At 41.6% G+C, this 72,089-nt stretch overlaps 1 long non-coding RNA gene across 1 annotated transcript; it reads left to right on the top strand.

Moving 5' to 3' along the window:
* Positions 1-17,794: 17,794 nt before the first annotated feature.
* On the top strand, positions 17,795-60,052 carry LOC134587163 (uncharacterized). The gene is made up of 4 exons (XR_010086616.1): positions 17,795-17,827; positions 23,787-23,819; positions 55,692-55,724; positions 60,023-60,052. It is a non-coding gene; the product is annotated as an uncharacterized LOC134587163 (long non-coding RNA).
* Positions 60,053-72,089: the final 12,037 nt, after the last annotated feature.

Below are 72,089 nucleotides of genomic sequence, written 5' to 3'. Positions count from 1 at the left end.
AAACACTGAAAGAGCGCTGGGAGAGGTAGGAGGAGCACCCGGAGAGAGCAATATCTTGTAGACCGATATTGCGGAGGATGAGAAGAAGCTGTTGATGATCAACAGTGTCAAAAGCCGCAGACAGGTCAAGGAGAATTAGGATAGAATAGTGACCACGAGATTTTGCAGCGAGTAGATCATTGGATACTTTGGTCAGTGCCGTTTCCACAGAGTGCTTAGCGCGGAAACCAGACTAGCAGAGAGTTGGACTCGAGGAAGTCTGTCAATCTCGCATACACAATTCTTTCAAGGATCTTGGATGCAAAAGGCAGTAGCGAGATAGGACGATAGTTGGATGGGGAGTTAGGGTCAAGATTGGGCATCTTTAGAATTGGGGTTACAGTTGCATGTTTGTAGGGCGATGGAAATATACCAGAGGAGAGAGAGAGATTGAGAATTTGAGCGAGAGGTGGAGAAAGAGAAGAAGACAGAGTACGGATGAGATGCGAGGGAATTGGATCTAGGGAGCAGGTGGTGGGGTGGGAGGACTGGAGCATAGCAGTAACCTCTTCCAATATAGCGGGTGCGAATGAACATAGAACAGCAGAGGGAATGAAGTTAGGGGAAATATTGTAAGGGGAAGAAGAAAGATGAGAGATCTCTTCTCTGATTGTAGAGATCTTGTCAGTGAAGTGAGTTGCATAGTCTGAGGCGGTCAAGTTAGTAGGTGGAGGAGGAACAGCAGGGCGAAGAAGAGAGTTAAATGTGTGAAATAGTAATTTGGGTTCACGGGAGAGTGTGGTTATGAGGGTATTGAAGTAATTAACTTTTGCAGAGGAAAGAGCCAAGCTGTATGAGCTCAGCATAAATTTATAGTGAAGAAAGTCAGATGCACAGTGAGACTTTCTCCAACAGCGTTCAGCAGTTCTTGAGCATTTTTGGAGGTATCGAGTGAGCTTGGTGTGCCAGGGTTGTTGTTGGGGGGGCCTGCAGCGTTTAAATGTACAAGGTGCCATGATGTCTAGTTGAGAGGAGAGGGTGGAATTGTAGAAGGAGGTTGCAGAACTAGGACAGGTGAGGTTTGAGATAGGTAAAAGGAGAGTTTGGAGATTAGTGGAGAAATGCTCTAGGTCAAGACATTGAAGGTTTCTGTGAGAGTGATGTTCAGACGGTGGTGTCAATTGGGTCTTAGGTATGCCAATGTCAAAAGTCAGCAGATGGTGGTCAGATAGAGGAAAATGAATATTGGAGAGATTAGAGGCAGTACAGAGATTGGTGAAGGCAAGATCAAGAGTGTTTCCTGCTGTATGGGTTGCTAAATTGGACCATTGCGTAAGGCCAAAGGAGGAGGTTACAGAGAGCAGACGAGAGGCATCAGTGCAATTGGGGTTATTGATTGGGATATTGAAATACCCACGTATAAGGGAAGGAGTGCTAGATGAGAGGAAGTGGGGAAGCCAGGAAGAAAAGTGCTCAATGAATAACCAGGGGGGGAGTGGGGGGGGGGGGGGGGGCGGTAGATGATAGCAATATCATGATATTCATCTTTTAGTATCCTTAAAGGGAAATGCACTGGAGGGTCCCTCTCCCTCCCACCCCCAATCCCCGGTTACTGAAGGGGTGAAAACCCCTTCAGTCACTTACCTGGGACAGCGGCGATGTCCCTCGCCGCTGTCTCCACCTCCGCGACGCTCCTCCTTGTGATTACGTCGGCCGGTGGGCGAGACTAATCTCGCCCACCGGCCGAGGAGACCTAATGCGCATGCGCGGAAATGCCGCACATGCGCATTACGTCTCCCCATAGGATAGCATTGAAAAATCATTTCAATGCTTTCCTATGGGGTTTTGAGCGATGCTGGAGGTCCTCACACAGCGTGAGGACGTCCAGCGACGCTCTAGCACAGGAAACCTTTGCTAGAAACTAGGAAGTGACCTCTAGTGGCTGTCTAGTAGACAGCCACTAGAGGTGGAGTTAACCCTGCAATGTAATTATTGCAGTTTATGAAAAACTGCAATAATTACACTTGCAGGGTTAAGGATAGTGGGAGTTGGCACCCAGACCACTTCAATGAGCAGAAGTGCTCTGGGTGCCTGGAGTGTCCCTTTAAATGTGGTAATCCCATATAATCATAACAAATTAATTTTGATCTTTCAGCAGCTTAGCAGATAAGTCACTAAATCGGTACATTGTAATTTAGTGGATTCCACCTTTATTTATTCCCATAGAGAATAATGAACATCCAAATGTTGGTCATTTTCAGACAAATTCCAGTTTATCCGAATCGATATTTTCAGAGTGTTGTGTGTGTGTAGACACACACAAAAATATACACTTACTGACACACAAGGATACTCACACAAGGTGTTACCCATATGCAGGATTGCCATATTGATTTACTAAATTAGAGTGCTTTTTAGCAGAAAGTTTCCTCTTCTGGTATCCTTATACCTGGTAATCCCACATAATGATAACAAATTAGAGAGTTATCTCCTAAACAGTTGAAAGATCAAAATCTGCACTTTCATAAAAAAAGGCACAGCATGGAGTGTTCCTTTAAAGGGACACTTTAAACATTATAATCACTACAGCTAATGTAGTGGTTATGTTGCTGTTGCCAACTCTCTCTTGGTCTTGATCCAGTTCTTTATCAAGAAATTTAGGAGCAAGTTGAACAAATGTGGCTCTCCCTGGCACCTGGAAACTGCATCCTCCTTAGCTGCATTGATAAAGTGAATGTTGTCTGCTGCTTTTTCCTATATACTCTGGTTTCTCAAATATTCTTACAAAAGAAACAAGATGGCTATCAATCTTCCATACTATGAAACTACCAGGGTTATTCACTAAAGTGAGAACTCATAGTGAATCCAAAGTGAATGTCAAATTCTAGGTAAAAAAAAGTAGCCGAATTGGAAAAATTCTCTGCCAACTATGCATCTAGTTCGGCTATTTTGGCCTTTAAACTTACTTTAGTGAATAACCCTATATATAGTGAATTGTATTTATTGTTAACCTTTTAAGCATTATGCTTTCCATTGTAAAAGATGATCATTGCTATCTTATTCAAATAAGTTGATCCTGTCAAAGAGATCATGCCTACTAGTCATTATGGCATATGGCAGTTACTAAAAATTACATTTTGCAATTATATTTTTATAAAACATATTTTTACACATGTTTACTAAACATTATGAACTGTTGTCAAGATTTCATACCTTAAAATATAAAACATGTATTTGTAAATAATGGTGTAATATTTAAATCTTGAAAATCTTTAAATCTAGCAAAGAATATTTTAATAAACACGTTTTTTAATACCAACACTATTTTATTTTACACAGGATCCTCCGCACCACCTGCTGGAGTTAACAAAGGTAATATTTAACTTATCTTCACATGCAAGATGTCTAATATCTGACAAAATCACAAAATTAAAGCATGCCATATACATTCAAATTACAAAAAAAAAAAAATATTTTTTAACAAAATTTGAACAGCAGGATTTCCACCTGTCCCAATTTTGTCAGAACAGTTTATATCTTAGAGTCCTGTCCAATGTTTGTACCCTGGTGAGAGCATGTGTGGACACTGGTGAACTTTCCCCCAAAAAGTGTAGCATGAGAGCATCATTAGATGTAATCACACTATACTCAGGGCAATAGGACCATGCAGACAGCGGTGGAACCAAACTCTTTGAATTGTCAAATTTCACTGTTCCAGCTTTGAGGAAACTGATCTTGGGGTAACTGAGATGATAAATCCGACCCTGATCACATTAATCTCTGTTGCAATCTTGCCTGAATTCACACCCAGCTAACCTGCCTATTCTTTGGGCAGGTCCACCAAACCTATCTTATCTAACAGGACCTAGGTTGCAGTCAGAACAGTAAAAAGCAGTCATGCATATGTACATTTTGATATCACATATCAAATTCGTATCACCTGCCTGTCTAATCCCCCCTTTTGCCCCTCTTACCCATCATTTTGCCCCTTTTGTGCATCTTGCCACATTTTTTACTTATTTTTTCCCTTTATGCACAGTGTATCCCCTGTTTGTCGCTCTTTTAATACTTTTGTGTCTTTATCCCAATTTTGTGGTCTCTTAACCCCCTTGTGTCACACAAGCACTGTGTGCATTGAATTTCAGGACGATGCATATGTACATTTTTGATATCACATATCAAATTAGTCTTCACCTGCCTGTCTAATCCCCCTTTTGCCCCTCTTACCCATCCTTTTGCCCCTTTTGTACTTCCCTTTTCGCATAGTGTATCCTATGTTTGTCACTCTTTTAATACTTTGTCGTTATCCCAATTTTGTGGTCTCTTAAACCCCTTGTGTCACACACTCACTGGCTCTTATACACACACACACACAGACACACTCACAGGCTTATACACCCACATATTCACTGGCTTTTACACACACACACACACACACACACACACACACACACACACACTGATTATACATACCAGCTCTTACACACACACACACACACACACACTGGCTCTTACACACACACACACACACACTGCTTATACACACACATTGGCTCTTACAAAGATACACTGCTTTTACACACACACACACACACACACACACTGCTTATACACACACATTGGCTCTTACAAAGATACACTGCTTTTACACACACACACACACACACACACACACACTTTGCTTATACACACTCTAGCTCTTACACACACACATTTGCTCTTACACACACTGCATATACACACATACTGGCTCTTACACACACACAATGTCTCTTGCTGTTTCTTATCATCTCTAAACAAAGGTCCCCAAGTGTTGCTATGCTGTAGTAGCATCCTTTATTTCTCCACAGCAATCAGCCACCAGGATATGATGCCATGTATCCCAGTGGCCCTTAACTCAAGAAGAGATTGTCCACAGCTCATGTTTTCATGAAGGTTGTGTCAGTCACAGTCAGGGCAGGTGTGGTTAGGGCTGCATAAATGCAAACAACAGTGATTTATCTCAAAATAGCAGGGTGGAATTTGTTCCATTGAATAAAACATTGAAAACACATATAACTTGTGTTAACCTTTTCTCAAGAGATGTTCCATTTTCTTTTAAATTTGTATTAAAGATTTAACAAATTACATCATAATCCATTTCAGAAAAGGTAGAGACAGTGCAAACACTGCAACTAAGTAGAAGAAATATAAACATTGTGGGTGTTTTCTCTATTCTGACTGATAGGTGCCAAGTATAGATATTATAACAATGATTGACAGGAAGCTAAGATGGAGGCATACATTTGCAAGACAAAGATTTGTGGATTTCTACATTTAAAATGTATTTTTAAAACCCCACAATTACATATTTATAAAGATAAGTAAACATTATATTAAATAACGGTATACACGGTGAGCAAAATTGCCACTTTCCTAATGACCAAGCAGATTCCTGCTTCTAACTCAGCAGGGTGACAAACACAGCCCAAGAGGTACCCAGGGATGTCTTGCTGAAATTAGTGTGGGACTCTGACCATGGAGTAATCATGGAGGCAGTCAGGGGCTCCCCCATGGTATCTTTGAAAGGGGCTCAGCTGGCATTTTACCGGGACTTTTCTAGGCACCGCTTACCATGGCAGAGATCCCTCACACCAGTCACCCATCTTCTCTAGGAGAATTCAATCCCCTATAAGTGAGGCCTCACTGACTAATTGCCGACAGAGCGGGCAAGACATATGTAATGTCACATCTCACAGAAGTACTAGCCTTCCTGCAATCCCTCGGCATACCAGCGGAGAAGGCCTCATTGCCAGAACTTCCAGCTTGGACTGTTGCGGGAATCACCCCATTTGTACCCAGAGGGGGATTGCCTGGGACAACCACCTTGCCTACATAAAACGTGCGGCTGCAGATACTTGTGTCCTTAACTCCATAAAGTGTTACTTAGATTTGTTTTTCTTCTTTTTGAATATTGTTGTTTAATATGGTTTTTATTATTAATGTTGACCTGGCTCTGTAAGCTTATAGTGAAGCTCGAGATAAGCTTACCCCTGTCTCCCTCACCCCTGTCTCCCTCACCCCCCCCCCCACACACACACATAGAGCTTGGAAGGGTACCACTTGTATCTATAAAGCAAGCTAATGCATGCTCCTCATACGACCATGGCCTTCCAACTTGGCACCAGTTCCTTAAAGCCCCACTGCATAGCTATTGAAGGCTTCCTAGTTTATTTACCTTCCCATAGGTGCCTTACAAAAGCATATGTTTAATGGTGCTGTACCACTCAGCCTCAAGGCGCATGTAGTCCAACACCCGCATCCCCCCAGATGAAAGCTTCAATGTATCATCATAGGAGAGATTGGATACCTTAGCTAACAAAAAACTAAAACCGAGTAGGTTCAGTTATGTGATGCATGTCCAGCCTCTTTGTCAAATATTTTTATGTGCACTTACATAATATGCTGTTCTTTCAGTTATAACTCACAAAAATAAAGAATGTAAAAAAAAAAATTATTCTCTTTTCTCATCTACAGATTTCTATCGCATTTCAACAGACAATCCAGGTAAATAAATTATACTTTTACATTACAGTATAATATATTTTACAGATGCATATATATTCCATTACAGCATTCTATGCCACCATGCACTTTGTGGACTTAAAAACAGTTACAGGGGCATAGAATGCCATAAAGGTTTGCACCCCCCGCGGCAAATTGAACTCACCTACCCCTTTAAACCATGTCGGAGGACTGCATTCCAACCCAGCAAGTCCGGCCGTTCACATGCCGATCACATGGTGGGAATGGCAGTCTACAATTCTGCCTGCAGGGGGGACTGCTTGGGATGTCAGGCAGGCCATCAACTACTTAATAATGGGGAAATAGTGGCCAAATAATGTGTTTGTGTGTGAATGTGTACATATATACACACACACAAGGTCTGTCGGGAAAGTATCCAGCCACGTACAATGAAAAAAATAAAATAGATGCAAGTTACAAGAAACATTGTACATAGGACAATGATGCCTCTGTCCCCTTCAAAGTAGGCATCTTGGGACCTCACAGACAGGTGGCCAAATCTTTTAACCGATTATCAGTCATCTTTGAAGCTTTTGTGCCATATGTTTATTTGCGCACCACTCGTTGGATTACTCCTAAAAGCATTCTGAATCATCTGAATAGTTTCTGCGGAGGCATGTTCAAGCTTAACGCAAAAGTAGTTGCTCTACTTGCTCAGTCAATTTAAATGCAACAGCCACACAGTACATATGCTCACTCAATGGCGTCTAGCGCCCCACTGACTAGCACAGTGAAGTTGTCATTATTTATGCAGGCGCATTTCTGTCCACTATCCTCAGTCAAACCATTCTCGTTATAGTAACAATTGCTGGACTTTTTCCGGACAGACCTGTATATGAATGACATTTTATTAATTCTTTATTTTTGTTATGCAAGTATAACAATAGTACTTTCTTTGCCCCAACAGCAGATGCAGTACTTCGGGTTCAACATGAGATTAACATAGGTCGGGCATTGAGATACAGCATATTTTATATTGAAAATAAAACACAAAATCAAACAGTAAAGACAAAAGCAAGCACACAGCAAGTTTGCAGGCTAGTGAGCGACTGTCAGCGTTGGAAACTACAGAGCTTTGCTGTGTGGTCTGCGGTAGTGTCTGGGCGGTCTCTCACCTCTCAGGGGGGATTATGTTGTTACATGTATGGGCGAGTAGAGGCGAGTTGGACCTTTTGTCTCCCGGTCAGGTGCAAGTTTGCTGGTATAGAACTGGGCATGGGGGAGGCTATCACCCTCTAGTTAACACAATGTGCATATTGTACAGGCTGTGGGTGAGTAAGTGGGGGGGGGGGGAGGGAGAGCGAGGTGCAGCCCTTAAGTCAGCTAAGGAGTCAGCTAGTAATTCAGCTAATAAGGGGGTTTACGTGTCAGCGTAAGTGTTATCTATCTAAAACCTTATGGAGGTAACAGAACTAAAACAAAAACATTGCGGAAATAACATAGCGTTAGATAGTCCTGGAGTAGAGTAATCTAACCAGTCTCTCAGGTGGTAACTGCCGGTGTCGAAGTGAGTCGTTTGGCAGCTGGTACAAAGGATCGGATCCTGGCTGGGTCCCAAGTGTGAGGTTGAGACTCTCGAGTCTCCGGTGTCGAACCTGCCTGCATCATGGGTAGTCCCAGGTGTTGCAGAATGTCATTTATTTCCGTGGCCTCTTGAACTTTTAAGTCTCCTGCTTCTCGGGGTATCATCAAGCAGTTTAGGGAGCCCCATTTGTAGGGGATGTGGTGCCGAATCAGTTCTGTCGTTAGTGGTTTTAATGATCTCCGCCACCCCAAAGTTGCTCTGGAAAGATCTGGGTAAAACGTGAGCTTGTGGCCTTCAAAGTCGTACGGTGCTTTGTTCCGTAGTGCTGTGAGTAGCGCTTGTCTGTCCGGCCCATTCTGGAACCTTATGATTACGTCTCCGTATACTTCAGTGGAGCGCGCTGTGGGTGTCGGTAGCCTGAAGCACCCGTCTAGGGCCATCAGTTTTGCTTGCTTGGCCGAAAAGAGGTGGGTAAGTAGCCTTCGTATGAGATGTGGGAGTTCTGCGGAGCTTATCTGGGTTGGTATGCCCCTTATTTTGACATTTTTCCATCTCCTCCGATCCTCCATCATCGCCATGCGGTTCCGGGTCTGGGCCTGCTCATGTCGCAGCTCACGGAGCTCTTGTTCCACTTTGTCTAAGCGGGTTGCGTGTGCGGCCGTGGATATCTCTGTTTCTTGGAGGCGTCTCGACACTCCTTTAATCTCCTCTTTGAAGGAGTTAATGTCGGCAGCCAGATTGCGTCTGAGGTCGTCCAGGAGAGCCTTTAGTGTACCCTCTGTCACCGGGGATTCTGCAGGCCTTTTAGTCGGCATGTCCGCTTTCTGTTTCCTGGCGTTGGTGGCCAGCTCCTCCAGGTCAGGGAGTGATGTTTCACTGGAGGAATAGGATAGCTCGTCGGAGAAGGGCGCCATGATAGGCTTCATGGCTCCTTGAGGCCTCCTCAGAAGTTCCCCAATGTCGGCCGTTGTCGGGATTTTGTCCGCTTTATACTTTTTTGATTTTCTCCCCATCTTGGGTAGGTGCAGCCCTCTCGTGCAGTGTGCTGTTTTGGGCTGAAAAATAAGGTTTTAGGCTGTAATTTGCTCGTTTTTGTCAGGAGCTCTCTCTGAGTGCGTCTTGTCAGTGCGGTAGCTGGCTCCGCCCCCCCATGAATGACATTTTATATAATATATAAATAATTTTTTTCTTATTATTAATTAATTAATGTATGTTCATTTATTTTACATTTTATTTATATATATATATATATATATATATATATATTTTTTTTTATTATTATTTTGAATTAATGAATTTATTTTCATGTATTTTACATTTATATATATTTAACGTCCCAGAGACATGCACTCAGAGGGCTTGTATTCTTGTGCAATATATCCTTTATTTGTGCAAAGGTGCAGTAAATGTTTCAGTCCGACTTGGACTTTTTAAGAAATTAAATGTAAAATAAATGAAAATATATGAATTAATTATTATATATTTGTGCTCGGAATTTAATAGGTTATGGAATGTATAAGAAGATGCATAGTTGGTTGAGGTGTGCCAAAACCAACATACGAGTAGGCCTGTAATAAAAAGAGGGCCCACAAAGGTGAAATGTAATATTAAGATGGGTGTAGGTCAGTAGCATATGAAACCAGGGGGCTGCACTCACCTGAACATGCATAAATGGGGTGCTGCTGGGAGCCAATTTATACAATACACAAGATCCAGCGCACTCACCTATCCACTAAACTGCAACTTAAATGTTGACAGATTGTATTCGTTTTTAAAAAAAATACCTAATCTAGGCAAAAATAACGGGAGTTTAGTTACATTATATGTTCATACATTGCATATATATATATGTTCCCTGCACTCACTGTTCCCCTTCTTGTACTCGCCTTGGTGCTACCTGCAACCAATTCATATGTTCCGAAAAGAGTGCACTCAAAGGACTTAATAAGTGTAACGGATCGCCTGCACTCCGACTGAGTACCTTCCATTGACGGGCGCTTCCTAGCTTGCACCGAGGACCACAAGCACCGCACCGGACACCACAACCACCGCAGACTGCACAACCGCCGTAGCTTAACTGGAGTCTCGCCGTCTTCCTTCCACCCTGGATCAGCTTCTGTCCTCCAGGACCATGTGGAAAATACCTCTCCTCCAGGAGAGCGTATCAGGAACAGTTCTTAAAAGAGCTAAGTGATAAGAGCTCAAGAGAGTATACCAAGTATAGCAATCCCCAGTGTGAATATAGCAGTTCCCTACAATAACGAGATGAGGCTACGTATTGAGGGTTAAGGGTTTAATGAGCACACAGGACTTTCTTTTAGACAGGTTTTCCCACAAGGTTACGACCCACATGGGCCTTGTGGAACACAGGACACAGGGTTACAACAACCAATCAACACAGTACAGTACATTCAGACACTCCCTGCTAAGGCACACAAACCCTCCCATCTGCCTGTGATATAATTACTGAACACAATGGGCTAACTTAATTGTCACAGGAAGAAAATATACAGTTTTACACAATATTCATAACTTCAAAATGATACATGCAATTTCCATTAAAGTTATACGTTTCTGAACCAGCATAATTAGTGAACAAACATATTTAAAAATCATACAATTTGGTCCAGTGGTTCGGAAGATAGATGGAAGTCATATTTGACCAACTGCAAGCATTGCTTTCATGCCAAAAACAGTTCCATAGATTTAGGCTGTGCAACCGGTCTATCTTCTCCTCTATCCTGGAGATAATTGGCTTAAGTGGGTGTGGGTGCCAATTATCTCCAGGTACAGAAAATATCTCTAAGTCCAAAAACTGTTACAAAAACTACTTAAAAATACATAACTCATATAATACAATGTTTAACCTATATGTCCAACATATTCCCAGATTGCTTGGATCTGAGCGCTCAATATGTCCAAAAAGCACTCAGATCCCATGAATACAGTTCGATCGCCATGGGGTTAAACAATAGCAAGGGCTGATGAGAGATTGAGGAGGGACAAAGCAGCTAGCTTCAACTGGTCTGGCAGTGTACCTGGGACAACGCCCTGCTAGAAAACAATGGACAGGAAAAAGGGGGAGGGAAAGAGGCACATTTTACCATGGAATTAAAGGGGCAGAAAAAGTGTTTTAAAAATCCAATAAGCCCAAATAGACTTTTTTTTTAACTGGCAATATCTCCCAGGGGCTATAGTCACAAGGCAAGAGGCTGGCAAGCAGGCCTCTCCAAGAACAAGTGGTGAAGGGCACTTCATCACAATAAGTTTCAAAGATGTGCTTTATTCAGCTTACAAATATCATACAGTGTCAACGTTTCAGTCCACCTGGATTTTTTTCAAGACAATTTACAAAGGTAAAGAAAAAGTGCATATTGCTAATTAGAGAGTGAAACAGGTGTGAAACGAAATCCTGTGATGTGTACATTTTTGAAAAACGTCATGAAAACCCATTAACCCTTTTTATCACAGCAAGTGATGGGATGAAAAGTGCTGGACTAAAATATTTAGAAGATACAGAAGATGGATGTGAGGGTCCACATAGTCAAAAGAAAATAAAAGAAGAAAAAAAACCTTGTGGTACATATAAAGTAATCGTGAAAAGATCCCGTGGAATCCCGTGGAATCCCACACACATCATTTCCTCACTATAAGCCAGTAGTATATAACTGTAGATTGTAGCAATAATGTATACGCACTCTCACATTAGGAAATCAGAGTTGCGACACAGTCATATGCGAGTAAGAAAATATACTGAAAGGGAACCAACGCAGCATACTTAAGTCTACCCTACACGCATGAAAATTCCAAATATACATAAAGCAACACATTTATTAATGTCAAAATGCAAGTTCATCATAGCTTCTGCATGGAAGCACCGTACCAGCGGTTAGAAGAAATTACAAAAAAAGTATATACGAAAAAATATTTATACAGAAAAATAAATGCAAAGTATATACAAAAATATCCCAGGTGTCATATTGTTGCAGGCTGTACATTTTAGGCACCAAAAGCATCCCAGGTTATCTTTAGTAGTGTTGACTTGCTAGTGCATATTGATCCATATGCACTGAGTAATCCCTCTCTCAGTGTATCCCAGTTCATTCTGATTCTTGTTGCCATCTTTCCTGATTTTGGATGTAAGGCTTGGGAAAAAGTTAATCTATTGCCGAGTTCAGTTTTGACAAGAGGATCTGAGATTGATTTTGATGCCTTTAGATAATGCCTATTGCAATGTGTATTTGGAGTATCCCCGTTCTTCAAATTTATGGAACATAGTTCTGAATTGTGTCTCTGCGTTCTTTGGGTCAGAGTTGTTCCTGAGTACCCTAATAAACTGTGACACAGGTAATTAATCTTTGAGGTTTTGAGAATGGAAGCTAGTGGCATAATGAATTGTATTGCGGTCAGTGGGTATTGAATATAAAGTATAGCACAATTGGTTATTTTCAGTATAAATGTGTGTGTATCATGCAGTTGATAAGTGAATCATCATGTGGAATTTTGATACCCCCCAGCAGGGGCGTATTAGCCGCGAGGCAAACAAGGCATTTGCCTTGGGCGGCATATTCCAGGGGGCAGCAAAAAAAAAAATGCCCCCAAATGCCCAGGGCAAATGCCTTGTTAGCCTTGCGGCTAACTGACAAGGCAGGCTGCTGGGCGTTCGGGCGGCACTGGAGGGAGGGCGGCTAGCGAGGGGGCACTTCCTCTGAGCTGTCTGCTCAGCTCCCTCGCGCACTGCAGAGTGAGGCTGGGAGCCGGAAGATGACGTCATATTCCGGCTCCCAGCCTCACTCTGCGGCGCGCGAGGGAGCTGAGCAGACAGCTCAGAGGAAGTGCTCCCTCGCCGCCAGCCCAGCAGCCCGAGCGGCAGCCCCACTAGACCCCAGGGAGATAGAGAACCCCCCCAGCATTCCCAAAGGTAAGGAGGCTTGGGGGGCGGGGGTAAAAAAATAAATAAATATATATATATATATATATGTTAATGTGAGTGTGTATGTCTGTCTGTTAGTGTGTGAGTGTGTGTATGTCAGTGAGTGTGTGTGTTAGTGTGTGTGTCAGTCTGTTAGTGTGTTAGTGAGTGTGTCTGTTAGTGTGTGAGTGTGTGTATGTATGTCAGTGTGAGTGTGTCTGTTAGTGTGTGAGTGTGTGTATGTATGTCAGTGAGTGTGAGTGTGTCTGTTAGTGTGTTAGTGTGTGTATGTATGTCAGTGAGTGTGAGTGTGCCTGTTAGTGTGTGTGTGTGAGTGTGTCTGTTAGTGTGTGAGTGTGTGTGTATGTATGTCAGTGAGTGTGAGTGTGTCTGTTAGTGTGAGTGTGTCTGTTAGTGTGTGAGTGTGTGTGTATGTATGTCAGTGAGTGTGAGTGTGAATGTTAGTGTGTGAGTGTGAGTGTGAATGTTAGTGTGTGAGTGTGTGTGTATGTATGTCAGTGAGTGTGAGTGTGTATGTTAGTGAGTGTGAGTGTGTATGTTAGTGAGTGTGAGTCTGTCTGTTAGTGAGTGTGAGTCTGTCTGTTAGTGAGTGTGAGTCTGTCTGTTAGTGAGTGTGAGTCTGTCTGTTAGTGAATGTGAGTCTGTCTGTTAGTGAATGTGAGTCTGTCTGTTAAGGTTTGGGTGGGGGGTGGGGGGCGCCTGAGTTTTGCCCTGCCTAGGGCAGCACAAAACCAGGATACACCACTGCCCCCCAGTCCAAATAATCAGGATATCATCAATGAACCGAAAATACTGACGGATGTATTGTTCATAGCGTTCAAGAATGTTTCTCTGTTCATATACATACATGTATACATTTGCGATCGTGTGCTCCCATCGATGTTCCCGTTTGTTGAATGTAATATCCTGCTTCAAATCGGAATTAATTTAATGTTAAACACAATTTTAATAGTTCTATCTGAAATTCTATGGGGGGGCCCAATTTTTTTCTGTGGAGTTCGGTAGTACTTGCTGCATTGCTTGTATACCTTCCTCAAGTGGGATAATTGTGTAAAGACTGTTAACATCAATGGCCACCAATATTATACCCTATTTAGGAATTACAATAGACTTCAATCTGGTTATTACTTCCCCTGTATCTTTCACATAGGTGGGTAGAGCCATCGCTGGCGTTTTAAATTTCTGATCCAGCCATTTACCGATGGTCTCCAGTAAACACCCAATAGCCAATACTATTGGATGTCCTGGTGGATGTGCTGGGTCTTTATGTACCTTCGGCAGTGTATACATCATAATTTAAACAAAGGTTTTGGAAAACAAAATATAATTACATTTGAAGTGTATTTTGAGATTATATATATATATATATATATATATATATACACACACACACACACACACACACACACACATTATATATATCAAAATACACTACAAATTAAATAATATTTTGTTTTGCAAAACCTTTGTTTGAATTATTCGGTAGTTCCTTACTGCATTTGATCTTAAAAATCTGTTTAAAGGACACATGACATGTGTGACATGTCATGATTCCCTTTTATTCCAGAAGTTTGTTCCTTAAGGGGTTAAAACCATTCTATTTCAAGTGTCAAAATTAAAGGACCACTATAGTGCCAGGAAAACACTCGTTTTCCTGGCACTATTGTGCCCTGAGGGTGCCCCTACCCTCAGGGACCCCCTCCCACCGGGCTCTGGGGAGAGGAAGGGGTTAAAACTTACCTCTTTCTCCAGCGCCGGGCGTGGAGCTCTCCTCCTCCGATCCTCCTCCTCCTCTCTTCCCATTCGGCTGAATGCGCACGCGCGGCAAGAGCTGCGCGCGCATTCAGCCGGTCTCATAGGAAAGCATTATCAATGCTTTCCTATGGACGCTTGTGTGCTCTCACTGTGATTTTCACAGTGAGAATCACGCAAGCGCCTCTAGCGGCTGTCAGTGAGACAGCCACTAGAGGATTTGAGGGCTGGATTAACCCATTTATAAACATAGCAGTTTCTCTAAAACTACTATGTTTATAAAAAAATGGGTTAACCCTAGCTGGACCTGGCACCCAGACCACTTCATTAAGCTGAAGTGGTCTGGGTGCCTATAGTGGTCCTTTAAAAAAAAATATCCCCTAGTATTTTTGTTTTGCTTTGTGGAGTTTAGTACTTTTCTATTGCATTGAATTATTTTTTGTTTATGCACCAATCCTTGCCCTGATATATCTTTATTAAGAGAGCCCTTACGTCATTAAACCCTATAGTTAGACTACTCGGGCTATGGCTGGTTTCTTATCAAATAAGATAGATCCCAAACAATGGTGTTCAGATGCAGATACAATTTTTTCTAATAGCTCCTCCCTTCAAACTTGAGGGTAATTAATTTGTCCTCCATTTAACTTTCGAACATTCAAATAAAGATCCTTACTAAAGGCTTATCCTTTGTGCCCACTCCTCCATTTAACCAATTATCTGGAATAATATAAATAACTTTTTTACTGACCAGTCTTCAACCCAGTCTTCAATAATTTTTTTGGCCCAAAAATGTGTAAATACTTATACAACCATAGATGGAATGCTATAATATTATAAGTACAGATATGTATTTATAACATTACAGTTACAGTTAGAATGCTAGTGTGCAAATTGCATGCTATGCCAGTCAATATCTCCTGATGGATATTCACTATATCAGTGAATCTCTTTAGGAAACATTTAGCATCTCCATGCAAAGTAAATTACACTTGTGGTGAACTCAAGTTGCAATGTAAACACTGCTTTTTTTTTTTTTTTTTTTTAGGGCTTTTAAGAAAATGCAATGCAAAGCTGTCCATGTTGTAGTGCTCCTCAACCCTCTCCTCAAAGCATACCTAACAGTCCAGGATTTAAGGGTTTACCCCGGTGTGTCTAAAGTGTTTAGAAAAAGAAAAAACACCTTAAAGTCTAAGGGGTTTTTAGTTTTTTTAAACACCTTAGATTAGACACACCAGTGTAATCCCTAAATCCTGGACTGTTATGTGTGCTTTGAGGAGAGGGTTGAGGAGCACTGTATATAGGGATAGGCTATAAGCTCCAGAACCACTACATTAAGCTGCATTACTTTAATAACATAGTAACTTATAAATACTCATGAATTTCTAGTCAAATATACTCATGATACAAAAAGAGAAGTCCTGCGCTTAAGCAGCAAGGACTACAACACACATCAGCCCCAATATATAGTAAAAACCAAAGAAAAGAAAATGTTACTTGCGCTTTCTCCTTAACCCCTATGTATATTTAGACAAATGGAGGTCATTTAGTTGCTCCAATGGCCATTGGAGGGAATGCCCGCCTGCCAACGTCAAGGCAGACCCCCCTAAGCGGGTCCTAACACTGACCCTTCAGCCTGCTTCCTTGAGCTTCTGGCAAAGATATCTCTAATGAGACAGAAAGGGGTATTTTTTTATATACACCCCTTTACTTATTAACCCTTAATAGGGAACACATGGGATGGGTAGTAGCATTGTAACCAGGCTGTGTGATACAAAGTAAATACAAATACAAAAAGAGAAGTCTTGCGCTTAAGCAGCAAGGACTACAACACACATCAGCCCCAATATATAGTAAAAACCAAAGAAAAGAAAATGTTACTTGCGCTTTCTCCTTAATCCCTATGTATATTTAGACAAATGGAGGTCATTTAGTTGCTCCAATGGCCATTGGAGGGAATGCCCGCCTGCCAACGTCAAGGCAGACCCCCCTAAGCGGGTCCTAACACTGACCCTTCAGCCTGCTTCCTTGAGCTTCTGGCAAAGATATCTCTAATGAGACAGAAAGGGGTATTTTTTATATACACCCCTTTACTTATTAACCCTTAATAGGGAACACATGGGATGGGTAGCAGCATTGTAACCAGGCTGTGTGATACAAAGTAAATACAAATACAAAAAGAGAAGTCCTGCGCTTAAGCAGCAAGGACTACAACACACATCAGCCCCAATATATAGTAAAAGCCAAAGAAAAGAAAATGTTACTTGCGCTTTCTCCTTAATCCCTATGTATATTTAGACAAATATGTGTATTTATAACATTACAGTTACAGTTAGAATGCTAGTGTGCAAATTGCATGCTATGCCAGTCAATATCTCCTGATGGATATTCACTATATCAGTGAATCTCTTTAGGAAACATTTAGCATCTCCATGCAAAGTAAATTACACTTGTGGTGAACTCAAGTTGCAATGTAAACACTGCTTTTTTTTTTTTTTTTTTTAGTGCTTTTAAGAAAATGCAATGCAAAGCTGTCCATGTTGTAGTGCTCCTCAACCCTCTCCTCAAAGCATACCTAACAGTCCAGGATTTAAGGGTTTACCCCGGTGTGTCTAAAGTGTTTAGAAAAAGAAAAAACACCTTAAAGTCTAAGGGTTTTTTAGTTTTTTTAAACACCTTAGATTAGACACACCAGTGTAATCCCTAAATCCTGGACTGTTATGTGTGCTTTGAGTAGAGGGTTGAGGAGCACTGTATATAGGGATAGGCTACAAGCTCCAGAACCACTACATTAAGCTGCATTACTTTAATAACATAGTAACTTATAAATACTCATGAATTTCTAGTCAAATATACTCATGAATTTCTGACAGGTATCTAAATATGTTTTTCTTTAATGTTTATATGAATTTGCGTGTCCTTAAAATTATTCTGTATTCCATTGCACTGCGCTTTGAAAGGGCTATTGACAAATTAATGTGATATGTTTCCACACTTTGTTAACAAAAATAACTTTTCTTTTATATTTATGCTATGTTTTTTTGCAGCCACCTCTGCTACTCCAGAACAAAACTCAGGTAACATGGGTTAGTTATAAAAATAATGGCAAAGCCATGTTAAAGTCTTTAGTAGATTTGGAGGCTTGTTTCAAACTGAAATGCATTTTAGACAAATTCAGGCCAATCAGGTAATTGACTGAAATTTTGATTTCTGAGTTACTAAGTGCCAGAATCTTGCAGGAAGAGGGGGGCAGGGGGGTCATGTAAGCCTAAACAGTTTGTTTATCTTTGGGACCAGGAGTGCTGTGTGTGTGTGTGTGTGTGTGTGTGTGTGTGTGTGTGTGTGTGTGTGTGTGTGTGTGTGTGTGTGTGTGTGTGTGTGTGTGGAAAATGAGCAGCTGAGTTTCCCATTATGGACAAGAGGTCTGCCCAATTATGTGGGCTGGATTTCCTGTCCAATTAAGAGGTAGCAAAAGAAAAACATGATTGATTGTTAATAGAACTAAACATTTTTTTATTCAGAGATCAAATGACAAAAGAGGGGAGGGGGGGGAGTAGAAACAATAAAAAATGTACTTTCAAGAATGATTCTTATATACACTGTCTTCAGCTATTGAAGGAGAGAGACCAGCAGTGATCCTATATGTGTATTCTTGCTGTGCCTGTGTTGGGTGGTGTGGAAGTAGCAAAACATATCCCCAGATTCAATAAAAGTGTTTTAATTGACCATTAAGATACACATGAGATATCTCTTGGAGATTCACAAAAAGCAATCTGAATCACATTACATTTTCATAGCCTCTTATGCTGTAAACCCGGAAACTAGCCCTCTGTTTATCTCAATCAGAACTCCAAATACGGTCACATTTCATATTGGCTAAATTCTAATGTAACAGTTTTGAGGTTACGGTGAGTTTAACCCCTTAAGGACCAAACTTCTGGAATAAAAGGGAATCATGACATGTCACACATGTCATGTGTCCTTAAGGGGTTAAGGATCAAAGTACATGTTCAGTAGATCTTTCTAACAGATGGGTTGACCACAGTAATGACACAGGAAACTTACAACTGAATACATAAGTCTACAATTTAACCTGTTCAGTTTTGGCATGTGTCTTACTACAGATATTTCATTAGAATAAATAAACTAACACATTTTCAAATGGCAGTTCATGTCTCAACCCTTAGAGTCCTCTTCTAGAGTTGATCACACATACCCCCCCTCCTGGCAATGGCTAACAGGATAATTGCAAAATATCCTTTCCTTTTACAGTTCAAGAAACAGTCTTCTGTAGAAATGAATTTGTAAAGAGAAACAGTTTGTTAAAAATCAGCATATAATTTTTCAAGTAAATATTCTTCTTCTTCTTTGATTATACTTGTGACGAAATCCACTTCACCACTGGTTTTTGGAGGGGCCTGTTTGCCAGCCTTCTACCCTGGGACTATGGGCCCTGTGATAACCCATGTTCAAAAGTACTGTTTCTGCCCCTTGGACTTTTAACTGGAAAAGATTCAAACATGTGTTGACGGCCATCTTAAATTGTCCAGCGGTGTTTTGTCGTCGAGTGTATGGAACTGTTTTGGGCATGTGCATGGTGGGGTAAAAATAAGACTTCCAGGAAATTCCTGAACTCCTGAACCGATCTGGGTGATTTTTGGAAATGTTGTTCACACAGATCGGGGCTATCAGGGGATGTGACTTGAGTTAGCCCATTGTCTTTTTTAATTGAATCACAGGCAGAAGGGAGGGATTGTGTGCTGTAAGTGGGAGTGTCCGACATTGTTGTATTGTTCTGATTGGTTTGTGTCCTTTGTGTGCCTGTGTTCCATCAGGTCCCGGCGGTGTGCCTGTGGCCTGAGGAATTGTATATAAGCAAACCTGTACCAATAAAGACTCAGACTTGTTCTACCCTTCATGAAGTCTTGGCTCATGTTTGGGGGATTGAAGACCTACACTCTGGGGATTGCTATAATCACTATACTCCCTAGAGTATAATCAGTAGGCTCGTGTAAGAGCTGTTACTGTTAGTGCTCTCTGGATTATAAGAGAGGTCTAGCTACTGGAAGCTGGATCCTGGTCTTGGGTCCAGAGTGGGTGGAAGACGGCTAGACCCCAACCAAGCTCCGACCAATGGCATTCGGTTCGGCACTTTGGAACGGCTGAATGTTGTCACTTTGGAACTTCGCACTTTGGACATTCGTAAGCAACTGAATGTCTGAATGGTATGAAATTCATACGAATGTACATTCAGAACGAAACAAATTGCACATGTCTACTGGTCACATGAATGCAAGCCAACACTTTGACAGCATGATTTATATACTATCCCACCTCAATGACTCTGTGTGCCTTCATTGGCCAAGTGTCAGTGACAAAATCACCATTAATTGGCTGTCCGCTAACATCAATCACAAAAATTTGCTAATTTCATTGGACAGAGAATAGTGAAACTGGATTGGGCAAGCAAGCATGACATTGCACAAAAAAGAATTAGCTTATTGGTCAAGATTCATGACATCATTCATGTAATTTTCCCTCCCTCTGTTTTGCCACTTTTCAGGAATCCGAGTCACTTCAGAGCTTCGGCACTTCGGAGCTTCATACGAATGTACATTCAGAACGAAACAAATTGCACACATGTCTAGATTTTTGTATGAAAGGAAGTTTAGTTTTATACTTGCTAGCAGCTACTGCCAGGACCACCTGTACAACTTTGATTGAGAGATAGTATATTGGCAGGCATTTTGTCATTGACCTTAGTGTGAGACTAGGTTACAAATATACAGTTGTTAAAAGTTATGTTTTCATGTGAACTGTTTGGGGAAAAGATACTTCTTCCTTTGGGAGTGTGGTGTTAGGGGGAAAAATAATTTTGCCTAGCCTGGCAAAAGTGTGAGACTAGGTTTAACAGTTTCTGTTGTATCTAATAAGCAGCAACTGACACAGACACTTGAAACTACTGTGAATGGGAGATAAGAAATTGGCAGGCATATTCTAAGTGATCCTAATGTTAGACTTGCTTACCAAGATGTACTTGTTAAGCTTATTTTATTTTTATTTTAGGTTTTTTTTTGTTACATGTTTGGAGAAAGTAAATCCTGTTTAATTTATTGTTTTTTTTTTTTTTTTATTCTGTTCAGACCTGAGTGTGCTGTGCAACTGTATGAGCATTGTACATTGTTTCTTAAGATCAATCACAATAGTGTCACAGCAGTATTAAAAAAAAAAAAAACAACAACTATTTTTGCTGAATAATGTATTTTTTTTGCTTATTACACAATTATTCATACACCTTGCCTAATTTATTGTAATAAGAAAAACAAACCACCATCATCAACGTCAGTTAACAGTCCCAAGTCGACATGATGACTGTTAAACCTCCATGATTGCTGCCACCACCACTATTAGTAGTATTCAGCCTCAGTATAATTGGACTAGCAGCAGGTCAATTCCATCCCATAGTGGGCACTCACCATTTTACACCCTTAGAAGCTTTCCTGCACACCCAGTCTCAAGTGTGATTGACCGCCTTTCAGTGTGGGTGGAGGGGGAGGATCCAGTGCCTTACCACCAGCTTCTTCCAACTATATTAGGTAGCAGGACAATCAGGGTAAAACTACTACAATGAAAGACTTTAAAAAAAGAGGGAGAGGGCAGCTGCAACAGGAGTACTGTAATTTAAAAACAAGGCAAAACATGGTTTATAAAAAAAAAAATGAAAGGTAAAAGTGATGGTGCTATTGAAATAACCTGTTCTTAACAAATATACATTTAATATAACATTTAATAATTTAATTGGACAATATCTATCTCTACTTGGTTAGATAATTTCTCTTGTATTTAAAAATAAAAACAACTGGTAATAATAATCAAAAAGAATAGAGGTTTAATAAAACAAGATCACATTAAAAATTGAACAACGTCAGTTTCTGCACATGACTATTTTTTCAAATTATATGTGTATACCAAAACATGTTAGGCACACCAGACTCTCTTGCTTTCCCACTACACTCCATATTATTTCTCTATGTGATCAGCCTGCGGCAACCTGTGTAGTAAAACTATATGTGCCGAAGAAATCAGCCATTTTAGTTTCTTGTTTATTTCTTTGGGGTTGGAAAGAGATTGTGAATATTGCTGATGTTCACGGAGGGTTGCAAAATAATATTTTTATTCTACATTGACAGCTTAAGTTCATCTTAAACCTAGGGATATATTTGTTTGTGCTATGATTTACATTAACTAATACAATGAATAAAGTTTACATTTTAAGGCTTTTTGGGACTCAACTTCTTTTTGTAATTTTACTAATTTGGGTTAGACCTTTTCTCCGACTGCCAACTGTGTCAGGGTCACTTTAGTTTTTAGGGTGACTAATTGTTTCTTTAAAACTCAATAACATACAAGTTTTGAAATACAATAAATATTTTCTGTCTTTTATAATAATATATATATAGGTAGCATTTTGATATGTGCATTTTTTTATGGTGAGTGCCAGAGATTGGATTATTTTGTGTGTGTATATATATATATATATATATATATATATATATATATATATATATATATATATATATAAAATAATCCAATCTCTGGCACTCACCATAAAAATATGCATAGATACTACCCCCCCAAAGAAAAATAAATAAATACTGACCGTTACCCCTAATTCTCTGGAACTGTTTAGGGCATGGGAGCATGTGCACGATGGGTCAAAACTATGACTTCCAGGAAATTCCTGAACCCCTGAACCGATCTGGGTGATTTTTGGATATGTTGTTCACCCAGATCAGGGCTATCATGGGATGTGACTTTATGGGGATATGTTGTATTTTGGGTACTTATTGGACTGTAAACATGTGAGTTTTATTCTGCATGGGGATAATTAAGTTAATGTATTATCTGCCTTATTTATATCACAGGTAGAGGGAAGTGATTGTGTACTGTATGTGGGAGTGTCATTCATTGTCACATTGTTTTCATTGGTTTGTGCAATTTGTGTCCCTGTGCCCAACAAGGTCCACCTGTGCGTCACCCTTGTTGGGAAACCTGCAAAAAAGGCCAGCTGTGGCTTTCATTAAATAGACTTACTTCACCCTCAATCTAGAGTTTCTTATTGGGGGAAACTGCTATATCACTACATAATAGACATATGTTGAATGTACCTGTTTTATGCAATGGCTGCACAGTTATATATTTTTATGTATTTTATTGTCTTTTGCTGCCATGTGTTCAATGGAGTTTTGCCTCTGTCCTTGGAGATAATTGGATTACTTCCCAATTATCTCCAGGATAGAAGACTCTGTGGAACTGGTTTTGGGCAGAAAAGCCATGCTTAATTTGGTCACAAAGGACTACGATCTATCTTTTGAACCAATGGACCAATTTGGATGATTTTTACGTATGTTTGTATTTGGAGTATGCTGATTCTGAAAATGTAAGTGAATGTGATGCATACTTTTAGTTTAAGTTATGAATAATGTGGAAAAACTGTATTTCTCTGCCTGTGATAATTACATTACCCATTGTGTAAGGTAATTGCATCACAGGCAGTGGGATTTTGTGTGGGAGTGTCTGAGTGTATTGTACGTGTTTATTGGTTGTTTTCTAAAACCCTTTGGGTGGTACTAATGTGTATATAAGAACAATAAACCCACAGCTCTGTCTGTTCACTGCTTGACCCTCAACACAGAGCTTTGTCTCGTTCTTGGGGGGATTTATTGTATGCTGTTACAGTTCGACTGTTAGGAGTGTAAACCTTTTGTATGTTTTTTCCTATTCGGCTGTTTACAGCATTCGTATGGTTCCGGTTCGGCTGTTTACAGTATTCTTATGCTTGTCCGGTTCGGTGGCTTGGTGTCTACAGTAGCTGCCTGTATATCTAGAAGGGAATATCCTCTAAACGGCGTTTAATCCCTTTTATGCCCGGGGTGCCGTTACAATACCAATTTCATCATATGCACAATTGAAGTTATTAAAATATATTTCATTATTTGCAAAAATGTTAATTACAAAACATGCATGTTTTCACAGCAGTCTACACTACTACCACAGGAAGAATCTCAGGTAATTAATTTTTACACTATAAATGCATGAATACATATTATCTTCACTTTACAATAGCTTTATTTATTTAATAAAAATAAAAAAATCAAGGTCATATTGCTATTTTTTTTTTCATTTAGGGATGCCAAAATTATGTCTGTCTGTCTATCTTCTTGGGAAATTAAAAGTCATGTATTGACAAAAACAACTATGTATTGAGAAAAAACAACAGCAAAAGATAACATTTTCACGTATCCACACAATCTGAATATCCAATGATGTATACTAGTATTTTATACTGTCAATTGAACACTATCAGCAGAAATATTTTTTTCCCATTTGCAACTCTTTGAGAAATGAAATATAATGATTGTTAAAACATTCTTCTTAACAGCAAATAAAAATGTTACATTGCTAAATTGGTACCAAACATTATTTTAGCTTTAGAATTTTCTTAACAATAATGCATTTTATCTCAAAATAAATATATAAATAATTCTAGGCAATATTGCCATTTCTTTTTTTTTAGGTATGCCAAAAATATATTTCTCTATCAATATCTGTCTGTCTGTCTGTCTGTCTATCTGTCTGTGATGCAGATATATTCAAACAACATAAAAACTACAGCACACTGTAATGGTTATGGTGCCCTGGTGCACCATCTGGTAAATAATCAAATGGCTTGACTTGTTTAACTTCTAACCTAAAGGTCACGCTCCCCACCTCCACTTCATGTCTAAGTAGTCAAACTGTTCCTACTGTATGCCACTTCCTGCTTGGAGTTTTCAGTAGTACGTACTCCTGAGCGAAACCCTGCAATGCAGGGCTAGCTTATTGACACCAAACCAAGCCTTAGCAGCAAGGAGCGGCATCAGGCAGACCCAGGGTAAGTCATACCACTGTCATGGTCATAGGCAGAACTACTAGTACAGTTGTTTGGAGGTCAAAAGATGTGCAGAGAGTGGAGGAGGGAGATCACTTTAGACAGAAAACCTGGATAGCCTCAAACTCCCATCGGCATCATCCAGCCCAGAGAAATTACCGCTCTGCACCTGAGGTATGGAAGCAGGGTGGTGACTAACAATATAAAAATTGTGACTTGTGTGCATGTGTAGGTATGTGTGTGTATGTGCACGTCTATGTGTGTGTATGTGTAGGTATGTGTGTCAATGTGCAGGTCTATGTGTGTGCATGTGTAGGTATTGTGTGTATCTGTTTGTGTGTCAATGTGTGTATATGTGTGTGTATGTGTGTCAATGTGTGTATCTATGTTGGATAATTGTGTCAGTGTGTGTAACTGTGTATGTATGTGTATTGGTGTGTGGCAGTGTGCATTTGTAAATTATGTGTTTTCATCTGTGAATCAGTGTGTATTTGTGTGTGTACCAGTGTGTTTATGTGTCTGTGTAGGTATATGGTAGTATCTGTTTGTGCATGTGTGTATGCCAGTGTGTGTATCTGTCTGTGTCAGTGGCGGATCCAGAGCCTGATCTCGGGAGGGGCACTTGTAGATTATTTAAAGAAATAATCCAGGTACAATAACCACTACAGCTCAGTGTAGTAGTTATGGCGTCAGTAGTGCCAGGATCCCATCCCAGAGTAAGTAGTCAAACCGTTTAAGAACAGTTTGACAACTTACCTGGGGTCTGCTGGGATATAGGGCATAGGAACAGTGGTATGTGTTAGGGGTAAAGCGTGTGTGAGCGGTGAAGTGCGAGTGCGTGAGGGCGTGTGTGTTAGGGGGCAGTGTATGTGTGGGGCAGTGTGTGTATGGGTGTGCAGTGTGCATGGGGGCAGTGTGTGTAGTGTGTGTATAGGGCAGTGTTTGTGGGGCAGTGAGTGTAGTGTGTGTGTGTGGGGGCAATGTTTGTGGGGCAGTGTGTGTAGTCTGTGTATGGGGTAGTGTGTGTATGGGGGTAGTGTGTGTATGGGGACAGTGTTTGTGGGGCAGTGTGTGTATGGGGGCAGTGTTTGTGGGGCAGTGTGTGTAGTGTGTATATGGGGGCAGTGTTTGTGGGGCTGTGTGTGTAGTCTTTGTATGGGGCAGTGTTTGTGGGGTAGTGTGTGTATGGGGGTAGTGTGTGTATGGGGACAGTGTTTGTGGGGCAGTGTGTGTATGGGGGCAGTGTTTGTGGGGCAGTGTGTGTAGTGTGTATATGGGGGCAGTGTTTGTGGGGCAGTGTGTGTAGTGTGTGGGGGGGCAGTGTTTGTGTGTGTAGTGTGTGTATGGGGGCAGTGTGTTTCGGAGAGCTGTTATTCCACAGGTTATCTCCACTTAAGATCCCAGTAAGGCTCAGAACAAGTATTAGAAATTCATAAGGCAATAATTCCAGCAGGTAAAACAATCCAACAATATCCCAATATCAATCCCAATGACTGGACGACACACAGCATCAGGAGCAGAACTGAACTTTTAATCACACAGATTCCTTATAAAGGTTTCTCCCATGCAACGGATGGATTTACAGTAATTGGTACAGTAGCCAATGGTACAATAGTTACCTCCCATACATCTCCTTCCCTCAGTGTGACACATAATCCACTTATACATGATACAGTTTTACACGGTTTCTGGATGTACCCCAAAACAGTCAGGTACAATTATCTAAGTGGCACCCTGTAGCGGATTGTATTGAGGCTGTCCTTAGAAATTCGTATAAAAATGTATTTGTGTACTTGTTTCCCTGTATATCTGTAAAGTGTATGTAGTGTTCATATGATTGTTCGGTAGTTTCATACGAATGAAGCTACTGAACCATCAGACCACCCCAGTGAGAAGTGTGCACCTCGTTAAGCGTTCACACTCTGCAAACCGCAGCTTAATTGATCCATTGTATGTGCCTGTGTGGTCGCCGTTCGGCATACGAACCACGTGCGGCGGCCATCTTACGCATGACAATCTCAGCGGTGTTTGGTCGTCGAGTGTCTGGAACTCAAATCAGACACTCAAACAACCGAACACCGCTGAGACCTCCAGAGCTCCATAACCCACGAACGGAGGGACTAGTCAGCCCCCCATTCGGTGGAATCAATGTCCCGAACAAGGGAATGAATACGAATGGAAGATTAGCTGTGGATGGCAGGTATTTCTGTGTTTTAACTCCCGAACAGAGACCGACCGCAAGGCCAAAACACATGGAGCCTTTTTCGGATACCACCTTGTGTGCGGTCGGTCAAATTACATCCTCCACCTAACTCCCGAACCCCTAGTCCAATCTGGGTGAATTTTGGATATGTTAGTCACCCAAAGTATTATTCTAACTGCTTGTTTTGGGATACATCTAGAATTCATGGAAAAGTACAGTATGTTTAATAGGATTATGTGTCACACTGAGGGGAGGAGATGTGTGGGAGGTAACTGTTACATTATTGGCTACTGGACTAATTATGGTGAATCCCTCCCTTGCATAGGAGAATGCTTTATAAGGAAGTTGTGTGGATTAAAAGTCAGTTCTGCTCCTGATGCTGTGTGTCGTCCAGTCATTGGGATCTGTGTTGTGATATTCGTGGATTACCTTGTTTGCTTTGATTATTACTCTATGGTATTTTTATTACTTGTTCCTGAGCCTCACTGAGATCTTTAGTGGAGTTAACCTGTGAAAGACCAGCTCTCCGCTACACACACCCTGGTAGCCCTGATCTGGGTGACCAACATATTCAAAATTCACCCAGATCGGACCAGGGGTTCGGGAGTTTGGTGAAAGAGAAAATTTGACCGACCGCACATGAGGTAGTAGCCGAAAAGGGTTCCATGTGTTTTGGCCCTGCAGTCGGTCTCCGTTCGGCAGATAAAATACACACAAATCCTTGCCATCCTCTATTAAATCGATATTCGTCTGAATACCCTTGTTCGGTACTTTTAATTCACTGAACGAGGGGCTGGTTGGCCCCTCCGTTCAGGATTTATGGAGCTCTGGAGGTCTCAGCGGTGTTCGGGTAATCGAGTGTCCGATTTGAGTTCCAGACACTCGACGACCAAACACCGCTGAGTTTTCATGCGTAAGATGGCCACCGCCACGTGTTCGTATGCCGAATGGCGGCCACCCAGATACATTTATAAAGTACCGATTGCGCCAATTAACTTGCGGTTAGAGAAGTGTGAAAGCCTAATAAGGTACACACTTCTCTCTGGGGTGGTCTACTGGTTCAGTAGTTTTCATTCGTATAGAATACGGATGAAAACTACCGAACAAACATACAAATGCTACACACAATTTTAGTTATACATGAGAATAAACACACAAATTGCATTTTTAACATAACCCTTGAGGACAGCCCAATGCCATCCGCTACACTGCTCTCCCTTGCCCACAAGCCGGCATACACAGTCTGATCCAACACGGATCGGCTTGGGGATGACCGGGCGGCTCACGGGTCATTTTTCAAGGTCAGTTTGTCTGGACAACCTGTCAGCATTGCCATTCTGTTTTCCCGGGCGGTACTGGATGTTAAAGTCAAACGGCTGCAGCGCCAAACTCCAGTACAGCAGCCTGGCATTGTCCCCCGCCACCCGGTTTAACCATACCAACGGGCTGTGATCCGTGAGCAAAGAAAAGGACTGTCCATACAAATAGGGTTGTAATTTCTTTAGGGCCCACAGCCAGGCACTCCTTCTCGATGGCGGCGTAGCTCACTTCTCTAGGTAACAGTTTCCGGCAGATGTAGGCTACGGGATGTTCTCCGCCATCGGCCCCGACTTGGCTTAATACTGCCCTTAATCCAAACATAGAAGCGTCTGTGTGAACAAGAAAACGTTTAGTTGGATTGGGAGTGGCCAAGACAGGGGCATTGATAAGTGAATTTTTCAGAAGTTGGAATGCCTGCTCACACTCCGGGGTCCAGGTTACTTGTCGGGGAAGGTCAGTTAGGGGTTTGGCTAGGGCGCTATAGTTGTACACAAACTTCCTGTAATACCCAGCTGTCCCTAGAAAAGCTAGTCCTGGAGGTTGGCCATTGGGCTACGGCCTCTACCTTTGCGGGTTCAGGCTTCTGCTTCCCGCAACCTACTCTGTGTCCGAGGTACTGTGCCTCAGTCATACCTATACTGCATTTAGCAGGTTTCAAGGTTACTCCTGCTTCCCGGATTCTATCTAGTACTCCTCCTATGTGGGCCAGATGTCCCTGCCAGGTATTGCTAAAGATATCGATGTCATCTAAATAAGCACAGGTGTAATCTTGGAACCCATCTAGGAGCCGGTCCACCATCCTCTGGAAGGTAGCTGGTGCGTTTTTCATCCCAAACGGCATCACCTTAAATTGGTACAAGCCGAATGGGGTGACAAAGGCGGACTTAGGGATGGCGTCTGGGGCCAAGGGGATCTGCCAAAACCCCTTACAAAGATCAATGGTAGTGAGGTATTGGCCCCTGGCCATCCGGTCTAACAGTTCATCTATCCGGGGCATAGGGTGTGCGTCAGATAATGTCTTTTCATTTAACCTCCGGTAGTCTACCCAGAAGCGGGTCGTACTGTCCCGCTTAGGTACGAGGACTACAGGGGAGGCCCAGGGGCTGTCTGACTGCTCAATAACCCCAAGTTGGAGCATTTCCTCAATCTCCTTGCGCATGTTTTCCCTTACTGCTTCAGGGATGCGGTTAGGCGTCTGGCGCATGGGAAGTTGCCCTGGGGTTTCTACCCGGTGAGTGGCCAGAGGGGTGTACCCAGGTATATTGGAGAAGGTATCTTGTCATAGCAGAGAGAAGACACAACATCCAGTGGAAGAAAATAAATAAATAAATAAATAAGATCCTACACTGGAGTTGGTAAAGGTTGCAGGGTATACGGGCATAACCCATGGGGTGTAATATAGAAAAGAGAAAGGCTGAAAACAGGGATTACAAACGGGTCCTCCCAATCATCAGTCTCAATACCCCTAAACAAATTAGTTCATAGTAATGGCTAGGAATTGCCAATGTAGAACATGCATAAAAAATATGAAAAATAATAAATTTTTATTAGTCCCTTCTAGGGAAGATAAACACGACAAAATTTAAAATTAGAAGTGTATATACAGTGAATAAATGTGAAAGAGTAGGAATCCTCTATCAAGAGCTGGCCTCACAATATACCTTGTTGTCAAAAAATAATTGCAACAATGTTACAAACGCTAAAAGTAGCTATTGATATGTATCTTAGGAGAAACAGTGGTGTCCCCCTAATTAAGTTGCAAAATAGCAGAGTTGCTAGAGAGGGGAGGGAAAAACCCCCACTCACAAGGTATGCTAAAGCGATAGAGTATTTGTTAAAAAGTAACGATTATAACGGCACCCTTAGGCTAGCCCCAGATCGTAAAGCTGATTAGCATAAATTCCCCTTAGTAAATTGCAGACAGTAAACTCCTAATGTTGATAGCCCACTGGCTGTAAATAGAGAGTAGAGCTTAACACCCCATGTAAGGGGACTGGAGTGACGAGAGCCTGCAAAAATCGTTAGCTCCTAATATTCCGTCACTTGGAGTATGCAGCTCAAATGCAACAAATGGACCTAAATCCTGATACAGAATCTTAGAGTCTTAAGAGTTAACACCGCTAGATGGATAAATACCAATAAAGTAACCAATCAGATTACTTAAAAAACTGATCTATTCTCAAACTGATAACAGCTCTACAGGAAAAAAGCCCCTGCTAAATATAGATCAAAGCTTCGGTAGGCAGTCTGGGTGCTACGTTAGCGAGGTGAGGCAAGTACTGGCTGAACACGAAATTCAATAGTGTAGAGGAAAAAACCTTCCCTAATGCTAGTATTGTAGAGAGATCCCTAATCTAAACTCGGACCAAATGGTCCCGGTACTGGCTCGAAATTCAATAGTGTAGAGGAAAAAACCTTCCCTAATACTAGTATAGTAGAGAGATCCCTAATCTGATCTCGGACCAAGTGGTCCCGGTACTGGCTCGTATAGTAGAGAGATCCCTAATCTGATCTCGGACCAAGTGGTCCCGGTACTGGCTCAACGCGCGTTTCGGCGCTTAACCTTGCGCCTTTGTCAAGAGCTTACCGGAATGAGTAAGCCCGCCGTATTTTAAACCATGTAAGCCCGCCCATCAGACTCCCGACGTCATCCTCACACTCGAGCGGCATTGGTCGGTGGGCGGGGAATGTATGGTTGAGTGGCATGTGCAACCATCCGGCAAGGGGGAAATTAACCCTGTGTTTGCCAAAGTCCTGGATGGATTCCAAAAAACAGGTCCCAAAAGGGACTGTAGTGGAGAGTATCATATTTCAAAGTACATTAGAGCCTGTTACTACAGGACAGTGTATAGATAGGTGCTATTTGGAGATGCAGAATCTTTTTGTTTATTAGACGATTGAACAATTGAACAATTAGAATAAAACAGAATGAAAAAATATTCAAAAATAAATAGAAAAATGATGAATGATATATAGAAAAAACATAAGTATATATTACAAATATATGTACAGGTAGAGAGGTTAAGTTAATGCAATGTCTGGATGACTTCAAGATATATCCAGACGGTAAACTGTTGGGGGTGTTGTTCATGTGTTGGAAACATATCCCAAAGAGTGTCAGCACCCACAGGGGTATTGAATCCCCAAGGGGTCAGTTAGTGAACACATGTAAATATTGGATAGATCTTGGACCTTTTTCAAATTTCCAGGTGATGACCACATAAAAGGATCATATTTTCTGGTATAGTGGTAAGGTGAATATTTTTCCATCTGTTGGCCACCCTACCACGGGTATCTTGGACATTTACAAGTTTCCCGATAGTGGTCATGTGGAGAGATCGCATGTTATGGATCTTTTTCCCCCCCTCCCTTCCTTTGCCCTTCTTTTTCCTTATTGTGAAGGACCCTTATGAGGTGCCGCATGTATTATATAAATGGTGCAAATGAAAACCCTTCATTTAGGCCCCTAGGTTGTAAGGTCTTGAGCCTGTATATCCAAAAGCTTTCACGTTGCCTGAGGAATCTGTCGTAGTCACCCCTCCTCTTGTCCCGTTTCACCAATTCAAGACCACAAAAACGCAGACCATGTGATTTGCCTGAATGTTGTTCCCTTAGGTGACGAGCAATTGGTGTTTCAATAGTTAATTTGGGTGATCTAACTTGTTCCTTAATCCTCTCTTTAAAGGGACGAAACGTTTTGCCCACGTATTTACAATTGCATTCGCAAGTGAGTAGATATACCAGACCTGAGGTGTTGCAGTTGAAAAAAGATGCAACACTAAAGGTCTGTTTATTGTCACTATCTGTCACTTTCTTTGAGTCTCGTTTAATATATTTGCAGGCGACACATCGCCCGCATTGGAAAGTGCCAGTGATGGGTCTATGGAGCCATGTTTTGATCCCTGAACGTACTGGTTGGAAATGGCTGGGGACCAAAAGATCTCTTAGGTTCTTGCCTCTGGATGCCGTGATATCCACTTTTGGACCCAGGATCTTTTTAAGATGCACGTCCCCTGTTAAGAGTGGCCAGAATTTTTGAATTCCGGATTTAACTTTATCCCAACCAGCATCATAAGTTGCAATCAAGCGGGGGCTAGAGATGGTGGGTGGTGTAGGTTGGCTAGCACTCAAGAGGTTCTCTCTCTCTGACTCCAAAGCTCGTCTATAGGCTCTTTTTAAGCACCGATTAGGGTAGCCTTTATCCTTGAACTGTAATCTCAGGATGTCAGCTTGAGTCTTAAACTCCTGTAAAGTACTGCAATTTCTGCGTGCCCTAAGGTACTGGCCTATGGGGATGCCTTCTTTGAGGGGTTTTGGGTGAAAACTGTCCCAATATAGAAGACTGTTTGAGGCAGTCGGTTTCTTAAATAGTGTAGTTTGAATCAGTTGATTATCAATCGAGACAGTCAAGTCCAGGAAATTGAGGGTTTTCCCTCCAAACTCGGAAGTAAATCTCAGATTGTAGACATTATCATTTAAGAGGGCTACAAATCGATTAAAGTCATCAACCGTGCCTTTCCAAACTATTAAGATGTCATCTATATATCTAGCCCAAAGGTGTATCAGGGGGGCAAAGAGTGAAAATCTGGTTGATTTAATCACTACTTCCTCCCACCACCCCAGGTGCAGGTTTGCATATGATGGGGCACAAGCTGTCCCCATCGCAGTACCCTGCACCTGGTGATAGAATTTGTCATTAAATAGGAAGTAGTTGTGCGTCAGAACAAATCTGAGTAATTCCAATGTAAACTCGGAGTGTGCAGAGAGGTTTATGCCTCTTTTTTCCAAGTAGTATTGGACATGTTGTAAGCCCCCCTCATGGTGTATGGAGGAATAGAGAGCCTCTACATCCAAGCTACATAGGTTTACAGATTCAGGTAATGTGAGATTGGAGAGGAGAGCCAAAGTCTGTTTTGTGTCCTGAATGAAGGATGGCAGTGACTCGACAAAAGGGCGTAAAATTTGGTCCAGGTAAATACTCCCATTTTGTGTGAGACAATCATTACCTGAGACAATTGGGCGTCCTGGCGGATCTAGTTTATTTTTGTGGATTTTTGGTAGGCAGTAGAAAGTCGCTATCCTAGGGTTCTTATTAAGAATAAATTCATACTCTTCCCTGGATAGCAGACCTCTACTGCGTCCCCTATTCAAAATCCGTTTGTACTCCTCCAAAAAGGAGTTTGTAGGATCCGTTGGAAGTATTCTATAGGTTTCCCTATCGTCCAGGATTTTAAGGGCCATTTTAATGTAATTAGTTGACTTCATCATTACAATATTGCCGCCGTTGTCTGCTGGTTTTATGATTGTCTCCCTATCCTCTCTGAGTGATTGTAAAGCCTTCCCCTCAAGTTTGGTCAAATTCATATTAGGCTGAAAATCGAGATCACTGTTTTTAATATTTTCGATTTCGAATTTGACTGCTTCCAAGAAAACCTCAAAATTCCTGTAGCTGCCTATGTGTGGTGTGAAACGGCTTTTTGGTTTCAGATTTGTTAGGCTTTTGGTGATGGTGGGATCATTTTCATCTAATAAGGATACTAAAGCCATCAGGCCGTTATAGTCATCCTCAGATATACCCAGGTCTTTTGTTTTTCTTTCAATCTGTAATTGGTGGTATTTACAGAGAGCCAATTTCCTAACGAACAAATGTATGTCTTTGACCCATGTGAATTTGTTATATGCTGGAGTGGGTACAAATGTATGTCTTTGACCCATGTGAATTTGTTATATGCTGGAGTGGGTACAAAAGAGAGGCCCTTTTTAAGGACATTGGTCTCATAAGGGGTTAAAATGTGGTCTGAGAGGTTAATCACTTGAGTGGTGTTGCTTAAGTACACTGCAGCACCTCATAAGGGTCCTTCACAATAAGGAAAAAGAAGGGCAAAGGAAGGGAGGGGGGGAAAAAGATCCATAACATGCGATCTCTCCACATGACCACTATCGGGAAACTTGTAAATGTCCAAGATACCCGTGGTAGGGTGGCCAACAGATGGAAAAATATTCACCTTACCACTATACCAGAAAATATGATCCTTTTATGTGGTCATCACCTGGAAATTTGAAAAAGGTCCAAGATCTATCCAATATTTACATGTGTTCACTAACTGACCCCTCGGGGATTCAATACCCCTGTGGGTGCTGACACTCTTTGGGATATGTTTCCAACACATGAACAACACCCCCAACAGTTTACCGTCTGGATATATCTTGAAGTCATCCAGACATTGCATTAACTTAACCTCTCTACCTGTACATATATTTGTAATATATACTTATGTTTTTTCTATATATCATTCATCATTTTTCTATTTATTTTTGAATATTTTTTCATTCTGTTTTATTCTAATTGTTCAATTGTTCAATCGTCTAATAAACAAAAAGATTCTGCATCTCCAAATAGCACCTATCTATACACTGTCCTGTAGTAACAGGCTCTAATGTACTTTGAAATATGATACTCTCCACTACAGTCCCTTTTGGGACCTGTTTTTTGGCATCCATCCAGGACTTTGGCAAACACAGGGTTAATTTCCCCCTTGCCGGATGGTTGCACATGCCACTCAACAATACATTCCCCGCCCACCGACCAATGCCGCTCGAGTGTGAGGATGACGTCGGGAGTCTGATGGGCGGGCTTACATGGTTTAAAATACGGCGGGCTTACTCATTCCGGTAAGCTCTTGACAAAGGCGCAAGGTTAAGCGCCGAAACGCGCGTTGAGCCAGTACCGGGACCACTTGGTCCGAGATCAGATTAGGGATCTCTCTACTATACGAGCCAGTACCGGGACCACTTGGTCCGAGATCAGATTAGGGATCTCTCTACTATACTAGTATTAGGGAAGGTTTTTTCCTCTACACTATTGAATTTCGAGCCAGTACCGGGACCATTTGGTCCGAGTTTAGATTAGGGATCGCTCTACAATACTAGCATTAGGGAAGGTTTTTTCCTCTACACTATTGAATTTCGTGTTCAGCCAGTACTTGCCTCACCTCGCTAACGTAGCACCCAGACTGCCTACCGAAGCTTTGATCTATATTTAGCAGGGGCTTTTTTCCTGTAGAGCTGTTATCAGTTTGAGAATAGATCAGTTTTTTAAGTAATCTGATTGGTTACTTTATTGGTATTTATCCATCTAGCGGTGTTAACTCTTAAGACTCTAAGATTCTGTATCAGGATTTAGGTCCATTTGTTGCATTTGAGCTGCATACTCCAAGTGACGGAATATTAGGAGCTAACGATTTTTGCAGGCTCTCGTCACTCCAGTCCCCTTACATGGGGTGTTAAGCTCTACTCTCTATTTACAGCCAGTGGGCTATCAACATTAGGAGTTTACTGTCTGCAATTTACTAAGGGGAATTTATGCTAATCAGCTTTACGATCTGGGGCTAGCCTAAGGGTGCCGTTATAATCGTTACTTTTTAACAAATACTCTATCGCTTTAGCATACCTTGTGAGTGGGGGTTTTTCCCTCCCCTCTCTAGCAACTCTGCTATTTTGCAACTTAATTAGGGGGACACCACTGTTTCTCCTAAGATACATATCAATAGCTACTTTTAGCGTTTGTAACATTGTTGCAATTATTTTTTGACAACAAGGTATATTGTGAGGCCAGCTCTTGATAGAGGATTCCTACTCTTTCACATTTATTCACTGTATATACACTTCTAATTTTAAATTTTGTCGTGTTTATCTTCCCTAGAAGGGACTAATAAAAATTTATTATTTTTCATATTTTTTATGCATGTTCTACATTGGCAATTCCTAGCCATTACTATGAACTAATTTGTTTAGGGGTATTGAGACTGATGATTGGGAGGACCCGTTTGTAATCCCTGTTTTCAGCCTTTCTCTTTTCTATCTTGTCATAGCAATTGTTGTACCTCGGTACGCTCCTGTGGGCTCAACCGATCTCCCAGCGTAACCTCCCCTAGATCCCCGGACAGCCGACCGTCCCCCAGCAGATCTGGGAGGGGAAGGCTGTCAAACTCCTCAGAGGAGGGGGCACAAATGGCTGTCACCTCCTCTGAACGTTCCTGGTAGGGCTTCATCATGTTCACATGAATCATTCGTCGCCCTTCAGTTCCGGCGCAGGGGCCAATTATATAAGTGGTATCACATCCTTGTTCCACCACTTTATAAGGGCCCTGCCAGGCGGCCTGTAACTTTTCATGTTGGACAGGTTTTAAAATTAAAACTTTCTGCCCAACCTGGCGCCCCGATCATACCATGTGCGCTGGCGAGTCTGAGCTGCCTGGAGGTTCTCCCTTACCGACCTAGTCAATGCTTCCAGACAATCGCGGAATGCCAACACATATGGTATGATGGGGGTACCATCTGCGCTCCGGTCTCCCTCACAGTGCTCCCTAATCAGGTCAAGGGGGTCCTCTTACCCTCCTCCTGAATAATAATTCAAATGGGGATAACCCGGTCAATTCCTGCGGCACCTCCCGGTAAGCGAATAGGAGATGGGGCAGGAATCGCTCCCAGTCCCTATGGGTGCCTGCGAAGGTTCTGAGCATTTGTTTCAATGTGCCATTGAACCGCTCACATAGCCCATTGGTCTGGGGATGGTATGAAGCACTGATTATTGATTCCACAGAATTTCCAGAGGTGCTGGGTAACTTCCGCAGTGAACTGGGTGCCCTGATCTGAGATGATCTCCCTGGGTAACCCCATCCTGGAGAAAATCTGCATCAGGGCCTCAGCCACTGTTTCTGCATGGATATTAGTCAAGGCCACCACTTCTGGCATAGTCTACTACTACATAGTCTACTACCGTTAAAATATACTTTTTACCAGAAAGGCTGGGTCTCTGAAGGGGGCCTATTAAATCTACAGCTAACCTACTGAATGGTTCCTCAATTATTGGTAGCGGGTGCAGTCTTGCCTTCCGCCGGTCCCCCCTCTTCCCTACCCGTTGGCACATATCACAAGTACTACAGTAAGTACGGACTTCCTGGCTGATTCCCGGCCAAAAGAAACTTTGGGTCAGTTGGTGCCGGGTGCGACTGACCCCCAAATGTCCGGATAGCGGAATATCGTGCGCTATCCGGAGTAATTCAGATTGGTCCCGCTGTGGTACTACTAGCTGCCTCATGACTATCGGGTCTGACCAAGCTACCTGCTTGTCAGACTCCCTATACAGCAACTGTTTATCCCATACAAATCTTTCGCCCTCCCCCCCAGGTTGGTCCGAGGTGACCTTGTCTCTGTAGATCTGTAATGTGGGGTCAGTGATCACCTCGGCCGCAAATTCGGTAGGGGGGGCCCAGGGGACACATTCTAAGGAAGGGGAAGGATCTCTTACCTGGACCTCCGGGAGTGTGTTGTAGCCCTGGGTGCGGGCCTGTTGTTGAGTGACCACTGGGTGTGCTTCTCCGGTTGCTGGTGCCTGGGGCTCAAAAGCAGAGGTGAGTTTGTCCAGATCATTCCCCAGCAACACCTCATACGGCAATTGTGGCATTAACCCCACTTCCACATTTCCAAAACCCGCTCCCCAATGCAAATGTACCCGGGCTGTTGGTAGCCGGTATACTGCTCCCTCGGCTACCCTGACTGCTACAGTTTGGCTGGTCTTGGCTTGATCGGGTACAAGGTGACTTTTGACCAGAGTTATGGTGGTCCCAGAGTCGCGGAGCCCTTGGACCGCTTTCCCCTCCAGGTAGACAGTTTGTCGATGATGTTGACGATTGTCTGCATTCGCTTGGAGGGGATCCGCTTCATGTAACATTTCCCATTTTTCCACAGTAGTGATAGGGATTGCAGAGCCATATGGAGTTGGTGTCTCAGTTTGATAGCAGTGAGCTGCTGCTCGAGGTGGTGGAGGAGGGCCTGGACAGATCCAGGTAGAGCGGTCTCTTTGTTGGGGACAATCCCGTTTGTAGTGTCCCCACCTTTGGCACTGGTGGCATTGCACAGAACTGGGTGGCCAGAATCTCTGTTGCGTGGCGGCTGGTAGATAAGGAGGTAGTTGTCGAGGTGGTGTTGCTGTGCTGGGGTTTGGCTGCTTCCCCGTAAGGGTCGGATCACTGTCTTTGTGGGTGCAGGTTTTTGTTGCCTGCGGGCATCCAAGTAGTCATCCGCTTTCTTAGCTGCCTCGGTGAGGGAGGTTGGATTGCGGTCCCTTACCCATTCCTGGACATCTGTCTGGATCACATCATAAAATTGTTCTAATAGCAACAGTTGTAATAAGTCCTCCATGGACCGAGCCTTGTTTCCCTGTACCCATCCGAGGGCGGCCCTGTGCAGCCTGCAAGCCTATTCGACATGTGAGTCCTTATCATTCTTTTTCAGCTCTCTGAATCGCCTCCGGTATGCCTCTGGTGTGATGGCATATCGGGCCAGAATAACCTCTTTTACCCTGTGGTAGTTCTGAATTTCCTCATCTGGCACAGTTCTGTATGCCTCAGCTTCCCTCCCAGTTAGCCGACCTGCTAAAATGGGTACCCACTCTTCTGGACTAATCTTATGCAGTGCACATAGTCTCTCAAAATCTTGGAGGAATGCGTCTATGTCCTCCTCTGCCTCCACATAAGTTTTGAAAGCTTGGTAAGGTATTTTTGTCTTACCCTCTGTGTTGGTAGTGGTTGCTGTGTTCCTCTCTGTGGTCTATGGTGGTCTTTGGCATATTATAAATTCCTGCACTTCGGTCATAGTCCTGGAGATAATGTCAGCCGTTGGATTTTCTCCATAGAAGGCCAGCCTAAATTGCAGCTGCCTTTGAAATTCCTCTTGTTCAAATCCATCTGCTGAATTTCGCTGTTCAGGGATTGCACTGCCATCGGCCATGACCTCTGCAATGACCTCTGCCATGACCTCTGCAATGAGAGTTGCTTTTGTTTTATTGCTTGCTGCAATACCTCTTGCTTCTAGGAGGTCTTTTAGCGTGGATCTTTTCAGCTTAGAATAATCACTCTCCATCCGTATTCCATTAGTCTTTGTTCCTTTGTGAGTCTGGATCCCAGCACTGCCAACCAATGTAGCGGAGAGCTGCTATTCCACAGGTTATCTCCACTTAAGATCCCAGTAAGGCACAGGAACAAGTATTAGAAATCCATAAGGCAATAATTCCAGCAGGCAAAACAATCCAACAATATCCCAACATCAATCCCAATGACTGGACGACACACAGCATCAGGAGCAGAACTGAACTTTTAATCACACAGATTCCTTATAAAGGTTTCTCCCATGCAAGGGAGGGATTTACAGTAATTGGTACAGTAGCCAATGGTACATTAGTTAACTCCCATACATCTCCTCCCCTCAGTGTGACACATAATCCACTTATACATGATACAGTTTTACCTGGTTTCTGGATGAACCCCAAAACAGTCAGGTACAATTATCTAAGTGGCACCCCCTGGTAGCCCTGATCTGGGTGACCAACATATTCAAAATTCACCCAGATCGGACCAGGGGTTCGGGCGTTACGTGGAAGAGACAATTTGACCGACCGCACATGAGGTGGTAGCCAAAAAGGGTTCCATGTGTTTTGGCCCTGCGGTCGGTCTCCGTTCAGGAGATAAAATACACACAAATCCTATCCAATAACTATTAAATTGGTATTTGTCTATTAAATTGGTATTTGTCTGAATACCCTTGTTCGGTACTTTTAATTCACCCAAAAGAGGGGCTGGTTGGCCCCTCCGTTCGCGAGTTACAGAGCTCTGGAGGTCTCAGCGGTGTTCGGGAATACGGATGAAAACTGCCAAACAAACATACGAATGCTACATACAATTTTAGATATACATGAGAATAAACACACAAATTGCATTTTTAACATAACCCTTGAGGACAGCCCAATGCCATCTGCTACACAGTGTTTGTGGGGTAGTGTGTGTAGTGTGTGTATGGGGGCAATGTTTGTGGGGCAGTGTGTGTAGTGTGTGTATGGGGGCAGTGTTTGTGGGGCAGTGTGTGTAGTGTGTGTATGGGGCAGTGTTTGTGGGGCAGTGTGTGTAGTGTGTGTATGGGAGCAGTGTTTGTGGGGCAGTGTGTGTAGTGTGTGTATGGGGCAGTGTGTGTAGTGTGTGTATGGGGGCAGTGTTTGTGGGGCAGTGTGTGTAGTGTGTGTATGGGGGGCAGTGTTTGTGGGGCAGTGTGTGTCTATGGGGGCAGTATTTTTTGGGCAGTGTGTGTAGTGTGTGTATGGAGGGCAGTGTTTGTGTGCCAGTGTGTGTGTATGGGTCAGTGATTGTGGGGTAGTGTATGTGTATGGGCGCAGTGTTTTGGGGCAGTGTGTGTAGTGTGTGTATGGGGCAGTGTTTGTGGGGCAGTGTGTGTAGTGTGTGTATGGAGGGCAGTGTTTGTGTGCCAGTGTGTGTGTATGGGTCAGTGATTGTGGGGCAGTGTGTGTGTATGGGGGCAGTGTGTGTAGTGTGTGTATGGGGGACAGTGTGTGTGGGGCAGTGTGTGTGTATGGGGGCAGTGTGTGTTTATGGCTCAGTGTGTGCAGTGTGTGTATGGGGGCAGTGTGTGTAGTGTATGAATGGGGGCAGTGCAGTGTGTGCAGTGTGTGTATGGGGGGAAGGAGGGTAGGGAGGCTTTTTAATTTTTTTTATTTAATAAAATTAATATATTTATGTCCCCCCTCCCTTGTTACCTTTACTGCGATCAGGGGGGACATTTTTCCATCCCTGGTGGTCCGGTGGGGATTCCCTGGTGGTCCCAGTGGTTAGAGTGAACTCTAGCCCGTAGCTCCAGGGCTAGAGTTCACTCTCACGAGATTTGGAGCGTTGCCGTTGGTAACCGCGGCAATGCTCCGTTCTTGCGAGAGTAGGACTTGGAGGAGCTGCAGGCTGAGCTCCCGGGTCCTCTCTCCCTCCCCTGCCGGCTGCCAGCACGGTGCCTGTGGACCGGGGAGGGAGATCACTGATTTCCCTCCCCAGTCCGCAGGCACATTGCAGGGCTGTCACTTGGACAATGCCAGCCCTGCATTAGCCAGCAAGGGAGACTCTTGGGGGGGTTGGGGCAATTGCCCCATTGCCCCTCCCTCCTGGATCCGCCACTGGTCTGTGTAGGCATATGTTTGTACATGTGTGTGTGTCAGTGTGGCTACATGTTTGTATCTGTGTGCATCTATGTCAATGTGTGTGGCCGCATATGTTTGTATGCGCATACATCTCAGCATTCAAGCATCAATACTACATGCAACCAAATTACAAACACAACACTGTAATCAAACGCCAACATTTTACACATACACACCCCTGCATTTAAACAGCAAAATCACCACTCAAATAGCAACAGTATATACACACACATAACTGCATTCAAATGCCAACACTTGACACAAATAGAATCCTGATTTATAAACATACTCTATAAATCAACATGTTTGTATATAAACAAATAAAACCCTGCATGGATGGGCAAATGGAAGATACCCAGTTGTCAATGCATCCAGGTGTAGAGTAGATTGGAATCTATCTTATGACTATCCTTGTGCTTGGGGGGGGGGGGGGGACATGGTGCTTGGTGTGTTCCTTTAACAGAATTTAGTGAGAAATATGCCAAACAATGAGACTTAAACTACAGCATAGGAAGATAAGATACACCTAAAGGTATATAAACAGAGAAAAAAAACTCATAGGGCAATAGCATGTATCCACAGGCGGACCCTTTTTTATATATATTACACTCACAGACTAGATTAATTTTTCAGGCTCATCAAATTAGGTTTTCACACCTCCATCATCAATCGAATGTCCATAGACATATGCAAGAAATATAGATTGACACAGTATAGCACTATTAAAAGTAAAAAAACACACGCTTTATTGGTACACTTACAGTATACAAGAGGTTAAAATGCCCATCAGGATATTTTTGCGTCCCCTCAGTCCAAAGGTATAGGGCAGAATGTTGTTAGCAGGAATATCAGGAAAACACAAAGTTATAAAATACACTCTACGCGTTTCATCTACTTCTGTAGACTACCTCAGGAGCAAATGAAAATCTAGGTGCTGTACAAGTCCCTCCTGTTTGCATATGAACCTCCTTGGCCAATCCGTGGTCTTAAAATCACCTGTTACAACTTTATTGTTTGGTGTCCTCTTCATTCGCCCTATATGGGCTTCCGGCGGATGTCCGTGGAACGCACATGCGTTCCACCGATCAGGAAGTTATTCCATCTTCGCGTCGATGCGGATGACATAATCGGTATGCGCCTGGAACGCATATGCGTTCCACTTCGTATTGTAGTCCCTTTTCGGCAATATATCAATCAGTCCAAATGGAAATGTTATCACCAAGTAGAAACATGAAAATAAAAATGTATTTAACAGAATTAATGTGCTGTATCTAGATTTCTTATCATTCATTATCACACATATCAAAAAGTAATAATAAACTAATATACATATGGTGATTTCATAGACACCATTTGCATACTCTAACATATTGAACCTATGATTGATTGAAATCTGTAACAGATCGACGGACACCCCGACTGGGTACCTCAGTTGAAGGATGCTCCTAGCGCTTCCTGAGGACTGCAAGCACTGCAGCAGACACCACAACCACCGAACCGGAGAAGCATACAAATGCTCTCAAGCATATGAATGCTGTAAACAGCTGAACAGGAAAAGCATACAATCAGCTTACACTCCTGGCAATCAGCATACAATCCAATTCCCCCAATAACAAGACGACACTTCGTTTTGAGGTCAAGCAGAACTGACTGTACTGGCACATACAGCCTCTTTTATTCCCAATCCACAAACATAGTACAGCCCACAGGGTTTTATAGAACAACCAATCAATCCGTACAATACACACAGACACTCCCACACAAAATCCCCCCCTCTGTCTGTGATATGATTACTGAACACAATGCTTAATATAATTATTACAGACAGAGAAATACAGTTTTAATAACTTCGAAAATATACATGCCACAAACATAAAAATCACATATTCGAACTCAGCACACTTTAATTATAAACATAGTCAAAATTCAGCCAATTCCATACATGGGTTAAAAAGTTAAGGGAAAGTCCTATTTGACCAAAACCAGTTCCACAGAGTCTTCAATCCTGTAGATAGGGGAAAATCAAGCATTTTAACATGGGGCGATAGTCACAGGGCAGGAGGCTGGCAATCAGTCTTCTCCAATGCCCAGTGGCGAGGCTGGTTTCGCCACAATATTTTTAGATCAAAAGTACATAATTTACACCAAACATGCAGTATAGCCCAAATATACAGAGTAGTGTGGGAAACACAGTGTAAGAATGGAGGGAAGGATTCTTGGACACATTAAACTTAAAGGTAAAATTCTATATAAAATATAAAAAATATATATTAAAAAAAATGCCTAATTCTGAAGAAAGGTCTTAAATATACCCCCAATGTCCCTCCCAACCCTTTCCAAGTATACAAAGATATGCAAAAGTTCATTAGGAAATTGCGTATCAAGAGATTCTTCATTAAAAAAACAATTAGAGAATCCTTTTGATAAGGAAACTACATTACATTAAGATCTTTTAAACCTCGCTCTAACTTTTGTACCTACAACAAGGGGAGTCAGATAGAAACCTTTAATAAAATGGTAATGAGTGATCTCGACAAGCTAATGGAAAAAAGAGTACTGTAATAACATGACAAAAAAAGAGATGCATACCTTAAACCAACTAAAAAAAGAGAAGATACAGTCTTTAAGAATTCAGATAAGGGGGGGTGGCATAGTGGTGATGTCTGTCGATTTATTTCTAAAAGAGGCATATAGACTGCTGGGGGACGTCAACACATACATTAAGCTTCAGAACAACCCCAATGTAACTTTCAAACAGGAACTTAGAGTCCTATTGGAAAAAGCCCTAACCACTAATGTCATAGACAATAACATCTATCAGTTTCTCCTTGAAGAACACCCAAGGATTCCGAATTTTTACTTTCTGCCGTAGGTGCACAAGTCTAAAGAAAACCCACCCGGCAAACCGATAATAAGCGGAATCGATTCTCTTACTTCTAAACTATCTCAGTTTTTAGATCACTCATTACAGAAGTATGCCCAATCAGCAAGATATTATCTTAAGGATTCTAAGAATCTGCTACAGGAACTAGACTCGATTGAATTGCAGGAGGGATACATCTGGGCCTCTTTAGATGTGGGGTCTCTGTATACGATCATCGACCATGAGTTGGGTCTGAGAGCCTTCCAGGACAATCTTGAGAGAGACTCCACTCTAGATGAGAGCTTTGTTGTGTTTCTGTTGAAAGCAATCGAGTTAATACTGACTCATAATTTTTTCATGTTCAATGATGAGTTCTTCCTGCAAATCAAGGGCACAGCCATGGGCACCAAGTTTGCCCCTATCTATGCCAACATATTTATGGATTACTGGGAGCATCTGTCAATCTGGGACAGTAATCCATATGGGGCGAACCTGGTGCTCTGGTGTCGGTATATCAACGACATCCTTGTCATCTGGAAGGGGTCTGACGAGCAAATGCAAGATTTTTTGTATACCTGAATAATAAATTTTCGTTGGTATTTACCCCAGTTTATAGTTCGGTCTCTATAGATTTTCTGGATTTGACTATTTTTTGTCAAGGATGGTGACATTCAAACTAAAACATACTTTAAACCTACCGACAAAAACAGCTTTATCAAATCCACAAGTGGACATCATCCCAGATGGCTTGCATGAGTTCCGAAAAGTCAGTACACTCGACTTAGGTGGCACTGTTCAGATTTAAACACTTACATTGAACAGGCAGAACTTCTAACCCAAAAATTCAGAGAAAAGTGGTAAAATGAGGAACATCTACTGACAGAGGTGAAGAGAATAGGAGAGATGAATAGATTGGATCTTCTGATCGATAAACCAAAAAACAAAAACACGACCCATCACAATAACCCATTTGAGTTTTCGTTTAATACCCAATATAATTTGAAGGTCTTTTCTATCAATAGAATTCTTAAAAAGCATTGGGCTATTCTTCAACACGATGAGTATTTAGGACGCCAACTACCAGATATCCCCAAAGATATATACAGGAAGGGAAAACTTTTCCTCTTATCTTACACTGAGTTTATTCCAACAAGATGAGAAAGGGGAATGCGGGCAATGTAAAGCCTGTAGGGGTCTACCATCTCATACATATGCATTTTCAAGTACTATCACTGGAGAAATTTTTAAAATCCAAGAAGGTGTCACCTGCATTTCCACATGTATAGTGTACTTACTTACATGTGGATGCGGTGCACAATATGTGGGACGAACAAGGAGGAAAGTCACGACTCATCTTTTAGAGCATTTAAATAACATTAGGAAGGGGATGCAAGGTCATTCTGTCCCCGTACATTGCAATGGATGTCCAGGTTTTAAAACACGGAACCTCTCATGGACTGTCATCAAGCAGGTTTCCTTAGATGTGAGAGGAGGAGATATTGTAATGAAGCTGAGGCAGAGGGAGGGATTCTGGATACACAAACTTAGGACTCTTCAACCACTAGGGTGGAATGTCTATTTTGACCTTATTTGCTTTTTATAATTTTTATAATTTTTTTCATATATATAATTTTTGTTTTTATTTTACATCTACCATTATTAATATTATTGTTTTTATATATATATATATATATATATATATATATATATATATATATATAATATTTTATAACGATTTTTTCCTTTAAGTTTAATGTGTCCAAGAATCCTTCCCTCCATTCTTACACTGTGTTTCCCACACTTCTCTGTATATTTGGGCTATAATGCATGTTTGGTGTGAATTGTGTACTATTGATCTAAAGATATCAATCAATCATGAGTTCCATATGTTAGAGTATGCAAATGGTGTCTATTATATCACCATATGTATATTAGTTTATTATTACTTTTTGATATGTGTGATAATGAGTGATAAGAAATCTAGATACAGCACATTAATTCTGTTAAATGCATTTTTATCTTCATGTTTCTACTTGGTGATAACATTTCCATTTGGACTGATTGATATATTGCTGAAAAGGGACTACAATACGAAGTGGAACACATATACGTTCCAGCCGCATACCGATAACGTCATCTGCATCGACGTGAAGATGGATTAACTTCCTGATCGGTGGAACACATGTGTGTTCCACAGACATCCTCCGGAAGCCTATATAGGGTGAATAAAGAGGACCCCAAAACAATTAAGTTGTAACAGGTGATTTGAAGACCACAGATTGGCCAAGGAGGTTCATATGCAAACGGGAGGGGCTTTTAAATACCGCTCAGATCAGTAGATTGCATTCAGCACTTTATTTGTACAGCACTTACATTTTTATTTACTCCTGAGGAAGTCTACAGAAGTAGATGAAACGCGTAGAGTGTATTTTATAACTTTGTTTTTTCCTGATATTCCTGCCAACAACATTCTGCCCTATACCTTTGGACCGAGGGGACGCAGAGATATCCTAATGGGCATTTTAACCTCTTGTATACTTTAAGTGTACCAATAAAGCGTGTTTTTTTTTTTTACTTTTAATAGTGCTATACTATGTCAATATATATTTATGTGTCTATGGACATTCGTTTGATGATGGAGGTGTGAAAACCTAATTTGATGAGCCTGAAAAATTAATCTAGTCTGTGAGTGTAATATATATAAAGAAGGGGCTGCCTGCGGATACATGCTATTGCCCTATGAGTTTTTTTTCTCTGTTTATATACGTTTAGATGTATCTTATCTTCCTATTTTCTCGAGGATTGAGAGGAATCCTTTGTTACACTATAATAAAAAGGAAGTCATTTTCTTTTTATTCACTGTATACACACTGCACCTGGGTGGTCTTGATTTGTTTGTATATCTGTTAAACTACAGCATACCTTGATGGTGTCTTCACAAGGATGTATTTTAAGGTTATTTGGAATTGGAATACTGCTAAATACTGATGTCGCGGACATAAAATTTTCAGTTCGCGAACAGCGAAAGCGAACTTCCTCAAATGTTTGCGAACGGGCGAACCGGGCGAACCGCCATAGACTTCAATGGGCAGGCAAATTTTAAAACCCACAGGGACTCTTTCTGGCCACAAAAGTGATGAAAAAGTTGTTTCAAGGGGACTAACACCTGGACTGTGGCATGCCGGAGGGGGATCCATGGAAAGACTCCCATGGAAAATTACATAGTTGATGCAGAGTCTGGTTTTAATCCATAAAGGGCATACATCACCTAACATTCCTAAATTGTTTGGAATAACGTGCTATAAAACATCAGGTATGATGTTGTATCGATCAGGTAGTGTAAGGGTTACGCCCTCACTGATGTCATTGAAGGTCTCTCTTCCTCCACCCAGGAAGCGGGAGATGGAAAAAGATGCTTGGTCGGTCCTCCTACTTCAAATTTGGGGCACTGCGCATTCAATCTAATGTGCCACCAGATAGGAGTAGTGTGTTAAGTAGTACTATTCTTATCAGTTTAATTCCTGTTACGTCCCCCTCATCAGGCCTTTTTTAGTCGAATGTATCGCCCACTGTCAGTCCCTTCAGGATCCATCCCTCATTCATCTTAATAAAAGTGAGGTAATCTAGACTTTTTTGACCTAGGCGACTTCTCTTCTCAGTGACAATACCTCCTGCTGCACTGAAGGTCCTTTCTGACAGGACACTTGAAGCGGGGCAGGCCAGAAGTTACAAATTAAGATAGCTCAGGCCACAGGTCAAGCCTGCACACCCAGTAGTCAAGGGGTTCATCGCTCCTCAGAGTGTCGATATCTGCAGTTAAGGCGGGGTAGTCTGCTACCTGTCGGTCGAGTCGTTCTCCGAGGGTGGATCCCGAAGGACTGTGGCGATGCGTAGGACAGAAAAGGTCCGCATGTCCTCCATTAACAACACGTCTGTAAAGCGTCCTGTCCTTGACGGCGTAGTCGTGGGAGGAGGAGGATTACTTTCACCTCTTCCCCTATTAGATTCCCGTTGTGCTGTGACATCACCCTTATACGCTGTGTAAAGCATACTTTGTAATTGATTTTGGAACTGCTGCATCCTTTCCGACTTGCCGTAATTCGGTAACATTTCAGGTACTTTCTGCTTATACCGGGGGTCTAGTGGCGTGGACACCCAGTACAGGTCATTCTCCTTCAGCCTTTTTATACGAGGGTCCCTCAACAGGCACGACAGCATGAAAGACCCCATTTGCACAAGGTTGGATGCCGAGCTACTCATGTCCTGTTCCTCGTCCTCAGTGATCTCTCTGAAGGTATGTTCTTCCCCCCAGCCATGTACAACACCATGGGTACCAGATAGGTGACAACGAGCACCCTGGGATGCCTGTTGTGTTTGGTCTATCTCCTCCTCAAAGCCACATTCCTCCTCTGACTCCTCTTCCTCACAATCCTCTTCCAGCGTTGCCGCAGGTCCAGCAAGCGATGCTTATAAGGCTGTTTCTGGTGGTGATGGTGACCACAACTCTTCCTCTTCATGCTCATCTACGGCCTGATCCAGCACTCTTCACAGGGCACACTCCAGGAAGAAAACAAATGGTATGATGTCGCTGATGGTGCCTTCGGTGCGACTGACTAGCTTTGTCACCTCCTCAAAAGGACGCATGAGCCTACAGGCATTGCGCATGAGCGTCCAGTAACGTAGCACAAAAATTCCCAGCTCCGCAGAGGCTGTCCTAGCACCCCGGCCATACAAATACGGTTTTTTCTTGTTGGAGCAGGCGGTCGAACATTAGGAGTGTTGAATTCCAACGTGTCGGGCTGTCGCAAATCAAGCGCCTCACTGGCATGTTGTTTCGCCGCTGGATATCGGAAAAGTGCACCATGGCCGTGTAGGAATGCCTGAAATAGCCACACCTTCCTGGCCTGCTTAAGAACGTCCTGTAAGCCTGGGTACTTATGCACAAAGCGTTGTACGATCAGATTACACACATGTGCCATGCACGGCACATGTGTCAACTTGCCCAAATGCAATGCCGCCAACAAATTTCTTCCGTGGTCACAAACCACTTTGCCAATTTCCAGTTGGTGCAGAGTCAGCCACTGATCCACCTGTGCGTTCAGGGTGGACAGGAGTGCTGGTCCGGTGTGACTCTCTGCTTTCAGGCAAGGCAACCCCAAGACGGCATTACACTGCCGTATCCGGGATTTGGAACAGTACCTGGGGAGCTGGGGGGGTGCCGTTGATGTGGAGCAAGATGCAGCAGCAGAAGAGGACTCAGCCGAGGAGGTTATGGAAGAGGATGGAGTAGGAGAAGTAGAGGAGGTGGCAGCAGGCCTGCCTGCAAGTCGTGGCGGTGTCACCAACTCCTCTGCAGAGCCACACATTCCATGCTTGGCAGCCGTCAGCAGGTTTACCCAATGCGCAGTGTAGGTGATATACCTGCCCTGACCATGCTTTGCAGACCAGGTATCAGTGGTCAGTTGGACCCTTGCCCCAACACTGTGTGCCAGACATGCCATTACTTCCTTTTGCACAATCGAGTACAGGTTGGGGATTGCCTTTTGTGCAAAGAAATTTCATCCGGGTACCTTCCACTGCGGTGTCCCAATAGCTAAAAAATTTTTGGACGCCTCAGACTCCACCAGCTTGTATAGTAAAAGCTGGTGGGCTAAGAGTTCAGTCAAGCCAGCTGTAAGACGCCGGGCAAGGGGGTGACTTTGTGACATTGGCTTCTAATGCTCAAACATGTCCTTGACAGACACCTGACTGTGGGCAGATGAGCAGGAACTGCTCAAGTCGAGAGACGGAGAGGCGGATGGTTGAGAGGGGGCAAGGAGGACAGCAGTGGTTAACGTGGCTGAAGATGCTGGACCAGGAGGAGGATGGCGGCTTTGAGTTTGTGTGCTGCTTGTACTCATGTGTTGATCCCATAGGCGTTTGTGATGTGCGATCATGTGCCTTCGCAAAGCAGTTGTACCTAGGTGGGTGTTGGACTTCCCACGACTCAGTTTCTTTTGGCACAGGTTGCAAATGGCATCGCTGTTGTCAGAGGCAGACACACACAAAAAATGTCACACAAAAAATGTCACACTGCTGAGCTCTGCAATGACGGCATTGTGGTGGTGGCAACAGCATGCGTTGATTGGCGTGCTGTCTGGCTGACCCCGGGTGCCGATGCATGCTGTCTGACTATGCCACTAGCTCCGTGCGACGACCTCCCCCTGCTTCCAACTCTTCTCCTCCTCTCTGTCCCCCCATCTTAACTTTCCCCCTGTTCTTCTTCTCTTCTAGAGGGCACCCACGTGACATCCACGGACGCATCATATCTGACAACTCAGCAAAGGAAGCAGCAGTGGGTACAACATCATCATCATCACACCGTACATGTGTAATGCTGCCTGACATATCCCTGTTATCTACATCCTCTGGCAATAATGGTTGCGCATCACTCATTTCTTCCAACTGATGTGTAAATAACTCCTCTGACATACCAAGTGAAGCGGCTGTGGTGCTAGTGTTGGTGGTGGTGGCAGGCGGGCGAGTGGTAACTTGAGAGGTGCCCGAAGCTCAGCTGGAGGAGGATGGTGCGTCGAGGTTCCGAGCGGAAGCTGTAGAAGACTGGGTGTCCTGTGTTAGCCAGTCAACTATGTCCTCAGAACTTTTCAAGTTCAGGGTACGTTGCCTCTGAACACTGGGCATTATTCTAGGGCCAAAGGGAATCACAGCACCACGACCACAACGGCCCCTCTGGGGTGGCCTACCTCTGCCTGTCATTTTTTTTTTCGATTAGTGGTACTATGCGTGCAAGCTACTGTGACAACAGATATGAGTGGCACTGGTGTGACACTGTGCCCTGGCAGGCCCTGAAACGCACACTCGTGAAGGAAACTGACTGTTATTATATTACAGTCCAAAAAGTTTAGGTTTTTTTAAATGCAAGCTATTGGGACACCAGATATGAGTGAGTGGTGGTACCGGGCAGGCCCTGAAATGCACACTCGTGAAGGAAACTGACTGCTATTATATTACAGTCCAAAAAGTTTCATTTTTTTAAATGCAAGCTATTGGGACAACAGATATGAGTGAGTGGTGGCACTGGGCAGGCCCTGAAACGCACACTAGTGAAGGAAACTGACTGCTATTATATTACAGTCAAAAAAGTTTAGTTTTTTTTAAATGCAAGCTATTGGGACACCAGATATGAGTGGTGGCACTGGGCAAGTGGGCACAGTATACGCTGTGAGCCTGACACACATGCTGGCAGACAACTAACTGCTATTCAATCTATTACAGTCAAAACATTTTTATTTTTTTTAAATGTACACTACTCTTACACCAGATATGAGTTGCACTGGTGTGACACTGTGCCCTGGCAGGCCCTGAAACGCACACTCGTGAAGGAAACTGACTGCTATTATATTACAGTCCAAAAAGTTTAGTTTTTTTAAATGTAAGCTATTGGGACACCAGATATGAGTGAGTGGTGGCACTGTGCAGGCCCTGAAACGCACACTCGTGAAGGAAACTGACTGCTATTATATGGCAGTCCAAAAAGTTTTTTTTTTGTTAAATGCAAGCAATTGTGACACCAGATATGAGTGGTGGCACTGGGCAAGTGGGCACAGTATACGATGTGAGCCTGACACACACGCTGGCAGACAACTAACTGCTATTCAATCTATTACAGTCAAAATTGTATTTTTTTTTTTAAATGTACACTGTTACACCAGATATGAGTTGCACTGGTGTGACACTGTGCCCTGGCAGGCCCTGCAATGCACACTACTGAAGGAATCTGACTGCTATTATATTACAGTCCAAAAAGTTTGTTTTTTTTGTTAAATGCAAGCTATTGTGACACCAGATATGAGTTGTTAAATGTTTTATTATCTAATAATCAAATCACGTGGCAGCAACTCAATTTATAAAAGCATGTAGACAAATTATGTTAATTTGTTGTTCAATACAACCATCAAAATGGGGCAGAAACATGAGCGTGTACCATGGAATGTTTGTTGGCACCAAATGAGGGTTTGAGCATCTTAGAAACTCGGTTTTAGAAGATGAAAATACCTATAAAGTTTTAAAGTCAGATCCCACCAATGACTTTCTTTTGAAGTACAAGGAGATTCTGGACAATGGCCGCAGTAGAGGGTTGCTATCAGGGGATGAATACGAATTCATCCTCAACCGGTACCCCAAGATAGCAACTTTCTACTGCCTGCCCAAAGTGCACAAAAGCATGACTTTACCCCCGGGTCGCCCTATAGTTTCGGGCATAGAGAATCTGACACAGAATGGGAGTATCTACATAGACAAAATTCTAAGACCGTTTGTCGAAAAACTTCCATCTTACCTTCAAGATACGAAACAGACTCTCGCCCTTCTAGCTAGTCTTGAGGTACCTCCTTTGGCTAAACTGTGTAGCCTGGACATTGAGGCACTGTACTCATCAATTCCCCACTCAAATGGTATCAGTCACATTAACCATTTTCTAGGACAAAGAAGTGTCTCTGCGAGCCCACACACTGCATTTTGTCTCGAACTACTCGAATTTATACTCACACACAATTATTTTACTTTCAAGAACAAATTTTACCACCAAATTAGGGAGACTACGATGGGGACAGCTTGTGCCCCATCGTATGCCAACCTCCACTTAGGGTGGTGGGAAGAACAGCTATCCCAACACACAGGGATTTCCCAATATCTCCCCTTGATTTATCTTTGGCGTTGCTATATAGATGACGTCCTAATTGTGTGGTTAGGTAACCTTGAGGATTTTAACGAGTTTGTTCGGATTCTGAATATCAATGGTGAAAATTTACGGTTTACAAATGAGTTTGGGGGCTCTAGCCTAAATTTCTTGGACCTAACGATCTCCATTACGTCGGAAAACAAGATACATACTACTCTGTATCGAAAGCCATCTGCATCGAATAATCTCCTGAGATGGGACAGTTGCCATCCGACACCCCTGAAAAACGGTATTCCCACTGGTCAGTACCTCAGGATCAGACGTAACTGCAGTACGATCGATGAATTCAAGATCAAGGCCAGAACACTAAGAGAACACTTCCGGGCAAAAGGGTATCCTAATAGATGCCTAAAACGAGCATATAAGAGAGCCCTGGATTCGGACCGTAAGAATTTGATCTGTGAGAATACCCAGAAACCATCTGAAGAATCCAAGGGGACTATACGTCTGATTGCCACCTATGACGCAGGTTGGGAGAACATCAAAAATTCCCTAGGTCGCTTCTGGCCTCTGCTAACGAGTGACTTACACTTACAGGAGGTGCTAGCTCCAAATGTTACCATCACAGCTCGTAGAGGAAAGAATCTAAGAGACCTTTTAGCCCCCAGTCACCTGAAAACTGTACCATCTCCCAGAACATGGCTTCAGACCCCACTAGTGGGAACTTACGGCTGTGGAAGATGCATATCTTGCAAATTAATAAAAAAGGATTCAAAAAAAGTGAAAGACAGTTTAGAGAAGGTGGAATTCAATTTAACCTCCTTCTTTAACTGCAATACAGCAGGCATTGTCTATCTTTTGACTTGTGAATGCAACAAAAAATATGTGGGCAAGATATTCCGTCCCTTTAAGAAACAGATACAGGAGCATATCAGATCATGTAAGAACTTGACTGATAGCCCTATCTCAAGACATATTCGTGAATATCACGATAGCAACCCAAAAGGGTTGCGTTTTTGCGGGTTGGAACTAGTCAAACGAAATCCCAGACGAGGAAATTATGACAAATTCCTTAGACAGAGGGAATGCTTTTGGATCTTCCAACTGAAGACTTTGAGCCCTCAAGGCCTGAACGAAGGGTTTTCCTTTTCTCCTTTTCTCTAATATAATAATTTTTTCCAATAGTTTTTTGTAACTTTGGAACTTTTCTTGGCAATAGCACATCTCTATAAACATCTCTGTATATATTTGTAAATAACCTTTATAACTATATGACTGCTCATATCCAATAAACAGGACTTAACAATATTATCCTTTGTAAATATGGAACTTTTTTGTAAATACTATTCATTTCTCTGTAAATAGCCAATATAGTTGACTGACCCTACAAACTACATGAGTGTAAATATCCATTAAACAGGATCATTTTTTGTAAATATGACCTTACAAATTATATGACTGTAATACATCCAGTAATCAGGATAATATTCATTTTTCAATTCTGTGAAAATGACCCACCATATACCATCTATGCATAACACATTATAAGTTACACATTTATCATAGGTAGGCTATCTAGCTCATTATACTCCCCATGTTTTCTAATATGTACATCTTTAATTTCTTAGAAAACATAGCAACAGTCCACCTTTAGGGCGCTATGAATATCTTATTGCCCCCACTTACTATACCTATTTAGGTTGAGAGACTGTGTTCCACTCTCTATTTTCATCCCTATTTGGCCCTTAAGTACATACTTGCTTCAATACAATATAGATACACGTCTTGTATCTTTTGTTATGTACTTTTCGCCGTTTATAACTAGGGACTTCAGGGGTTAACATAAACCATTGCCTGTTACAGCGATTCTGTTCGCTGTTGCACGCCCCTCTCGGACATACTATCCTATCCGACCCCGTCGGACGGTAGCCCCTCCCCTCTTAGCTCCGTGGCGGCTCATGATTGGCCGCATGACGTACACGGATGGGCGGGGCCCCACCGTTTTAAAAGCCCGGCGGGGTACAGGTATCCTTCTGCTTTTGATTCAGGTGTGAGATATTTGACACTTCAGGTTGAGAGTTAATTTGTTTATTAACATACCTATTGATCTGGCGTTGCCCTCTCTACCTGCCCCTAACATACGGATTTTTGTTTATAAGCAAACAGCTTAGTTTACAGGCACAACTAAGAGGGATGTGCATTCTGGCTCATATACTATTTCAGGGCTGCCCCTACTACTAGCAGCACCTGTCTATACCAGATGCACTCATTCTATAGGTAGACATTTTTCTTTTTCTGTCCCTATTATCTCCAATATATAGAGGAGTGACTTCCTCCTCCATTATCTAGATTTATTTCGATAACCTATTGACACTAGGCATTCGCCACAATTTATTGCACTATACCAAGTAAGACTCCATCTACGACCTAGACCCCTAGAGGGCAGCACTGTTTTTCCTCACTTTTTTACTGTTTTTCTGTTGTTTATATTTATTTCTATATTAAAGTTTTTTTTTATTTTTTTCTTGTGATCCAGTATAAAACATGATAATTGAGCCATATACTCCTCTGCATTGGCACACCTCTGGTTAATAATGTGTGTTGAAAGCTGAATTTATTCTCCCTTCCAGCTACCTTTGACATCTGGGGATCCTTTTTTGATTCACTGCTCTGGGTTATGCCCATTTCGTTGCCCATTTAGTCCTATTTGTGACTCGAGGGTTGGACGCTGTCTAACCCTTCAGCCATTTTCTTCTATATTATTAGAAACTCCTGATCACTTGGGTTTATCATGCTGAACGGTCTCTCAAATAATTGTCTTAAAAAGTAACAATTGTACAATCTAAGACAAAAATAAAACAAGTCCTATTTCTATCAAATCAGTTATAAACCTATTTTCCAATTATTTCAGGTGTCTATATTTCTACTACAGTTCAGAGCTCAGGTAAGCTGTGAATAAACAAAAATACACTCAAACTAAATATACATTAATGAATAAAATGTTTACATGCAACTGCACAAAAGAGCTTAATCATATTTTTCATAAATCCCTGTGTTCGTTTATGGTATAAATCCAGGCTCTGTAAAACAATATTTTGAATAGAATAGTGAGAGCATAAAATTATACACCAAAATATAAAATATATAAAACAGGCAATATTACCATCTGTCTTGAATTTCCTAAAAATATAAAATATAAGACATAGTATAGCCTGTAAAACCAATTTTAAATGTATTAAAATAAAAGGTTTATCCACTCAAGTGGTGCTGAGCCTTAGATAGCGGCTCAGACTTTAAACGCCTTATAATAATTTCCTGGAGACCGCAATGCTGGAAAAGCTGGTTGAGTTGTTTCTCTGTCAGGATTCCTTTGTTTTTAAATAATAAAAACCGAGTCCGAAAATACAGGAACAAAAACTTTATTGCACAGCATATAGTGGGATCTCCCAAATATTGCACTAACGCGTTTCGACCGTGTAGGTCTTTATCAAAGTGCTACAATATAAAACAATTCAGGCGTTTAAATACATTTTAAAATATAGAAAGGGCGCGCTTTCCTCATTTCTTCGCCGGTTGGCTTCCGGTTTCCGGCTATCACTCCTCGCCGTTTGATTTCCGGCTTCCGGTCACATTGCGTGTCACAGGACATTTCCGGGTCAGCGGTCATGTTCATTTTGCGTTCCAACGGAAAGAGGTTCCGGTTGCCAATCAACTTGCATAAGTCCTTTTCAAATGTCCTTTATATTTTATCGGAAAATAAATGGAATATATCTCTTTCGAACATATTTCTCCTTTCTACATACTTTTGTCAGTGGGAAAAAAACTTATTGGAGTAATATTTTACTCATTATTGCATATGTATATAAAAACATATCACATATTATAAACGGAAAAAGACAAAATATATAAAACCAGAGTATATTAGAAGTCAATTTCATACATCACAAATGTAAAAACAGAATGCAAATAAAAATGATAAATTAGAGAAAAGGGGAAAGGGGAGAGAAATATATAAATAATTAAAATGGACCATAAATACATACTTAAAATACAAGTATTATATAAAAAATATATATTCATAAAAACTGTATATTCATAAAAAAGAGGTAGTTTCGAAATCAACATTAAGACCTTCAGGAGTCAGGGTATTGAGGCTAAACATCCATCTAATTTCTGCTCTACTTAAAATATTATCTTTGCACCCCCCTCTCCAGTGGATTTTTATTTTTTCTATGCCTACAAACTGAAGGCCTTCTGGATTTCCATCATGGTACTCTAAAAAGTGTTTGGAAACACTATGATTAATACATTTTTTCTTTATATTATTAATGTGTTCCCCTATTCTAACTTTTAGTTTTCTTATTGTCTTGCCCATATATTGATAACCACATGGGCAAGTAAGGAGATATATTACATTTGTTGTATTACAGGTAATCAATGAGTGTATTTTGTATTCTTCTTCCAGATTTTTATTCGAAGAGAACGTTTTCTTACTCCTGTTTGGGATTCTTTTTCATCTACACCCAGTGCAATCTCCGCAATAATAAAATCCTACTTGTCCTCCTAAAAAATTATTGATTTCCTTTTTTTCTTTATCTAAAAAACTATTCGTTAAAATCTGCCTAAAATTTCTTGCTCCTCTAAAGATAAATTGGGGTTTATTTCCCAAGAAAGGTAAAAGATCTTTATCCTCTTTTAATACATACCAATTATTTTTAAAAACATTACACAAAGGTTTATCATTAGTACTAAAATTAAGAATAAAAGGGATCTGTTCTTCCTTTTTTCTTTCCTTGTATTTATATTCCAACAGTGAATCCCTATCTTTTCTCCCTATTTCATCTCTAGCATTTTGGATCAGAATGGGATCATAACCTTTGTCTATGAATTGTTGACTAAGATTACATGATTGGTCTTGATAATCTTTTAGATCTGTACAGTTCCTCCCTAATCGGAGGAACTGGCCTCTTGGTACATTGTTAAGCCAAGGTTTAAAATGGCAACTGTGCAGGTCTATAAAACTGTTAACATCCACCTTCTTAAAATGAGTTTTGCTTTTAATTTGATCTTGTTGTATAAAAATATCCAAATCTAAAAAGGTGATGTTTTGGTTACTGATATGGGAGGTAAGTTTAATATTCCACTCATTGGAATTTAAAAACTCTAAAAACTTCTCCAGGGAGTCTCTGTCTCCCCTCCATATGATAAAAATGTCATCTATGTACCGCTTATAAAGGACCAGGTTTGCCCCCAAGTCCACACTGGGGAGGACAAACGTTTTAAAGTCTGAGCCGCTATCTAAGGCTCAGCACCACGTGAGTGGATAAACCTTTTATTTTAATACATTTAAAATTGGTTTTACAGGCTATACTATGTCTTATATTTTATATTTTTAGGAAATTCAAGACAGATGGTAATATTGCCTGTTTTATATATTTTATATTTTGGTGTATAATTTTATGCTCTCACTATTCTATTCAAAATATTGTTTTACACTTTCTATGTGTGATTTGGAGGGATTCACACTTGGTGATTTGAGCACTCTTTTCAATATCCTTCCCTTTTTATTGTTTGTATTTGGTACTATAAATCCAGGCTCTGCAGAACCCTTTGTTTGGCTGTTCTACTTTAAAATCTGGATAGAGCTCTGAGAATGTTGGATATCAAACAAATGCAAGAATTTTATTTTTATAAATATATATATTTTTTAATTCTTTATTTTGTTATTTTTATAGAATAAAATATATAAAATACAAGTATCAGGAAAATTGCATAAGGGTGCACTTGAGCACACATTATAGTTCAGTCTCTCGTCACAATTTACAGCATACAGTATCGAAATTCTGATACAGACATTTGAATTATTCATAGTTCACAACCAATCTAGAGAGATCAATAAACAAGAATCAATGTTCTTTTGGCCTGTGTCAGTGTAACCTGCAGACCTGGGTTTGCAGGGGAACGTCAACAACCAGTGTTTTACGTTCTTATGTGGGTGCCTGAATAGTTTTATGGGTTAAATGGAATTATTTGGTATAAGGTTTTGACCTGCACCCCATGGATTTTGAAAGCCGAGATGCTTCCTTAGGGAATGAGAGGTTCCACTATTAGTTTTTTTGTCAAGGTTGTATCCTAGAGAATCAATGAAGTCAGTCTGCGCTGAGTGAGTATTGAAGTTAAGGTAGAGATGTCTAGCAACGAGTCCCGGGATATTAATTCTTATTAATATTTTTTTTTTGCTTTACTTTATGCAAATTGTGTTTGAATTATATAGGTGTTATTCTGCTTAACCCTTAAGGGCTAAAGCTTTTTCAAGATGCAACACATTTGTGACCAATGCCTTTTTGGCACTTTTGACATGCGTTCATTGTGCCCTAATTTTCTTCTTTCTGTGCAATTGCCCTCATACATATTGTATATCATATTTAAAGGGAAAAAAAACAGGGCCTTCTTTTGAAACCCTAGAAGTATATATAATTCAATAATAAATAGAATAAAATAGTTAATCATTTTCACACACCAAGTGCAACTAAAGAAAACTAACTAAAAAAAATCACTAATTAGTCCTGATTGTTAAAATGCCTAATATGTCTAGTGTTAAAATATTTTTTTAGAAGTTATTAAATAAATACTGAAATGAGTAAACTAACAGTTTTAAAGCTAAAACCTTGCCAACACAAAATTTGACATGCTGAGATTATAACTTTTATAGTAGGCACAGAATCCATAACAACTACACAAAAGAAAAGGTAATGTTTACACAGCTGTCCGTGTTGCAGTGCTCCTCAACCCTCTCCTCAAGGCACACCTAACAATATAGATTTAGGGATTACCCAGGTGTGTCTAAGGTGTTTAGAAAAAGAAAAAAAAAACACCTTAGAGTCTAAGACACACCAGGTTAATCCCTAAATCCTGGACTGTTATGCCTTGAGGAGAGGGTTGAGGAGCACTGCATATAGGGATAGGCTATATGCTCCAGAACCACTAAATTAAGCTGCATTACTTTAATAACATAGTAACTTATAAATACTCATGAATTTCTAGTCAAATATACTTATGGATTTCTGACAGGTATCTAAATATTTTTTTCTTTAATGTTTATATGAATTTGTGTGTCCTTAAAATGATTCTGTATTCCATTGCACTGCTCTTTGAAAAGGCTATTGAAAAATGAATTATATGTTTTCACACTTTGTTAACGAAAATAACTTTTGTTTTATATTTGTGCAATGTTTTTTGCAGCCACCTCTTCTACTCCAGAACAAAACTCAGGTAACATGGGTTAGTTATAAAAATAATAATAATGGCAAAACTATGTTAACGCCTCTGGTAGACTTGGAGGTGGTAATTGGCTGAAATTTTGATTTATGAGCTCCCAGAATCTTGCAGGAGGGCAGTGGGGTTTGTGGGGGGGTGAGCCTCAGGGCCGGCCTTGGGGGTGTGCGAGCTGTGCAGCCAGTGCGCCACATGGCGCCATGGAGCAAGGGGCGCCCTGTGGTCGACACAGCTCGCACATGGCCGGTGTCAGGGGAGCTAAAACAGGTACCCGTGTGGAGGATTATTTATTCTCCACCCGGGGCTATAAAAAAATAAAAATGAGGTGGGCGGGGCTTAATGAGCGGCAGAGGTGGAGCTAATAAATACCAGAAGCCCCCTGGTAACTGCTGCACAGGAACTGCATCCACTCCCTCTTCCAGCCATAATAGAAAGAGGTAAGTCTGTGTGTGTGTGTGTGTGTGTGTGTCTGCCTGCCTGTGTGTGACTGTTTGTCTGTTTGTGTGACTGCCTGCCTCTGTGTGTGTGACTGTCTGCCTGCCTGTGTGTGAATTTTTGCCTGTTTGTGTGACTGCCTGCCTCTGTGTGTGTGTGTGTGTGTGTGACTGCCTGCCTGTGTGTGACTGTTTGCCTGTTTGTGTGACTGCCTGCCTCTGTGTGTGTGTGTTTGTGACTGCCTGCCTGCTTGCCTGTGTGTGACTGTCTGTCTGTGTGACTGTCTACATATGTGTGTGTTTGTGTGTGACTGTCTGTGTGACTGCCTGTCTCTGTGTGTGTGTGACTGCCTGCCTGTGTGTGACGGTTTGTCTGTGTCACTGCCTGCCTGTAGGTGTGTGACTGCCTGCTTGCCTGTGTGTGATTGTCTGTCTGTGTGTGACTGCCTGCCTGTGTGTGTGTGTGTGTTACTGCCTGACTGCCTGTGTGACTATCTGTGTGACTGCCTGTCTTTGTGACTGACTGCCTGCCTGTGTGTGTGTGTGTGTGTGTGTGTGTGACACTGTCTGACTGCCTGTGTGTGACTGTTTGCCTGTGTGTCTTTGTGTGCCTGCCTGTGTGTGTGTGTGTGTGTGTGTGTGTGTGTGTGTGTGTGACTGTCTGCCTGTGTTTGGCTGTTTGCCTGTTTGTGTGTGTGTGTGTGTGTGTGACTGCCTGCCTGTGTATGACTGTTTGCCTGTTTGTGTGACTGCCTGCCTCTGTGTGTGTGTGAGACTGTTTGCCTGTTTGTGTGACTGCCTGCCTCTGTGTGTGTGTGTGTGTGGCTGCCTGCCTGTGTGTGACTGTCTGTCTGTGTGTGACTGCATGCTTGTGTGTGTGTGTGTGTGTGTGTGTGTGTGTGTTACTGCCTGCCTGCCTGTGTGACTATCTGTGTGACTGCCTGTCTTTGTGACTGCCTTCCTGTGTGTGTGACACATTCTGACTGCCTGTGAGTGATTGTTTGCCTGTGTGTGTGTGTAAGTGTGACTGCCTGCCTGTGTGTGTGTGTATGTGACTGTCTTCCTGTGTGTGTGTGTGTGATTGTCTGTGTGACTGCCTCCCTGTGTGTGTGTGACTGTCTGTGTGTGTGTGTTACTGTCTGCCTGTGTGTGTGTGTGTGTTTGTGTGTGTGTGTGTGTGTGTGTGACTTTTGTCTGTTTGAGAGACTGTCTGCCTGTGTGTGTGACTTTCTGCCTGTGTGTGCGTGACTGTCTGTCTGTGTGACTGTCTGCCTGCCTGTGAGTGTGACTGTCTGTTTGACTGCCTCCTGTGTGTGTGTGTGTGTGTGTGTGTGTGAGACTGTCTGCCTGTGACTGTCTGTCTGTGTGTGTGACTTTCTGCCTGAGTGTGACTGTAACTGTGTGAGACTCCAATTGTTGTTGCTGTAGCTGTGCTGTTGTGTGTGCCTGTGCCTATATGTGTGACTATCTGCCTTTAACTGAGTGTGTGCCTATCAGCATGTAAGAGTGCCTGCATCCCTGTAACTGAGTGTGTCTGACTGTTTGCCTGTGCCTGTGTGTGTGTGACTGTATACCACCAAATTGGTGGGGGGGCACCGTGAAGACCTTTCGCACAGGCCGCCTAATGGCCTAAGGCCGGCCCTGGCGAGCCTAAACATGTATGTTTTCATTTTGGATTAGGAGTGCCTTTTGTGTGTGTGTGTTGTAACGGACCGTTTTGCTCACCAGAGGTTAAAAACCGTTTAGGCGATATTCCCCTTTCCAGATGCACAGGCAGCTACTGTAAGCACCAATCTCCCGAACTGCAAACTCTATGAATCCTGGAAACAGCTGAACAGGAAAACCATACAAAAGGGTTACACTCCTTGCTGTCAGCATACAATCCAATTCCCCCAATAACGAGACGACACTTCGTTTTGAGGGTTAAGCAGAATCTCACTGTACTGGCACATACAGTCTCTTTTATTCCCAATCCACAAAAATAGTACAGCCCACAGGGTTTTACAGAACAACCAATCAATCCGTACAATACACACAGACACTCCCACACAAAATCCTCCCCTCTGCCTGTGATATGAGTACTGAACACAATGGGTAATCTCATTATCACAGGCAGAGGAATACAGTTTTTACACAATATTTATAACTTCTAAAATATACATGTCACAAACATAAAACATACATTTTCATAATCAGCATGCGAGAAATAAACACATACTCAAAAATCAGGGTAATCGGTTCAGGGGTTAAAAAGTTAGATGGAAGTCCTTTATGACCGACCGCAAGCACATTTTCATGCCCAAAACAGTTCCATAGATTTGGGCTATGCGGTCGGTGTATTTCAGGCTGAAAAAATTACTTATTCCCATTCGAACGAGCGTTCGAATCTTCGAACGGGACTTAGTCTCTGCTGCTGCAAAATCCTTGTGTGAGAAGGTAAGGCTCAGCGGTGTTCGCGGAACTGTGTAGCCGATTTCAGTTCCATGAATTTGGCTACACATACCGCTGACCGCATGGAATGAACCAAGATGGCCACTGCCACGTGTTTGTTTTTCGAATGGCGGCCACTTCGACTACTTCGGCACTTCGACGGCATTCGAAGTGCCAATTTAAAAGTACAAACCCTTTCTCTGGGAGTTAAAGGGGCAGCAGCAGCACAACAAAAATCTATTATACCAAATCTGCAATTTCAAGGGCCAAACCTCCCAGGGACCATAATCACAGGGCAAGAGGCTGGCAAGCAGTCTTCTCCAGTGCACGGTGGCGAGGTTGGTTCCGCCACATGTGTGTGTGTGTGTGGGGGGGTGGGGGGGGGGTGTAGGGAAAATGAGCAGCTTTTCTGAAATCTGATCCCTTGCTGAAACAAACCAAACTCATTCTTGTCTATATAGGAAAACACAAAGAGTATATTGTATTCGATCTTGTTCCCTCGCCTTTAATTCCAGTAATTCTTGGTATTCCGTGATTACGCAAGCATGATCTGGTTATTAAGTGGACCTCAGGAAACTCTTCCTTCTCCCTGACCCACTCACTGCCTCCGTAAAAACCTCACCACAGGCTATGTACATTCCATACTAGACGTTGATCCCAAGGTGTATCACAATTTCACTGATGTCTTTCACAAAAAGGGGGTTGCTATTTTACCACCACCAAGGGAATACGATTGTTACCTGGGGCCCCCATGCCCTCTGGTAGAATATACCCCTTGGCGGAAAAATAACTTCTTGCCCTCAAAGAGTACATCAACGAGAATCTGTCAAAAGGCTTTATCCGACTAACAACTACTATCTCTAACTCTAATACTGTCCCTATAGAAAAATAACAAAAAGGCTATCTTGCACATCTGTCTGAACAGGCCTCGAATGCTTCACTGCTTGGGTGACCCATAGCAGCTTGTCCACTACTTCTCCCGCGACAGACTTCTGCCCGTAGAGACAGACGCTATCCCTGAATGTCCTTAAGAGGTAGTAGCTGTTGATTTAGTGCGGTGGGACTGTAAGGGTGTATGTGGTGTATCATGGTCTATGTCGTCAATCTCTTGGTGAAGGAAGGTCGGGGTGGTCTGGTCGATTGTCTGATCAACTGTCTTTTGTAGGCATTTCTTAAGACAAGGTAACACACAACAAAAAAGAAGAGCGAGGATGATTATCGTTATTAAAATGGCAACACCTATTTGGGCCAGAGCACCTTGCCATCCAGACATCCATCCAAACCATCTTTCCCATGGATCTGTGGCCCCAGAATTCCTTTTCAGTTCATTGGACAAACTCTTTAACTTTTCTATTGCCAACGTTACCTTACCATTAGGGCCTGTATTATCTGGGATATGGGTACAGCATGTCATGGTGTCTGGAAGTATTTTACATACTCTCCCTTTTCCTGCCAAAATCATCTCTAAGGCCATTCTATTGTGGAAGGTCATCTGAGAGGTAACTTGTAACTGCCCTATCCCAGCATATATCCCATAACCAGTATAGTTCCCTGGATGCCTTCGTCTGGGTTAATATTTTTAGTAATGATTGGGTATTCATTTTCCATGACTCGCATGCTGACCACTTAGGTTTAAATATAGTGTCGAGACTTAAAAACATACCTCATATCCGGAGGAAGGTTCAGGGATACAGTACCTGGGTGAGGCCTCGCTCCTCTGCAGACATAGCAGTAGACTTGTTATGTTTAGTAGCATTGTATTTCATCCATTCAAGTCACAAGTTAGTGTCAGGGAAATCTATCTCTACAGCCATAGTATCCTCAAATATGGGATGACTACCATGTCTTTTAAAGTCCTAATGTGTGGTTTGAGGGGATTAACAGTCATGTACGTGGCACCTACCCATTCTGGTGAGTCCTACATGTGCCATAAGTAAAAGGTCTCCTGTTTAATGTCCTCTTGTTGTGATAGTTTTTCTTCTTTTAAATATTGTCTCCTCCTTTACTGTGTAGATTCCCTTTATGTATTTAAATGTTTCTATCATATTCCCCGTCTCATCTTTCCACCAAGCTACATTTCCTTGTAAGTTTTATCCTGCAATCCATGAACCAGTTTAGTAGCCCATCTCTGAACTCTCTCTAAAGTATCAATATCCTTCTGGAGATACGGTCTCCAGTACTGCGTACAATACTCCAAGTGAGGTCTCACCAGTGTTCTGTACAATAGCATGAGTACTTCCCTCTTTCTACTGCTATTACCTCTCCCTATACAACCAATAATTTTGCTAGCATTTCCTGCTGCTCTATTACATTTTCTGCCTACCTTTAAGTCATCAGAAATAATCACCCCTAAATCTCTTTCCTCAGATGTTGGGGTTAGGACTCTAGCAAATATTCTGTACATTGCCCTCAGGTTTTTATGTCCAGTATGCATTATCTTGCACTTATGTCCAGTATGCAGTTTAGTAGCCCATCTCTGAACTTTCTCTAAAGTATCAATATCCTTCTGGAGATACGGTCTCCAGTACTGCGTACAATACTCCAAGTGAGGTCTCACCAGTGTTCTGTACAATAGCATGAGTACTTCCCTCTTTCTACTGCTATTACCTCTCCCTATACAACCAATAATTTTGCTAGCATTTCCTGCTGCTCTATTACATTTTCTGCCTACCTTTAAGTCATCAGAAATAATCACCCCTAAATCTCTTTCCTCAGATGTTGGGGTTAGGACTCTAGCAAATATTCTGTACATTGCCCTCAGGTTTTTATGTCCAGTATGCATTATCTTGCACTTATGTCCAGTATGCATTATCTTGCACATTAAATGTCAGTTGCCACAATTTTGACCATTTTTCTAGTTTACCTAAATCATGTTCTATTTGGCTTATCCCTTCTGGAACTTCAACCCTGTTACATATCTGAGTATCATCAGCAAAAATACATAGCTTACCATCAAGACCTTCTGCAATATCACTAATAAAAATATTAAAGAGAATGGGTCCAAGTACAGATCCCGGAGGTACCCCATTGGTGACAAGCCCATGCTTCAAATATACTCCATTGACTGCACACCTCTGTTGCCACTGCCTTACCCATTCAACAATATTGGATTCCAAACTTAAAGATTGCAGTTTGTTGATAAGCCTTCTATCAGCAACAGTGTCAAAAGCCTTACTGAAATCTAGGTAAGCAATCTAGGTACTGCACCACCCTGATCTATTATTTTAGTTACCCAATCAATAAGATTAGATTGGCATGATCTCCCTAAAGTAAACCCATGTTGTCTCTGATCTTACAATACATGTGATTTTAGATGTTCAACAATCCGATACTTTAACACGGTTTCCATTTCTTTCCCCATTACTGAAATAAGGCTTACAGACCTATTGTTGCCAGTCTTGTCCCTACTACCTTTCTTGTAAATGGGCACAGCATTTGCTAACTTCCAATCTTTTCGGACTATTCCTTTTAACAATGATTGGTTAAATAAATCTGTTAAAGGTTTTGATAGTACAACACTAAGCTCTTTTAATAACTTGACCTTCATCCTCTTCTACATATCTTCCTTCTTTTGTTTCTAATCTAACCAATCATTGTTTTACTTTCCTTTTCTCATTTATTTATCTAAAAAATGTTTTGTCCCCTTTTATTACTGACTTTGCTATTTTCTCTTCTGTGTGTGATTTGGAAGCTCTTATAACTTGCTTAGCCTCTTTCTGCCTAATCTTATAGATCATTCTGTCTTCCTCGCTCTGTTTTTTTTTATAATTACTAAATGCTAACTTTTAGTTTTTTACTATTACTGCAGAGTACCACAGTGGTTTCTTGAATTTTTGCTTTTACTGACAAGCCTAGTGCAATTTTCTGTTGCCTTCAGCAGTGCAACTTTTAAATAATCCATTTACAACAAAAAAGAAGAGCGAGGATGATTATCGTTATTAAAATGGCAACACCTATTTGGGCCAGAGCACCTTGCCATCCAGACATCCATCCAAACCATCTTTCCCATGGATCTGTGGCCCCAGAATTCCTTTTCAGTTCATTGGACAAACTCTTTAACTTTTCTATTGCCAACGTTACCTTACCATTAGGGCCTGTATTATCTGGGATATGGTTACAGCATGTCATGGTGTCTGGAAGTATTTTACATACTCTCCCTTTTCCTGCCAAAATCATCTCTAAGGCCATTCTATTGTGGAAGGTCATCTGAGAGGTAACTTGTAACTGCCCTATCCCAGCATATATCCCATAACCAGTATAGTTCCCTGGATGTCTTTGTCTGGGTTAATATTTTTAGTAATGATTGGGTATTCATTTTCCATGACTCGCATGCTGACCACTTAGGTTTAAATATAGTGTAGAGACTTAAAAACATACCTCATATCCGGAGGAAGGTTCAGGAATACAGTACCTGGGTGAGGCCTCGCTTCTCTGCAGACATAGCAGTAGACTTGTTATGTTTAGTAGCATTGTATTTCATCCATTCAAGTCACAAGTTAGTGTCAGGGAAATCTATCTCTACAGCCATAGTATCCTCAAATATGGGATGACTACCATGTCTTTTAAAGTCCTAATGTGTGGTTTGAGGGGATTAACAGTCATGTACGTGGCACCTACCCATTCTGGTGAGTCCTACATGTGCCATAAGTAAAAGGTCTCCTGTTTAATGTCCTCTTGTTGTGATAGTTTTTCTTCTTTTAAATATTGTCTCCTCCTTTACTGTGTAGATTCCCTTTATGTATTTAAATGTTTCTATCATATTCCCCGTCTCATCTTTCCACCAAGCTACATTTCCTTGTAAGTTTTATCCTGCAATCCATGAACCAGTTTAGTAGCCCATCTCTGAACTCTCTCTAAAGTATCAATATCCTTCTGGAGATACGGTCTCCAGTACTGCGTACAATACTCCAAGTGAGGTCTCACCAGTGTTCTGTACAATAGCATGAGTACTTCCCTCTTTCTACTGCTATTACCTCTCCCTATACAACCAAGAATTTTGCTAGCATTTCCTGCTGCTCTATTACATTTTCTGCCTACCTTTAAGTCATCAGAAATAATCACCCCTAAATCTCTTTCCTCAGATGTTGGGGTTAGGACTCTAGCAAATATTCTGTACATTGCCCTCAGGGTTTTATGTCCAGTATGCATTATCTTGCACTTATGTCCAGTATGCATTATCTTGCACATTAAATGTCAGTTGCCACAATTTTGACCATTTTTCTAGTTTACCTAAATCTTGTTCTATTTGGCTTATCCCTTCTAAAAACTTCAACCCTGTTACATATCTGAGTATCATCAGCAAAAATACATAGCTTACCATCAAGACCTTCTGCAATATCACTAATAAAAATATTAAAGAGAATGGGTCCAAGTACAGATCCCGGAGGTACCCCATTGGTGACAAGCCCATGCTTCAAATATACTCCATTGACTGCACACCTCTGTTGCCACTGCCTTACCCATTCAACAATATTGGATTCCAAACTTAAAGATTGCAGTTTTTTGATAAGCCTTCTATCAGCAACAGTGTCAAAAGCCTTACTGAAATCTAGGTAAGCAATCTAGGTACTGCACCACCCTGATCTATTATTTTAGTTACCCAATCAATAAGATTAGATTGGCATGATCTCCCTAAAGTAAACCCATGTTGTCTCTGATCTTACAATACATGTGATTTTAGATGTTCAACAATCCGATACTTTAACACGGTTTCCATTACTTTCCCCATTACTGAAATAAGGCTTACAGACCTATTGTTGCCAGTCTTGTCCCTACTACCTTTCTTGTAAATGGGCACAGCATTTGCTAACTTCCAATCTTTTCGGACTATTCCTTTTAACAATGATTGGTTAAATAAATCTGTTAAAGGTTTTGATAGTACAACACTAAGCTCTTTTAATAACTTGACCTTCATCCTCTTCTACATATCTTCCTTCTTTTGTTTCTAATCTAACCAATCATTGTTTTACTTTCCTTTTCTCATTTATTTATCTAAAAAATGTTTTGTCCCCTTTTATTACTGACTTTGCTATTTTCTCTTCTGTGTGTGATTTGGAAGCTCTTATAACTTGCTTAGCCTCTTTCTGCCTAATCTTATAGATCATTCTGTCTTCCTCGCTCTGTTTTTTTTTATAATGACTAAATACTAACTTTTAGTTTTTTACTATTACTGCAGAGTACCACAGTGGTTTCTTGAATTTTTGCTTTTACTGACAAGCCTAATGCAATTTTCTGTTGCCTTCAGCAGTGCAACTTTTAAATAATCCATTTACAACAAAAAAGAAGAGCGAGGATGATTATCGTTATTAAAATGGCAACACCTATTTGGGCCAGAGCACCTTGCCATCCAGACATCCATCCAAACCATCTTTCCCATGGATCTGTGGCCCCAGAATTCCTTTTCAGTTCATTGGACAAACTCTTTAACTTTTCTATTGCCAACGTTACCTTACCATTAGGGCCTGTATTATCTGGGATATGGTTACAGCATGTCATGGTGTCTGGAAGTATTTTACATACTCTCCCTTTTCCTGCCAAAATCATCTCTAAGGCCATTCTATTGTGGAAGGTCATCTGAGAGGTAACTTGTAACTGCCCTATCCCAGCATATATCCCATAACCAGTATAGTTCCCTGGATGTCTTTGTCTGGGTTAATATTTTTAGTAATGATTGGGTATTCATTTTCCATGACTCGCATGCTGACCACTTAGGTTTAAATATAGTGTAGAGACTTAAAAACATACCTCATATCCGGAGGAAGGTTCAGGAATACAGTACCTGGGTGAGGCCTCGCTTCTCTGCAGACATAGCAGTAGACTTGTTATGTTTAGTAGCATTGTATTTCATCCATTCAAGTCACAAGTTAGTGTCAGGGAAATCTATCTCTACAGCCATAGTATCCTCAAATATGGGATGACTACCATGTCTTTTAAAGTCCTAATGTGTGGTTTGAGGGGATTAACAGTCATGTACGTGGCACCTACCCATTCTGGTGAGTCCTACATGTGCCATAAGTAAAAGGTCTCCTGTTTAATGTCCTCTTGTTGTGATAGTTTTTCTTCTTTTAAATATTGTCTCCTCCTTTACTGTGTAGATTCCCTTTATGTATTTAAATGTTTCTATCATATTCCCCGTCTCATCTTTCCACCAAGCTACATTTCCTTGTAAGTTTTATCCTGCAATCCATGAACCAGTTTAGTAGCCCATCTCTGAACTCTCTCTAAAGTATCAATATCCTTCTGGAGATACGGTCTCCAGTACTGCGTACAATACTCCAAGTGATGTCTCACCAGTGTTCTGTACAATAGCATGAGTACTTCCCTCTTTCTACTGCTATTACCTCTCCCTATACAACCAAGAATTTTGCTAGCATTTCCTGCTGCTCTATTACATTTTCTGCCTACCTTTAAGTCATCAGAAATAATCACCCCTAAATCTCTTTCCTCAGATGTTGGGGTTAGGACTCTAGCAAATATTCTGTACATTGCCCTCAGGGTTTTATGTCCAGTATGCATTATCTTGCACTTATGTCCAGTATGCATTATCTTGCACATTAAATGTCAGTTGCCACAATTTTGACCATTTTTCTAGTTTACCTAAATCATGTTCTATTTGGCTTATCCCTTCTAAAAACTTCAACCCTGTTACATATCTGAGTATCATCAGCAAAAATACATAGCTTACCATCAAGACCTTCTGCAATATCACTAATAAAAATATTAAAGAGAATGGGTCCAAGTACAGATCCCGGAGGTACCCCATTGGTGACAAGCCCATGCTTCAAATATACTCCATTGACTGCACACCTCTGTTGCCACTGCCTTACCCATTCTACAATATTGGATTCCAAACTTAAAGATTGCAGTTTGTTGATAAGCCTTCTATCAGCAACAGTGTCAAAAGCCTTACTGAAATCTAGGTAAGCAATCTAGGTACTGCACCACCCTGATCTATTATTTTAGTTACCCAATCAAAAAAATCAATAAGATTAGATTGGCATGATCTCCCTAAAGTAAACCCATGTTGTCTCTGATCTTACAATACATGTGATTTTAGATGTTCAACAATCCGATACTTTAACACGGTTTCCATTACTTTCCCCATTACTGAAATAAGGCTTACAGACCTATAGTTGCCAGTCTTGTCCCTACTACCTTTCTTGTAAATGGGCACAGCATTTGCTAACTTCCAATCTTTTCGGACTATTCCTTTTAACAATGATTGGTTAAATAAATCTGTTAAAGGTTTTGATAGTACAACACTAAGCTCTTTTAATAACTTGACCTTCATCCTCTTCTACATATCTTCCTTCTTTTGTTTCTAATCTAACCAATCATTGTTTTACTTTCCTTTTCTCATTTATTTATCTAAAAAATGTTTTGTCCCCTTTTATTACTGACTTTGCTATTTTCTCTTCTGTGTGTGATTTGGAAGCTCTTATAACTTGCTTAGCCTCTTTCTGCCTAATCTTATAGATCATTCTGTCTTCCTCGCTCTGTTTTTTTTTTTATAATTACTAAATGCTAACTTTTAGTTTTTTACTATTACTGCAGAGTACCACAGTGGTTTCTTGAATTTTTGCTTTTACTGACAAGCCTAATGCAATTTTCTGTTGCCTTCAGCAGTGCAACTTTTAAATAATCCATTTAAATTGCTCCAGTCTGATAATGACTCCTTTACACATATTCTAATTTTAGAAAAGTCTGTTTTTCTAAAGTCTTAAACTTTTGTTTTTGTGTGGTGTGACTCAGTCACTGTTCTTATATTAAACCACACTGACTGATGGTCACTGGATCCTAAACTTTCACCTACAGTAATATATGATACCAAATCTCCATTTGTTAACACTAAATCTAGTATGGCCTCTTTACGAGTTGGCTCCTCAACGACTTGTTTTAGAGACAATCCCAGTAGGAAGTAGAGAATATGTGTGCTCCTTGCACAAGCAGCTATTTTGGTTTTCCAGTTCACATCAGGAAGATTAAAGTCACCCATGATGATAATTTCCCCCTTCATTGTCATTTTAGCTTTTTACACAGCTAGTAGATTATCTAACTCATCTATTTGTCCTGGGGGCCTATAAATCACACCTGCACTAGTTACTGTGTGATTAACAAATTCTAACGTAACCCAAACGGACTCTATGTTCGCCTCACTAACTTTTATTAGG

The sequence above is a fragment of the Pelobates fuscus genome, chromosome 2 (genome assembly GCF_036172605.1).
Source record: "Pelobates fuscus isolate aPelFus1 chromosome 2, aPelFus1.pri, whole genome shotgun sequence".
In the NCBI taxonomy this organism is placed as follows: domain Eukaryota; kingdom Metazoa; phylum Chordata; class Amphibia; order Anura; family Pelobatidae; genus Pelobates; species Pelobates fuscus.
Note: the sequence above shows the minus strand (reverse complement) of the source record. Positions and strands in the feature narration are given on the sequence as shown.